The sequence below is a fragment of the Ixodes scapularis genome, unplaced genomic scaffold, assembly GCF_016920785.2.
Source record: "Ixodes scapularis isolate PalLabHiFi unplaced genomic scaffold, ASM1692078v2 PGA_scaffold4__175_contigs__length_147842914, whole genome shotgun sequence".
Classification (NCBI taxonomy): domain Eukaryota; kingdom Metazoa; phylum Arthropoda; class Arachnida; order Ixodida; family Ixodidae; genus Ixodes; species Ixodes scapularis.
The window spans coordinates 30,064,827-30,136,915 of NW_024609879.1; the positions used below are offsets into that span (position 1 = coordinate 30,064,827).

General features: G+C 45.3%; 2 pseudogenes; one reads left to right on the forward strand and one right to left on the reverse strand.

Moving 5' to 3' along the window:
- Nucleotides 1-3,537, forward strand: part of LOC115330591 — a 7,381-nt pseudogene extending 3,844 nt beyond the window's left edge.
- A 17,010-nt stretch (nucleotides 3,538-20,547) lies between these two features.
- Nucleotides 20,548-39,069, reverse strand: LOC120836236 (annotated as a pseudogene).
- Nucleotides 39,070-72,089: the final 33,020 nt, after the last annotated feature.

The following is a 72,089-nucleotide window of genomic DNA, read 5'->3' on the forward strand; positions in this document are numbered from 1 at the left end:
GGGCTCCCTGTCACCGATGGTGTCACTGGTGGGCGGGACCTCCATTGTGGCGACGAACTCCTTGGCACTGGTGGTGTCCCTGGTGGGCGCGACTGCCATCGTGGCTTGCGTGGGGCTCCGGGGAGGCACGGCTGTGGCGGGTTCGGAACTGGGCAACAAGGCGCTGCCTCAGAGCCCTCCCCCTGTCCGAGAGGCTGACCCGAGGGTGGGCAGGAACTAGCCTCTCGTCATCCGCCACTGACCCCTCCGAGCTCGGCCCAGACTCCAACCCTGGCTCGTGAGGGTCCGGTTCTTCCTCCCTCGATAAAAGGCACATATTGTGGAGCACTGCACAAGACGATATAATGACGGTGGCTGTTGTTGGATGATAATACAGAGTCCGGTGTCTTTGCAGACACTTGAATCTGCTTTTCAACAGCCCAATGCAGCGCTCCACAATGGACCTTACCGAAGAATGTACCTTAATAAACCGGCTGCAAGCGGTGGAGGTCGCGTGGAATCCAAGGGCAGGGGTGATGAGCCAAGGTTTCACGGCATAGCCGCTGTCACCTGCAGAGTCGGAGAAGGAAATGTATGATATTAATTCTGTTTTTTTTTTTTAAAGAATACTTCAACGACAGTTGAATTATAGCCGTCGTGTTCAGAAATAGGCTGAATATGATTCCACAATACCCGTAAATGACAATTGCACATTTGTATTTTAAGCTTGATGGCTGTATTTTTCGTTATAAACAGCCCACACTGGCAAGCGCTCGGAGAGCAGCCAACGGAGAGCATGTCACATCCGGGCAATCGTGACATCTGTCTCGGAATGAGCAAAGCTGCGGCGAGGCAGACGTCGTCAGGATGCCCTAGCTGTTCCAGCAACCAACGCGGTCGAGGACGCCAGCGATCGGGCCACCGCAACTAACCCCAAAGCTCCTTTTGCGTGAATTTTGAGTGACGGGTTAATCTTCTATCATCTTGGGACACACAAAAGAGAGTCCCGTCGAGTGTGGAATTCCTCCCTCCCCTTTTCTCTTCTGCTGGCCGTAGAGCTGTCGGGATGGCGTCAGGTTCAAAGCATGTATAGTTCTAGGTAAGACAGTTATCATCCTTACCTGTCAAGGCTCCTAGACGGGCATTACAGCTTTAGCGACATCTAGAAAATGCTCTTTGCTAATTGCCTAATTTATTTAAATGCCTTTTAGTGCCTTTTTTAACAAGAAATTGATGAGTTCGATGTGATATTGCTCTTTTGAACACGTATAGACCAAAAAATAAGCACCGAAATTTCGTTGTAGTATCCCTTTAAAATTGCTCACAACTACGCAGGTAAAACTGCTGTTTGCAACCTCTCCCCCCTGTAGTTGACAGCTGCGTCGGAGTGTTTCCAAGGAGACGTGTCACAGGTATGGCCAGAGCGTACGCCAGTTATCCATGTTCGGAACAATATGTGTGATATTGTAGCTTATAAGTGGTGCAGAGCCATCATGTACAGAACCAACAAATGGAGTATGCATACCGAGCAGGAGCCTGTTATCGTCTATCAGCCGGCCTTGCTCGAAGTTGCTCCGAAGCCACGAGTAGCCCCACGCGAAGGAGTTGTGCACCGACCCAGGATACCGTGGGTCGATGCTCATCACCCGGCAGTCGGCGTTACACACCTGCAATAGTGAGACATATGTAGACATTATTTCAACTGAATCTACAAACAGTTGATTGCGCTCATTGTCATGGGGCCCTGTCAAACGTTATTTACATGTTGAACAACACACTACCACAAATTGTGTGGTTTACAAACTTGAAATATTAAGACAGCGCAAAAAAACGACGGAATATTGGATGAAATAGGACACAGACGGAGCGCTGCCTGTGTTACAAAGAAAAAATTATATGATAAATAGCCACTACCTTTGATCCACGTAATAGTTTAGGCAAATTTGTTTTTTTTTTCTTCAAATGAGAGTTTACACTTTATCATGCAGGACAGGGACGAATGATTAAAAGCCTAACACGACAAGAAAACAAATAGAGATCGAAAGCTTTTCAGCTAACAAACCCTCCCTTCCTTCGTCGAACAAACGCTTGTGCGGAGGATGAACGAGTACTAACAATTTATAACTCTCTAAAATGGCATATCCACACCGTATTAGCGTTACGCTCTTTTTCAAACCCATTCAGAACGGGCATTGATCTATAACTAAAAGCGCGAGATAGCTGCTTTGGATAAAGCCCCGGCGGCTGCACGAGCGCTCCTGCAGCGAATGCTCCAGTCAAGCCGTTCGCGCTTACAGTCTTCTTATATAGTTCATGCTAAGGTGAGACGTAGTATATATGTGATCATACTTACCTCCATCGCGTTCAGAGCGTAGAATTGTTTGCGGCACCAATACGCCGCCTTCGTGACGGTGGGGGCGATCATCGTCCCGTCGACGCAACCGATGACGCCGGGTATCCTGCCGAGCCGTTGGAAGCCCCTCTCGACGTCTTCCCTCTTGCCGGTTGTCTGGGAAAAGTCGATCCATCCGCGCCGGATCCCCAGAGGCTGCACAATAGCGAGGGACACAGCCCGCACAACAATGCCGACTGTAACCTGATACATCGCTAGGTGCTCGTCGCTCGCCACCATGCTCTGAGAGCTTCCCGCACAGTTTGCTCCCCGTGGCTAAAAGCGAAGTGCGCACAACACTTGCTGTCCCACAGACATCACCGTCCACGAACCTCGCAGCCTCATCTCTGGGTCCTCGGGCAGTTCGTCGCACAATCACCGGACCACGTTCTTGGTGAGACGGTACTGCCTCCGAAAAGCTTCCTCCGGTAGTACAAAGGCATCGCGGTGTCGCGGTGCTGCCAGTGGAGCCTTTCCGGAGGGAAAAAAAAAGTTGAACAATAGAAAGACTGTCGCTCTGCCTCCGAGACGCCGTGTTTCCAATTTCGCTACCGCGAAGAGACCATCGACAGACTCGTTCCCTTTTCAGACGAAACACCGAGGAAACGATACGTCAAAGTGTTGTCAGTTCCGGTGGGGGCGGTTCGCCGTCTCCGCCCACATTTTCGTAGGGAACTTTCGTCATTCGAGCCTCAACCGATCAGACGCGATGTCGTCACTTCCGTTTCTTTTAGGAGAAACGAAACATTTGTCCAACATAGGTCCCCTGGGCGCCCTTCTGTCGGCGTTGGAGGTGCCCGAGTCTTTCACCGCGGCGCAAGGCGCTGTTGTGCCGGGTGATGAAGCACTGTGCATCATGCTGCGGTGTCTCGCGTACCCCAACCGGCTCTTCAACCACGAGAGGGTGTTTGGTCGGGACTCATCAACCATCTCCAGTATTGCCAACCCAAGTCATAAGCCACGTTCATGATAAGCTTGGCCACTTGCTGTCCGATATGAATAACCACAGCTGGCTGCCGCTGGCGAGTCTGGAGCTGTTCTCACAGGTAAGACCCTGCGCCTTTTGTGTCAATTTCGCATTGCCACGGTTCGTTGCACTGTTTGATGTCACGGAACCGTTTTGTAGGCCATTACAATTTGCATAGTTTTTCTTTGGCGTGGACTAGCGAGATGCGAACTACCTATAGGCATGTTGAAGAAGACGGAGGACCAGAAATGAAAAGTACGCTAACAGAGCGCTGAGGCGATCTTGTTTACATATGCCTGTACTCTCACTGCACGTAACGAAAGTGTTTATCCATGCTAGCTATGCAGATATTTCCACTAGGGTGCTGTAAATGCTTGGCCAATGAAAGTGCCTGTGACATCATTCTTCAAATTTCACCTAAGATTTGTAAATCTAGTCGTGTGGTGCTACCACACTTCTCTGCATTTATTTGTAACCTCTCTATGGACCTGTGCAGGGTTGTAAATGTTACTTCGAAAATGTACCTAAGATGCAGTTGCATTTACTCATACGAAAAGGCACCTAGATACTCACTTTAAAATGACATAGGTACAGGTGCAGTTCCTTCAAAGTGCTTTATTTATTTTCCCCAAATTTGTCAGAATATTTCCGCGCGCGCAGCTGACCAAGCAGGCAACTCGCTCATGGCGTAACGGTTATCGCGCTTGCCTTCCACCAACGAGGTAGAGGGGCTTAGAGTGATAAACCGGAAGTTCGGAAGTGGCACCCCCCAGGTTGCCGCCATGTTGTACGCAAATGTGACTACTCGTCACGTCACCTCCCAAGAGCCGTGACGTCACCGGTAAGATGGCAGCGCCCAGAGCTGGCGGATGCGAGTTTGTTTGGTGCGCTGTAGCCGTGATGTGCAGCGGCTTTCCGACGACTTCGGGCTTTTTCGTGCTCGCTGACGTATGTATAATGTGAAAATATGAAGGAATGAGACTTTATACCCTTTTTCCGCAAGATCACTCTGGATCATCTGGATATTAACACCTGTGAGACAACATCAGCCGTATCGTCGTATCGGTGCTCGGATTCGGGATCTGTTCGAAGATCGATAAACCTTTAAGTGCTTTTAGCATAAACTTTTCATATTCTCTTAGCTTTGTTTGGACGTTGGAATGTCTAAAAATTGTCGCGAAAGGTATGCGTCGGATGTACGGCCTAGGGGAATTCGTTTCAGCCCTAGGTAACTGCATAATCACAGCAACTTTTAGCGAGGAAGCTCCTGCAACCGATACGTTTTGCACTTATCAACACTTTTACGATATAAGTAACTTCAGGCATAAAATATTCGCCTTTTTTTAGCTTCGTTTGAACGTTGGAATATCTGAGAATCGAAGCGAAACGTATACGACGCGTTAAAGCCTAGGGGAAGTTGTTTCAGCCCTGCGTCACCGAATAACCATAGCAACTTTTAGCGAGGAAACTCCTGCGATCGTTAACCTTTTGTGCTAATCGACGATTCGACATTCGATCGCTTTTCTTCTTTTTTTCTGTGAGTGCGAAGTGCAGACTTTATTCCAGCTACGAGGGTGACGTTTTATTGAGTGTGGGGATGAATAAATCGTTGCAGGCCCCTGCTTCAAAGCTTTTGACTTGCTTTAAGTACAACTGTTTTAGTGTATGCATAGATTAACTGCACCTTTTTCTCTTTTGTAAAATTTATTGCAGCAATACTTTTTTTCATCAAGAGTGCATTGCATTAGTCGGTCACTTATTTACTTGTTCTAATTACCTAGATAATATTATTCACATTTGTGTTCATCCCTTGCCTGAAGAGCAGTCTTTTTGAAAAATGTTGACCATTCCTTTCGGTCTCTTCAATAGACTTTTTTGAAAAGTGTGGGCTGCCTATACTTCGTATCATTGTAACTTGGAAAAGGGCGAACGCCACAGCCCCCTCGAGCCAATCAGAGAGACGGAGCGAAGATTTCTGGCAAATCTGTGCTGACGAGCACTCTGAATGACATGTTGTCATGTGCCTCTCTCCACGTGCGAATTGGCTCACCGAGACTATAGCTTTTGCCGTTTGCCAACTTGTGATGAAACGAATTACGGTAGCTACTATTCTAATTACCCCACGCTTTCATACCGTGAGAATTTGTTCGACAAGAATGTTATGTCCGCCATCACTGTGAACTCGGCTCAGCGCCTATTGGACTGGAATGCTGCATTAGCATTCGATGTGAACTGGGGCCCATTCGTGTGCTTTACGCCGAAAAAAATGGTGACAGTTGTGTTGCTTGATGGGGATCTGCAAAGGGTCTAGTGTTTCATACGTATAGGATGTGTCCTGCTATACAACAATGCATCCATATATTAAACTAGATGCTCAGAGGTGTGTTTGTTTTTGCACCCAACAAGTTGCAGCAATAATTATTTCTTATTAGTGTAATACTTATTTTCGGTAGCTGGGCCTGGTTTGTGCTCATTAATGTCCGTGTGCTTATATGTTATCACGTGTGTAGCTTTAAGTATCCTCTCTGTAATGCCTCCAGAGGCCCTTGGAGGGAATAAATTAATAAACAACATTTTCACAGCACTGGAGTTAGTTTTCGGACGCGCCACATATTCAGGAGAAGTGTAACGAGTGCAGCCCAATGCAACCAGTCTGCCAGTCTGGTATTTCCCATTAACTAATATTGAGGGGTCAGAGATGCGAGTGTCCTCAAAAGGGCCAGCACGTGCCGTGAACATAATTCTTTGTGTAGAGACTCTGAAGGCGTAAAGGCGAGCGGAAATATGTTTATCTGGTTAGTGCATCAAATCTGTTTATTTCCACTTAATTACATAATTATGGAGTCTTAGAAAATGGTTACATAACGAGTTCTTTCTGCGACAGCCTCGTGTCAGGCGTCAAGTCGTAGTACCTGTGCTCTTTGTTGCCGGATGACACTCCTGGCACGTCAATGTTCAGTTTGGTCATGTGGCAACTTTGACCGACAGATGCTGTCATGTGGGGCCACTGATATTTGATACACTGAAGCTGCAGAACTGGCTTCTAATCCGCAAATTTTTCTGGTAGTTCTCTGCGTCAATGCAGGGAGCTCGGACATGCAGTGCTTATGTGGCTGTGCCTTTTGCTGTAATTTTGACTTGATGGCTGGCAACAGGCAACAGTGTTTGTTTGCTATCCAAGGCATTGCACTTCCATTTCGTAATGACGATTTTTTCAGCATCCCGCGACCACTGGAACTTGTGTAAGTCTCGTGTGGCAAAGTGAAGTCGGGTGATGCTTGGTGTCCACTTTTGAGAACAACCATTCATTCTATTTCTTCAAGTCACTCAGCGGCATTCTCCGTCAAAGTTGGGAATTGTGTGCTTCATTGCATGGACACAGATAATTGGTGTCAGTAAATTATTAGGTATTGTCCTTGGACGACAACCAACACCAAATCAACTGTCGTTGCATTGCCGCTCACCTGCTTGATCGTGCTTACCTCCCGTCGAGGTGATGGCGATCAGGAGCTTCGGGGTAATGTCAGCACTAGGGGAAAAGGCCGCCGAAGATAATCCTCAACGTCCTGTGGACGCTCCTCGAGACGTGGTTGAAGGTCGTTCGGCACAAACTCTTGCAGGCCAATTCATTGCTACGGGCACCTCCATTAGACTGGGTCGGCCTCATGCAGTGGTAGCAGTGGTTTACGGTCGACCATTCGCAGCACCTCCGTTTTCTTCGGTGTAATTTGTTCAGCGAGAACCTACACTGGTTCTTTCCGATGTCCGGAATGCTTCGGCGTTGGGGTGTCTCGTTGAATTGGCATTGAATACTAACGGGTAGCCGGCGGTGGACGTCGTTACTTTGTGGCATAAGTCGCCCTCGGTTTGTCAGATGCCGCTTTATTCGAAGACATCTTCCGTTGAAATGCCTGTCGAACTTGTTCCGAAACAATCTCGGCAATCAAAATAAAAGCTGGGCAACTGATGGCAGAAAGTAGCTTCCTGATCTCCTCCCGGACAACAATCTGGATGATTTTGCGGATGCCTGGGAGTCTGGCGTCGAAGTTGCAGCTGGATGACTCGAGTGTCGAGACGCTGGGGAGTTGTTGATAGTTACAGGCTCGGGCCTGCAGTGTACATTCAAAGTTGGAAGCCTCGGTGATATGAACCCTTCGATTGCCGTGGGGTTGCGGACAAGGATGCCGAAGGCGCTGTCCCTCACATGAGGAGCATGGGATTCTTAGCTTCTTGTCTTCCGTAGCACCAGGGTTGGCGCGGGTGCTCGATTAGGCGTAAAACATCCTCCACGATGGCAGCGACGCACTTGTTGGGGCCGTGGCCTGGACAGAGTCAGGAATTCGGCCCTCTCTCGTCAATGTTGGCTGATGAACGGGCACTTCAGCTTGATCTTGCAAACTTCCCATGAGGTTGAGGAGGATTCGTGGTTCTCAAACATGTGCCTGACAGTTTCTTCCACGAGAAGTATAGGTTCTGCAGGAGCTGGTTGTCTGCAGTCCACCCACTGTGGCGGGCAACACGGTCATATTGTTCAATCCTGCTGGTAGCGGCTGGTTTGATCCTGCTGGTAGCAGCGACCGACTCGGATTTCAGGTTCTTCGTGGTGTATTTTCGAGGTTCGTCCTTGTGGTACTTGCTCTACTTGCGGTCTTTCTGCTGGTCTCAGCATAAATATTGGTTCACAGCTCGCCAAGGGTTTAAGACGCGGGATAGTCCGCCACCCGTGTCCCGTTATCGTGCAACTCGGCTGAGGAGCCGCCAAGGTGCACACAGAGTGAAGGGCCAGGGGTAAAGTACCCAGCACCTCCACCAGAACATACGATGACAGCTGAGCATGGCCTGGAACTTTCCAGAATAGTAAATATTGATAGAAGACAGGACTGGAGCAAGTGCCCGTGACAATATAGCAAAACTGACAGAAGAGAGACTACCCTGACCACTGAAGAAGCTGCATTGCCTTAGTGGCATTCTGTCCGAATAAATCCTCTCCTTCGGGGTTTGGTGACTGCCGTGGACGAACTGAACTGAAATGGATGTGGGACCACTTTTCTGGTAATGAGCCACTGCAGACTGTTGCCACAAAGCGGCGTGAGCTGGGTACGTAACACGCTCGGTGAAATGTCCGGACAGCTTGCAATTCGCGTCACGAGTGTGGATGAAACTTTTGTGTCGGCGAAGCGTGCGACAGACCAGCGGAATCAATATCAACTGCAACACTTATGCTCCGTGAAAGTGCACGTCTACGCCGGAACAATTTGGGAAGCAGCACAGCATCATTTAGCATGGCACGGCAACTCCCAGCTTCAAGGCAGCTCTCCGGTGCGCCGCACAACCAAAGTGAGCCTTCGGTCATTTGAACGAAGCGGCACTACTATTGCCCACTGCCAAGCACGACTCAGGCAATTTCCGTCACTAAATTGTGTGTCCAAATATATTGCACACGCTTCACCGCAGACCTCGAAGATTCCGATGGTCAACCAGAGCACAGAAACGTCGCCTTAAATTTTATCCTAGCGGTATCCGAATCAATCTAAGTTCCAAGCAACGTAGGACAGATTCTTCCGTGACAATATCCCCGACGGTCACCAGCGAAATGCACACCGTTAATCCATTTTTTCACGTTATTCCTACGTCAGACACCACGCTGAACACTGAAGTCACTTTCGACCGGCCTCATATCACAGCTTCCGCGTCTGAAATCAACTCGCTTGGCTCTTCTCTCTTCCCTCTTCTCTGTTCCTTTCTATTTGTGCGCAATTTTAACCATGTTCAATCATTACTAACTCGCCCAACTAACCACTTTACGACAACCAACAAAGCATCCAACAAGCTCCGGCCCAGCTGGGGCCGGCCGCTGCATGGGCGCTGCCATCTTTCCTGTGACGTCACGTATTTGGTTTGGTCATGTGAAGAGTAGTCAAATTTGCGTGCAATGGCAGCCGCCTTATGGGGGTCACTTTCGAGTGCAGACCGGAACCCCGGTTTATCGATCTAAGCCCCTCTACCTCGTTGCCTTCCACGCAAAAAAACGAGGTTCGATGCGTACCCGCAGGTACACATTTTCGTTCACTGTAATGTGATGTTCTGGGAAATTCGATAACCGTGTTGCTGGTTCGAGGTTAGAATGTTCTACGCGCCGAACCCCCTACGTCGATTGTTCCAGAAGCCCACGCATGTGCAGAAGGGGCTCTGGGTGGCAAGCTGCAGTCGGTCTGACGCTAGCGCCACATTCTGCCTCTTCGCAAACATCGTCTCTGGCTAAAGACACGTGTTCGTTTACGCCTTCATTTTGGGCGCAAGTTCACCCGAATATGCGTTTCTCCGTCCTGTTAATTTTGCTTCTTTTGGTCACCACCCGTGACATTCTGTTGGAGGTGTGGGGTAGCACCTTATGTCTCTTCACCGTAACTCTCCGAGGACCCGTTCGCCAAGCCCAACTTCAAGGCGACCATTTGTAGAAGAGACAGGGCCCCGGGCAAGCCAGCGTCTCCGAGGACAACACCCTGAGCTTGTACCACTGCCCAACAAGACGCAGAAACTATGGAAGCCGATGTTGAACTCCACCGCCCAACAGACGGAAAACCCCCAAGCAGGTTTCAGGTGGCAAAGCTGTCTCGTCTACTTCAACGACGTCATGGTATTCGCAAGCGAATTTGACAAGCACCTGAGACGTCTGCGAGCCATGCTACAGGCTCTCCAGACTGCTGAACCGACTATAAAGTCGTCAAAATGTCGGTTCGTTTACGGCAAGCTAATATTTCTCGGCCATGTCGTGAGTGCTCAGGGTGTAAGCCCTGACTATGCGAAAACAGCCGCTATCGCCGAATTTGCGAAGCCATCAGTCAAAAAAGCCGTTTGAAGATTTCTTGGGCTGTGCGTTTACTACAGAGGTTTCGCTCGCGAGTTCGCCAAGATTTCTGCATCGCTCCCGCATCTGACGAAGTACAACGTGAACTTCCAGTGAGGGGAGGAGCAAGAACAAGCGTTCAACGAATTGAAGGAAAGACTCTAGTCGCCCCCTATCCTCGCACACTTCGATCCATCAGCGGAAACGGAAGTTCACACGGACGCCAGCAACACTGGACTCGGCGCGGTACTCGTCCAAAGACAAGACGGAGCAGAGAGGGTGATCGCTTATGCAAGCCAAGCGCTGCTCAAAGCAGAGCAAAATTATTCAACCGCCGACAAGGAATGTCTCGCTGTCGCTTGGGCGTTAACTGAGGGCCGCCCACACCTGTACGGGATTTCGTTCTGCGCTGTCATGGACCACGCAGAGCGTTGTTGTTGGCTCGCCAATCTCAAGGACCCGTCGGGACACCTCACTCGCTGGAGTCATCGATTGCAGGAAACCGACGTAACCATTGAGCATGAGTCTGGCCGCAAGCATAGTGACGCCGACTGCTTGCCTAGGGCCCCGGTGAAATCTCCTCCAGACAGCACCGTCGACGAAGATGACGCCTGTTTTCTCGGCGCAGTTATAGATACTGACACTTCAACGAGACGACCCGGAACTTCTCGCCGTGATCGACCGCCTTGAAGGTTAATGAAGTTCAGTTCCGCCAGTCTTGGCCCGAGACTTGTTAAGCTTCGTTCTGCGGCGAGGCCTGCTCTTCAAGAAGAACTTCAAAACCAGCAACCTTGCCTGACTGCTGGCTGTTCCTGCCAGCCTGCGAAACGGAATCTTTCAAGCATGCCACGACGACCCGACGGCTGGACATTATGGCTACAGCAGGACGCTTGTCCGGATTCATGACAACTACTACGGCCGAGACTCCTGAAAAGCGTCCATTTGTGCACAAGTTTGTGCCATGACTGCCAACGCCGTAAGAAGCCTCCGACGAAGCCAGCAGGACTCCTGCAGCCGATATCTGTCACGACTACTCCCTCCCAGCGGGTCGGAATGAATTTACTTGGACCGCTTACAACATCGACGCAAGGGAACCGGTGGATTATCGTCGCGAATGATTATCTTGCACGATACGCCGAGACAAAAGCCCTTCCATCGAGAACAGCAGTGGAAGTCGCAACATTTTTCGTCGAGTCTATTCTCCTTCGACACGGCGCACCTGATGTGCTGATCACAGATCGAGGGTCATCTATCCTGGCACAGCTGACTCAAGAGGTTCTTCGGCTCAGTCACAGCAGCCATCGACGAAACACCGCTTATCATCCGCAGACCAATGGGCTAACGGAGCGGATCAACAAAACGATCGCCGACATGATATCCATGTACGTTGACGTAGTGTTGCCGTACGTTATATTGGCATACAACACAGAGGTTCAAGAAACCACAGGAATGGCGCCGTTTCAGCTGGTACACTGCCGGACAGTTACCACAATGCTTGACGCCATGCTGCCTCACGTGCCAACCGACGATGGCAACGACGAAGCTCAAAAGATCTCTCAACGCACGAAGAAGCTCGTCAACTGTCAAGAATTGAGATTCAAGAGCGACAGCGACTCGACGCACGCCGGTATAACCTTTGTCGCCGGGACGTCCACTTTCAACCCGGAGGTCGAGTATGGGTGTGGACATCTATACAGCGCCGCAGTCTCAGCGAGAAGCTTCTGAAACGGAATTTCGGACCCTACAAGATCATCCAGTGCCTCAAGGATCTGAAATACGAAGTTCTTCCCAACGGAATGCGCCCATCTGCAAGACGCCAGCCCCGACCCAATTTGATGCACGTCGTCCAGCTCAAGCCGTATTACGAATGATAGAACTTTGGAACCCCGTCAAAAAGTGACTGTTGCATGCGATTCTCCTGTCCTCTTGTTGTGGATTTGTGTTTTCGTTTTGTGCTGCATCGGGACGGTGTGCGTTTTTAAAGGGGGGAGTAATGCCGCGCGCGTAGCTGAGCAAGTAGCTAGCGCGCTCGTGGCTTTACGGTTATCACGCTTGCCTGCCATGCCAAGAGCCAATGTTTGATGCCTGGCCACGGGTACACATTTTTGTTGACTCTAATGTGATTTTCTGGTAAATTCGAGAACCATGTAGCTGATTTGAGGTTAGAATATTCTACTTCCAAAAACCCATGCGTGTACAAAAGGGGCTCCACGTGGCAAGCTGCAGTAAGTCTTACGTTAGCGCCGGATTCTACCTCTTCGCCGACATCGTTGCTCAATTACGACACCTGTTCCTTTAACCTTTAGTTTTGGGCACAAGTTCGCCTATAAAAGTTTCTCCATCCTGTTTATTTTTAGGTTCTTATGGTCTCCACCCGTGATAATATATTTGAAGTAAAGCTTTTCACACTAACGATATACACAAAAACGAGTTCAATAAATGTGCTTTATTGGTGTCAATGCGAGAAAGAAAGAAAACTGAGAAAAGAAACTACCTAGGTTTGTACCTCAGGTACAACAGAACTAGCTAGGTACCGATTTCCAGTTATTTGTATCTAGGTACTTCACAACCCTGGACCTATGTCATTATGAAGAAAGTAGCAAGCATTAACAACACAGTTGAATGTTTTTAAACAGTGCATAAACATATTATTCCTTCATGGGTAATGTGTCACACGTCTTCACAGTTTTTGTAGGTGTCTAAATGCTACAATGCACTAACAGCAATATATGTTGTCTTTATTAGGCATTTCATAACAAAAGAAGCCCCCTTCGACAACTATTGGGGCGTTCTGGACGGCACGGCACGCCCCATATGCCGTCCATCAAAAGACCAAAGACAGCATTTTCCGGATACAAACGGCTGCACGTCCTTAAGTACCAGGCCTTGATGCGTGTCAATGGTATGATATGCCAACTGGACGGACCCTTTGAGGGCAACAGGCGTGACGCAGGTAAATTTGGCATTGTTAAATATTGTTTTTGTTTGTTTAGGTTACTATTGGAATGTTTCAACTTGCAACCACATCCACGCCTTTCCCACAGCACTCCAAGATAAAAATCAGAACAAAGTTGGCTCGTACATTGAGGAGTTTTAGGGTCAGTGAGTATAAATCGATACATGTACAGTATAGTTAGAATCTAGAGGTTTCGGTTTTTTTTAATTTTTCCGATTCGGCTTGTTTTTTCGACATTTACACGAAAACAAAAATTAGTGGCTCTTACTAGCTTAACGGGCATAAAGCAAGCTGAGAAGAGTGAATAGAAAACCATTTCACACCAATTTGTCAAATACGTACGCCACAAAGTTTGTAATTAGGTGTGCGATATACACATCTAAGTACAAACTAGATCCAGATTCTTCCTTTTTAGTACCGCCTTTTCTAGCCATATTAACATTACATACTCCACTTATCACATTCTCTTTGGAGTGTGACCCAGGCATGCAAATCCTGTAAGAAAGAAAAAAAAAGATGCAAATGTGCAAACGCTATACTAGAAATGCTGACTAAAACGTTCGTGACCTCAAAACTTTTTTCTAAAAAAAAATTAAATGATATGCAATCCCTTTAACTTCTGCAGAACTAAATGCTTTCAGGAAGCAGCTTATTTAGTTCTTGCTTTAAAAACGTTTTTTGGTACCTTTCTTTTGTCTGAAACAAACATTTTCCAGTTGATAAAAGTACCGGTGCGGGGAACAGATCGAAAGCAGATGCTGCTGCAGCATTTGACTGGGACTCGTATTCTCTTCGAATGAACGTGAATCCCAGCTGGAGACTGATGTAGCACTTATGTCTAACTTGTGCCCTGCGCCGACTTCAGATTGTGTTGTATGGCGGGAGTGTGTGCAGGGGGCCATGGAAAAACCTGGGAAAGAACGAAGAGGCACCAAGTAGAAGGATCATTGCTGGGGTGTGCGACCGAAAGAGATGTAAACTTCTTTATTCATTCTCGCTCCAGTGCTACCTTTGGCAGGGCTTTGTTTCAGAGATTATGCAAGACAACGTTCACGTCGTCGTGTCACAAAAAGCATGCCAAGTTCATTCTGTAACAAATTCTGTGCAACTACTGCCTTTCACAAAATTCATTTATTCATTCATTCATTTGTTTATTTTTTGTGCTCATGAACAGCTTATTGCCTTTGATAATGACGCACAACAAAATGTTCACAGGTTAGTTAAAAAAATATTTAAAAGCTACGGAACTTGGGTTAAAACAAATATCTGCTCCACTGAGGGTATTGTAGAAGTGTTGAATACGGGTCATGGGACTGGTTGGGATGATGCGATTAACATGTAAAGTTGGAGAAACCCGCAAAGCTCGTCTTGGAGCGTGAATATTAATAGCAGATGTGAGATCTGGGCAATCATTTGATCCACGAATATATTTATACAGGAAAACAAGATCGCGCTCACACCGTCTAGATCTCAAAGTAGGGCATTTGCATCGTTCCAGCAGTCTTGCATACGAGTAATAAACCCTACGACCAATGTAATGGTCCTAGACAATTCGAAAAAAAAAACGCTTTTGAACATTTCATAATCATCTCTTGGCTCGTAGAACTATTAGAATTCCAGACTACAGAGAAAAACTCCAACTTGGACCGGATTAACGAGAAATATACCCGCAGATTACAGGTTAACGTACAGAACTGAAGCGTAATTCTAGAAGTTACTCCCAGCTTTCGTAAAGAGTCATTTAGAAAGTTGTTAACATGTACAGTAAAGTATAACGAAGAGTATGCGTATAGACCAACATCAGGCGTGCACTCTACTCTTTGCAGCGGATCATTGCCAAGCTGGTAACAAAAGTTTATTTTTTTTTTACCATTCTAGAATCTAGACGAAGCTATAATAACGGTTTTTGGAGGAGTGAGCGTTAGCATGTTCTGACGACACCAATTGCACACACGCCTAACATCCTCCAATAGTGTGGCAGTGGTGGAACTGCTGCGTCATTTGCGCAAAACTGCGCCAAAACAAAACCCCTGCTACATGTTGCTCCAAACGTTGTATTCGTGCACAATTTGCGCCATGTCTTCGTCTAAAGGGAGTTGTTATCAGAAAGGAAACTGGAAGTGTCTGGCACGTGGCATCCTTGGCGATGTAACTGAAAATTAAGTTGTTTTTTCGGATGCCTGAGTACTATGTGCGAAGAGTGGGGCTGTGCGAATATTCGAATTGTCAAATACTAGTTTCAAATTTTTCACTTCAAAATTAATTGCGATATTCATACTTTTCGAAGTGTTGATCGCGGTGGATTAGCTCCCTGGAGTGTGTTTCTCTCCAGGCACCCATGCACCGCGGGGAAGCGATACCCGCGAGGCTGGCGCTGCAATCTCGCGACTTGCGTCGGCGCAGCGCAACCGCGCACTTAGGTGAAAAACACACCTACAAAGTGATATAACGCACGCGAGCGCCTGGTGTAATAGAAGAAAAAAGAAAATGTTGTGATTGTTGATATTTATATATCAGTAAACTCTTCAAAATTTAACTGTGGTTTTTTTCCAAGAGTTTTGTTAGGCAACGATGTTTTAACAACCTGTGTTCATTACTTGTGCTTGTTTTGTTTTAATTAAGAATTAAAGAAAACATTGTTATATAGCAAGACGATATATAAATCCCCTTAATTAGGTATGATGGGGCTCACTTATAGGTTTAATTTTATGTCAGATCTGTCATTTACTTGTCTTCATAATGTAGGCATTGGACTGTCTGAAACCACAGTCTATAAATATAGGTAGATTAAATTCAACAGAGCTACGAGTTCAGCTGAAGTTTTGTTTACGCATGGTGTAGCAGTAGCAAAAGGCATGGAGAAATATTTCCATATATTCGGCCGAAACCAGTATTCACTTTGAATTTGCTTCGAACAAAAAATTCATTATTTGCACATGGCAATGAAGAGTTAATGTTGGTTCTTATGCGAACGGTACTCACATCGATCGCATGAATAGGTAGCGCTACTCGTCGTGATCAGTTAGGATAGCTACATGCTCCGCTTAGCTGGTCTAAGAACAGTAGCAGGTGGAATAGAACGAGGGTAGCGTGAGACACATTCAAAACAAAAGTGATTGTTTGATGTCAAACTCGCGACAATTTTCTCACCGTGATACAAACCCTACAATCTTTTTTACGTCAAACACAAACCGAAGACACCATGGGTAACCCTAATGATTGAAACGTCTGGAAAATTACCGGCGTAGCATCGTTGAATAAATAAATATCTGGAATGGCCAGGTCCCCAGTAGGTAGGACATCTCTAATAGTCTCCCAACACTCCAACAACTGAAGTTTTCTTTTTTCCTCAGGCTATCTTTTGAACAGATTGTGTAATTTTTTTTACATGAACGCTAAAAATTGTTTTCTACAAAAGTGGGAATCTCTGCTCCAAAACCAGTTCTTCCCTGCTAAAAGAGCTGCTCCAAATCACCATTTGTCAGTTCCAGCACTGCTGCGGGGAAGCGTCAATTTGTTTTATTTAACGTTTCCCTATTAGGTACTCACATGACTATGTAATGTAAGATCACAAATGCAGCTGTGTGTATAGTCCAGGTAGACCACACAACATGTCAGGTACTTTTTGAATGTCTTGACAATGTCAATGGTCTCAAACTAACAATAAAGAGATATCTAATCGCCAGCGTGTCGCTGCACCATCTTGTCTGGCGAGACAGCTATATAAAGGATGCTACGATAAAAAATAAGGTAGTTTCCACCCAAGAGAGACGTGTGTGTCGAAAGTTCTTACTGTTATGCCCCTTCGACGACACGGTGGCAAGCGGCAGTTGACGTCTTGTCACCTCGCATACAAAGGTTTCACATGACACTCATACGGTATTGGTGCAAGGTCGTGTACGTTCTGGGCAAACTAATTGCCATGGCAGACGCCTTCTTCCATGCCCCGTTCATAGAGAAGAGCGCGAGCAATATCCTGTCAGTAGCGTAAGTCTTTTCCGAAAAGTGCAGTGTACAATCACTGCTCCTTTTGGAGAAAAAATTTAAATTTTTTGCGTCAGCACTTCAAGAACCGGCATATATGTTACATGCTCTTCGAATAAACTTCAGTTGTTAGCAGCACCTTGTTTGTCTACCTTCTATCGTATTTGTGTTTTGCATTTTAGATTCAAAGTATGTACAAACTAGCCAACATACCCATTCTATTGCAATCCTGGAGGTCTTGCCGAGGCCGCCGTGCAACGATTTCCGGACTCCGGTCAAACATTTGTGGAAGTTACCCTCTGACACTTGTGAAGTAAAGAACAGAAAACCAATTTCGCCTGTGTGTCGTAGTTGTGTAAAAACAAAGATAAATATTGGCATTTCTGGCACCCCTCAACTCACTCCCATTTTTCAGGGTCCCACCTGGTCCCCCTGCTACCGACGTAATTAGGGGTGCCGTGTAGCTTCCGGAGTACTCTCTCGGAAGACGTCTAATCTCCCTCTCTCTGCTGACATAAACAGGTGTTATGCTGCAGCTTCGAGCCAAGCGAGGTCACGCAATCTTTTCGCCGTAGTTGCTTTGGCTGCAGGTGGGGGGAAAAGCTAGAGTTTTGCTTCGCGATTATGCAGCGGAATCGCAATATCTTTTTAATAAAAAAGATGTTTTTTCTATCCTCAGGGACAGGATAAACAACGTAAAAATGATGAGATGCAAATTATTTTAATTTTAAAATCGTTGCACCCCCCTTTAAAGATGCACTCGCCAGGACCAACTAGACAACACGTGCGTGGATGTGTTGCACGAAAGTTTGATATTGTCTTTTTTTTTTGCATGTATGCTGCACGTCAGCGGACTTTACAAGAAGATGGAGGCGCTCTGTCAGGATCAGTCGTACGTCATTTATGGTGACCCTGCTTACACCTTCAGACGTCATCTCCTAAAACCCTATGGAGGGGCCACGCTCCAGTAGCAACAAGTCGATTTTAATAAGGCGATGAGCTCTATGCGTCAAGCTGTTGAGTGGGGCTTGGGGAGAGTGGTCACAGAGTTGGAATTCGTAGACTTAGAAACAAAAATTCACAAAATGCTTCTGCAACGGGTGCCGCAGATGTATAAAGTTGCAACCCTCCTCGCCAACTGCCATACATGCTTGTATGGCGGTCAGGTCACGTTATATTTTCATGTTGACCCACCCTCACTGGAGGAATACCTGCAGCCTAGAGAAAGAATATAATCCATCTTGGCAGTTAAGTTATGAACAAGTTTTTAAACTTTTATGTCATTATTGTCATCCAATGCTGCCCGTTTAATTGCTTCGCAGGTACCAGGTTAGAAGTTGTACTGCACTAGCATGGCACCATTCGACGAAGCAGTTTATGGTTGGTTAACTTCCTGCTGCATGTACCTTCATACAACAGTACAAACTTTCCAGATATTTGCACTTTTCCCGAACCTGCTTCCTGTACTTCACGCTGCTTGAACATTCATATAACAGACACAACTTTTTCACTTCTCACAATCCCGCTTCTTGTAGATAGGAAGCAGGATTGTGGAATGTGCAAATCTAGAAAGCAAAATTGTAAAAATTTTTGAAAAGTTTTATCTGTTGCATGAGGATTCAGGCAGGGGGAAGTTAACACACCATAAACTGCTTCTCAGAGCGGAGCCATGCTAGTTGAGTACATCTGTTAGCCTGGAATCTTCGATGTGTATAGCTAAACGGGTAGCTTCTGATATCAATAATGGCAATACATTTTGAAAACTTTTTATAACTTTAGTTTCAACTGGGAGCGTTTGTCTTAAAGGGGCCCTGCAAGGACTTCTTTACTGGTTTTTAATTTGCACCGAACCTGACCGCACTGAACCTAGTAACTTAATAAAACTGTTCTTTTCTCGAATTCCGCTTTATTTTAGAAGCCATAGGCAAATTAAAATTGCAAGAACAAGAAAAAATAACCTCCTTCATGACGTCCTTGGTTGCTTGAGTGGCCGTGAACTAAACGAGGGGTAGTGAGCTCAGCGATCGGTCACGGCTGCCGCACTCCGTGTCGACGGCTCCAGAGGGCGCCACTAAAGCATATTCTGGATAGGCTGTATGAAGCGCGCAGCTAGGGCGGCTCGCATTGTATTTGCTGCGCGATTAAACACTAATTCGGCATGACACTTCATTGGCCACAAACGGCAGCAAACACGGTGTAAAGATCCGTTCAGAACGGGAGCCGCTTCGCGCTGTCATACCGCAAAAAGGCCAACCGCAAGCCAAAGCTGCTCGCCGAAGGCCCTGGGAACGCTCGGAACCGGTCGGATCCTCCAGTCCGTACGACCGCAGCGCCGCCGCATACATCCGGGACCTTTCTACGCTCGCCGCTCGTTGGCGACAGATCGCACTACACCCTTCTAGTATACGCCGCCTTTTCCACCGCCTGGTGGCGGGTATGTCGACGGGTCATTTCTTGTTTCCGTACTTTATAAACTGCATTTGTTTCTTTTCTGATCTAAAATATTCAACAAAAACAAATTTTACAAATAATTGAAAGGGTTCGCGCCACTTATATTTTGTATTTCGACAAAAAGAAGCTTTTAGCGGCTTTGACCAGTAGTAAGCTCAGGACCCAAGACGTCACATATCACACGCTTTCAGCACCGCGGGTCGCCCTCGTAGGTGGAGGAGGTTTCCGCGTCGTCCGGTTAAAATATGACGCACTGATATTCCGTTACTCTCTCCGTGCCCGCTGGCTTGCCCAAACCCCGAGGGACGTGGAAACCGCAAAAAAAGGTAGACGCTTAAAAATGATGGCAGGGCCCCATTAATATGTAGAAAGAAAAAGTGGTGAACTCTGGTTGGAGTGGTCAGTCGTTTATGAAGTTCTGCCTGTGTTTGCAGTCTGCATGCTATGAGACGTAATTATCGTGAAAAGGATATTCGATTCTTCATATTTACTGAAAAGCATGTCATTCTTTATTTAACATCTTGGACATGCTGCATGTAGGCTGGGCGCGAGCCTGCAGCATCACTATCGGTACACCATTTCTGTGTTGGTGCAATATATAAATAACACTCGTTAAATAAAGATTGATAGAGTAACGATATCAACCATTAAGCACTATAAAAAACTATAGCCCTTGCTGTTCCCGTGTGTGCAATGTGTGATAGTGCAGGCTGGGGATAAGTTATAACCAGTTATATATTTAGAAAATGTGGTCTTACTTAGTCATACATACCGAGGATGCTATGTTGATATAGTAGCTATTTGTTTTGTCACAGCTGTGATAAAGAGGAGTGAATTAAATATATATTGCAGTAGTTCATTGTGATGATGAGTGCAATAATGAAGTGTTCTTGGATAATTTGTTTACCTATCAGTACAATGTCTTGTTAAGTCACATATTTAGGTTTAGCGTGCTGTGTTTCAATTCGGGCTTAATTTTTAGCAGCATGTATTACCTTAAATCTGCAACCCTGCTTTTGAATTTGTCTTGTCAGGAGCTCAATTCACAGCTACGGCTGAGCAACCAGCAATCGCCTTTCTTCCGCTGCTCTGCCCCTTTCCTCCATCTGAATATTTCACTCTTCTGCTTGGAACTGTCGCTCGTCGGCCTGTGCCCGCCTTCCTTTCACCAGAGCCGGCCGTCCTTCAGCGCAGTCCTTGGCATCTTGATACTTGAGTTGCTCCACCGACATTTCCATCTCTCTCAGCGCCATGTCCCTTTCGTCGAGGGCAAAACGTCTGTCTTCCTTTGCGAGTTCCTGCTCTGACCGGCGCTCAAGAAAGTCCCTCTCGGACGACTGTTGCCTTCTTTTTCCTGTGTTAAAAAAATACTGTGTCAAGAATATGATGATGCAGGAGTATATTTTACTGTCCAATTGTCACTGCTCTGAGATACCACCAGAAATGCCATTTCAACGCTGGAGTTAGAAAGCCTGGTTCTGTGCCTTCAGTTTTTAATGGTTATTGCTAGTTTAACAAGCATTAAGGAAGGTATGCTAGCCAATTAAATGTATAAGTGGTTTTTTTGGTCCCTTTCATGATAGTAAAGCTACTGGTGACATTCGGCACTGTAATTTGAACTATCTTTCTTCACTTACGCCTGGCACCTGAAGGTCTGGACGTCGGTGTGGGTGTAAGTGGCAGGTTCTCGTTGGTACCTGCACCACTTGGGGCCAATTAAAACTTGTTGTTGGCCTAGTTGGCTCATGATGTTTTATAGAGGTTTTATGCGCAACACAGGGGACAATTACAAGCGAGTAGACACGGACAAGCGCAAACTTTCAACTACTTTATTCGTACGCAATCGACCACGAACATCCAGAAAGAGCATGCGCAGCACGCTACACAGACAAAAAAAAAATAGATAGTAAAGTCATCCACCAAGACACATTCCACGATAGTCATTATCGAACCAGCAACCCGGATAAAAACTGCACTTCACTTTCAAACAAAGAAACCGAGGTATCGCTAACACAGTCATGGTTCTTCTTTATATAAAAAGCTTCCATCAATTCTCTGGCTGTGCTGTCTTTGCTTCTAAACAAGATCCTAATCTCCTGAAATCGCGCATCACACCCACAGTCGCCACAGTGAGTAGGCAAGTGTGCATTGCCTTTATTCCTGATCGACAATTCATGTTCCCGTGCGCGGTCATTAACGCAGCGACCAGTTTGACCAATATATACTATATACAATCCACAAACGGTCGGGCGTGCTTTTTGCACGTCCGACCGTTTGTGGATTGTGCCACAGCGGTGGTATACGAGATTCCGCTCTCGTGTGGGAAAGTATATATTGGTCAAGCTGGTCGCTGCGTTAATCACCGCGCACGGGAACATGAATTGTCGATCAGGAATAAAGGAAATGCACACTTGCCTACTCACTGTGCCGACTGTGGGTGTGATGCGCGATTTCAGGAGATTAGGATCTTGAGTAGAAGCAAAGACAGCACAGCCAGAGAAGTGATGGAAGCTTTTTATATAAAGAAGAACCATGACTGTGTTAGCGATACCTCGGTTTCTTTGTTTGAAAGTGAAGTGCAGTTTTTATCCGGGTTGCTGGTTCGATAATGACTATCGTGGAATGTGTCTTGGTGGATGACTTTACTATCTATTTTCGGGGGGGGGGGGGGGGGGGTTGTGTTTTTTTTCGTCTGTGTAGCGTGCTGCGCATGCTCTTTCTGGATGTTCGTGGTCGATTGCGCACGAATAAAGTAGTTGAAAGTTTGCGCTTGTCCGTGTCTACTCGCTTCTAATTGTCCCCTGTGTCGCGCATAAAACCTCTATAAAACACCACTTGGGGCGTTGTCAGTGTTCCTGAGAGGCTTGGGGGGGGGGGGGGGCTACCAAGTTATCTTCTTCCTCTCTCTCTCGGCATCTTCCATATGAGCCTGCATGAGGACGTTCAACGCTGGTGAACCCCCCTCACCACGGTCTGGGGATGGTAGAAAGAAAGAAGTAAAATGAAATTAATCTGTAGCATTTCTGCTTCATATTTTACATAGCTAGCTAAGAAGGGCTGCCTCTCGGCCTCTCAGGAGAGGTGTTGTAAGGCGAGGGCTTAATATATATTTGAGTACCTCGGCTATATAGGCTGGCAAATAACTGAAGAGGGAGCGAGCAAGAGTGAAGTGGGAGCTCAAGAGCTTAGACTAAACAGAGAGTGCAATGATGTTGCATAGGGTGTACATTAATGTGTCGCAGGCACGTGGCCAGGGGGGGGGGGCATGAGGCTCGCCCCTCCCCCTCCGCGAAATCTTCCATTTTGATGGGACCTCCTCTTCCCCTTCCATCATACAGCATTTTGTCATGGGCGGGTCCCCCCCCCCAGAAAAAAAATCCTGGCTACGTGCCTGTTGGGTCGTCCTCATCCACACCTCTCGAAAATGACTTCCCAGAAACCTCAGTGTGACCATTAATAGCTTGCTAAGAGGCTTTGCTTCTTAACCACCTTTTCAGGAAACAATGGCTATTATCCAGAAGCTTCTAGAAGAATACTTTCTACCTAACCAACCTAAACCCCTTTTCTGTTTGGTTGGCACATGCTTTGTTCTGCTAAAGTTCACTCTCTGAAATGCATAACTAAGTAAAGACAGGAATGAGTTGCAATGAACTTCCATTTCCTGCTAGAATAAGGTGTGTTATTAGCATACTGTTCTGGTTCCTCATCCGCATCGACCATGACGTTATGGCACTGGCAAGTGGGCGGTGCTGGCCACGGCTGCATCCATCGCTGCCTTCGCTGCTCGCTCCTGTGCAGCAGCTGATGATTGTGGTCTGCGCTTGCAGGCGGCTGCTCCTGAGCGCCCTTTCATTGGTGCAGTCTTTGGTCGGTGTCCAAACTCTCGTGCAAGGTCGGATATCTCCTGGAGAAGCAGGTATTTTTCTGCACACTGCTCCTCCGTCCCAGACCTAATGAAATGGATGATTTAAAATATTGATTTCTTCTGTGTTACTCAGCATTGTCACTCTCACTGTACCGAGTTGAATAACTAAAGAATAATCCATAGTCACAAAAAAATATGTGAAACTCTCAGCTAAGTAAAGCTGATTCCATCAGCTATTCACCCCGACAATGATGGAACTTAGGAGTATTTGGGTTTCATTTGGGTGTAATAAAAGTTTTAAAAATATCTATCAAGTGTGTATTCAGTAAGCCCACATTTGTTGAAGGAATGCAGTGCAAAAGAAATCTTAAGTTTATCCTTAAGATTTCTTATGCATTGAATTGAATGATGCTTTGTGCCTTCCATCGAGCAACATGCCCCATACTCAAAATTTCTTAAAAAGGCAAAATTGTACGATGTGTGTACCCTCCTACTCCCCTTTTCTTTTTAGATAGCTAACACTTCTTGATTGCAATTCATATTTTAGTTTCATCTAGTGCATTTGATCATTAAAATTAGGCCAAAGTTAAGATGCAAGCTAGGTCGCTCACAGCGTGTTAGGAAAGCTGACAGCCTTGTCATAGTACTGAACAAATATAAACGGTTTCCCGCGCTCCCCTGCATGCAGGGAAGTGAGTGATATGATGAAAACACTTGCTACGAGTTAGGCAGCTGTCGCATTCGATCTTTTTATGTGATTTTCTTTAATGGTGGGTTACCCTAAATCATGTTGCACTTTTCCAGCCGGGCGTGCCGATCTATGCTCTGAAATATTTGCGAGCGAGGCTTTTCTTACGCGCGAACGGCCCGCGTACATGTGTAATCCAGCGCCCATGCCGACACACCCAGGCCCGCACGCACTAACGCAAACACACAGGCACCTTCTTGCGTGCACTGAAAAGGAGAGACCAAAATGCAACACTTACCTTCGCAAATTGGTTGTGTCCTGTTGTCGGAAATAGCCCAACAGTAGGTACACAGGTCCCGGATTGCCCGAATTGTGAAGACCCGTGTTAGGGCCACTAGAAGATTGGTATACACAAGAGTCCAGCCTTCGGGTGACGCAAAAGGGTACACAGCTCGAACCAGGGACTCAAACCGAAAAATATAACGTTTCGGTTACGGTTACGGTTACGGCTTCCTCTTGATAACGGTTTCGTTTCGGTTTTTTACGGTTTTAATTTTTACGGTTTCGGTTACCAGTTACAAGTTCCTAAAAACCGGTTTATTTCGGTTTTCCCAATAATTTCTTTAATTGAAATGCTATACAGCTGTTATAATAAACGGTTTAAAATAGTCCCAGATATCCAACAACATGAAATTCAAGAAACTTAGAAACGTCTTAATACTTTTTTTTTAATTGGTCAAAAGTTGCACGCGTTTCTAGCTCCAATGCTTGATCATTGCATCTACTTACATTATATTGTTTGATACCCGCGCATACAGGTTACTTCCGCTACTCGGGGATCATCGTCATCGCATTCTATATAATAAAAATTAAAATAAACATTACCACTTTGTTGTTCGGCAGCGTTTGTAAACAACCCTAAGAAAGTTCCCACTGTGTGCCGGAAAAAAACATTCGCACCTTCTCGTCGCTATAGTTGATTTCAACCTAACACTTGCAGACGAGTCTTCGCCCACTCTAAAGGAAGGAGCAGAACTATAGTCATCCTCTAGTAAAATACTGCTAAGTGAAATATAGTAATAAAATTGAGAGCTGGGCTAGTGGGAGAGAGTAAACATAAGATTGAGAGCTGGGCTAGTTGGTGAAAGTCAAACATATTGTAAATCCAATAGCACAAAAAGGAAGACTAGGGAGGGGAACGAACAACATAGAAAGCTGTAAACATTTGTCATATTTTGTTCGTTCCTTTCCTTAGTCTTCGTTGTTGTGCCATGTTACACCTACGTCATGTTTGCTATTTCCAAGCAATTGCCTATGGTTATCGAAGCGCACGTCTCTCGCTGGCCGATCCTGTGATCGGCCAGCGAGAGCGTATGGGCAGATGCCCCTGGAGTCGGTTTAGGAGTACTTGTAGGGGACTGTGCGCAGGCAATCATAGCCCCTTTGCCAATGCCAATATACCACTGGGAAGGACTCGTCATGCTCTGGTGCGCTTGCATTAGCGAGAAAGGGACTCTTCTACACATGGACAACACAGCTTTGGGTCTAGCGCTGCACCGCGGTCATGGACGAGCTTTGCCTTGGGATACTGCCAGTGCCGTTTCTCTTCTTTCTCTTAATGAAGATATGTCAATAAAATGGGTACCGTCGGTCATGAGCCCCGCCGACCTGCCGTTGCGCGCTTGACACTCGATGGCGAGCCGGCGGGCCATAATAATAATAATAATACTTTTATTGAATGAAAAAATAGCATGTACAGATTCAGGCCTACCGAAGCCTCATCGGGCTTGAAAGGTAGTGCCTGGCAGACAGTGACAAAATAAAGCAATGACAGTAAAACACAAAAACCCCACATAGATAAATCAAGCTATGACACACACAGAAAAGAAATCTTTATACAATTCTATTTCTGAGCGCTTTTTTCAGTTTGTATTTTGTACTAGCACAAAAAATACTCATAGGAATCTTGTTAAAATACGAGGGAACATAGTAACGGCGCATGCGTTCGCCATATCTTGTGCTGCACCGATCGAGGTATACAGTAACGTTTTTTTGGCCTTCGGCAACGGGCTGGGGCATAAGGTACTTTAAAAGAACTATTCCAGAAATGACGGAAAACAACAGTTTCTATCAACAGAGAGTCGAAATCCGGAAAGCATAATGCTCTAAATACGTCAGTATCTTTATCAAGACTTAAATCATAAGAAATAACTTTTAACAAAGAACGCAAAATTGAATTGATTCTTATTTTCCATCGAAGGGCACAGTGGCCGTACACGGTTATTTCATAACGAAGCACACTATAGCCCAGGGCATGAATGATAACCTTACGAACGGATAATGGCATAACGTATCTAACACTGTACATCAAACAAGACACCGCGCGAAGCTTCTTACAGATTTGAGCGAGCTGTGAATTCCAGGCAAGATCGCTATCAAAAATCAAACCAAGGTATTTAACTGTAGATGTGTAATTCACAGGGGTACACGCGCAATTAAGACAATTAGACGTGTGCAAGAAAAGCGGAGAAGTGAGACTGACTCGTTTTAATGGGCTATGAAAACAAATTAGTTGAGTTTTTGTCGTATTAATAGAAATTAAATTTGCATCAAACCAGTCCATTGCCCTATTTGCCGCATTTTGAAGCAAAGCGATTGCGTGCAAATACTTAGAAGCGCAGGCTACAATTACAGTATCGTCCGCATATTGAAATATTGAAGTGGGCACGATACTAGAAAGATCGTTCACATAAATATTAAATAATAAAGGACTAAGTACTGAACCCTGCGGAACACCAGCTTTAATTATCGAGAAGTTACTTCGAAATTGTTCAATCGAAACACATTGGCGCCTATCCTGAAGAAAATTTTGTAACAGCAATAAAAGGAACCGCGAAATCCCACCATTGACAGCTTATTTAGCAACAGACGATGACATACACTATCGAATGCCTTACTGACGTCTAGAAATAACGCGCACGCGACTTGATTCCGCTCAAACGACGAGTTCAGCAAATCAGAAAAATCTTCAAGTAACACTTGAGTGCCTCGACCTTGCACGAAACCGTACTTAGAGGGCGACATAATACGATGCTTATCCAAAAAGCGTGTCATGACCAAGCACAAGTGTTTTTCTAACAGCTGAGCAATACAAGGTAAAATTGAAATCGGACGATAATTTTCAATATTGTTTCGCGCTCCAGCTTTGAAAAGCGGGATAACGATTGCCGTTTTCAATTTTAAGGAAATGACTCCACTATAAATGATACCGTTTAAAATTGATAGTAAAACAGTTTTGAGGACTTCGAACGACCTACGTAATTCATTGATTGAAATTCCGTCAATACGCGGCGACTTATTAGATTTTAGACTATTAGACTTATTAGACCATCCAGTCCTCACGCTCTCGGCGCGAGACATACTTTCCTTCTCGTGCTGAGGGCGGCGGAAAGATCGAGGGCACGTCCGAAAGGTTCCCCGAGGTTTCAATAAATGTCAATAAATAAATAAATGAAGAAAAATGGCACTGGCAATAGCCCCAAGGCAAACCTCGTCCATGGCCGCGGCGCGGCGCGAGAGCCAAAGTTCTGTTCTCCGTGTGTAGAATAGTCCTTTTTTCGGCAATACACGGGCGCCATAACACGGCGAGTCCTTCCCGGAGGTATATTGGCCTCCGCAGAGGGCCGATGATTGCCTGCGCACAGTCCCGAACATCTACGCCTTAACCGACTCCGGAGGAATCTGCCCATGCGTTGTTGGGTAGCGGGAGGAAGGGGGAGAGGTTGGCAGTGCGGCAAAGTCGGCAAACACGTAGAAGAAAGGGAAGCGAGTTGAGTGATGATTTGGTTTCAAGCTTTGTCAAACAGGGGACGAAGACGAAAAAAAAAAACACAGAGCCATAGAGATGGTCTTGCGCAGTCTTCAAGAGTCTCTTTTCCTTTTTATTTATTGCTATTTTTTTAGAACTATACTAAGCAAAATAAATTATATTAGTAACAATAAGAATTTCACTAAATAAATAATGTAAAACATTACAAAAAGTGAGTAAATCTTAGGTTTTATTTAAACTTTAGGTTTTTTCTTTTTTGTGTAAACCGAAACCGAAACTAACTCAAGCAATGCTTCCTTCGTCGTAATTGTTTGCGTGTGCGTGTGTGCAGGCGCGTGCGTGTGTTTGTGCGCACGCGTGTGGATGCGTTCACGTGCATGCGCGTGTGCGTTTCCGTTTGTGCGTGCGTGTGCGTCTGCGCGCGGGCGTGGGTTTGCGCGTGTGCATGCGTGTGTACGTGCGTGCACGCGTGTATGTGTGCGACTGCGAGCGCGCGTGTATGTGTGCGACTGCGAGCGCGCAAGCGTCCGTTTGTTCGTTCTATTGCACTGCGCCCGCAAGAACAATTGGATGTCCCTGGACACTGTTAAAACACTAACTTATTGATTATTATTATTATTATTATTGTTGTTGTTGTTATTGAAACATAGCCCTGAGACTTTAGACACAGGGCCCTAAACTTTTCTATAGCTGGCTGTAGCTGTATCTATAAATTTTTAAGGCCGACCATGCGAAGCTACAGGGGGTGATAGCCTCCCATTGAATTTCCCATAGACGACCATAGGCCATTTTTTATGGGATGTCGCGGCCTGGTTTATTATGGGATTTGCCTCTTTATGTGTGTGAGTTTTTGTGCATGTCACCATATTCTCAAATGAATATTTTACTCGGGTTGACATGGTCATGAGACAGGTTCTAGCAGCATGTCATGAATATTTGTCAAACATTTTCACAATATTTTGATTTCATGTTGCCAGATATAAACTCGAGAGTAACTAATTTTCTTACTGTAGACTTCCATCAATCATTATTTGTAAAAAATGCTAGTATATAGCATTTCACCCTACTTTCCGGTTTCTGAGCATGGAGTGATTTGTAAGAAAATTAAATATGAACTCATATATAAAATTTTGTTTTCAAACATAAAAATTGTATGCAAAAGAGGCACTTAATTATCAGCTATTTGCATGAATTACAACTGACATTATAAGAAACTAGACTGCTAACAACTGTTGCTTTTCAAGCAGAAATCTTACCTGTACGTTATGTACAGAGCCATATATAAGCTTTCCAAAACCATTTCACATTATTTATTTAGCACCCTCTTCTACACCCTTCTCACATTCTTCACTAAATGTAGGGTGTAACACGAAACAGCACCTTTTTCGGTAAAATTATGAGGTTGTATTCCTAGTTTTAGGTTGTTAAAAAGGTGTAGCCGAGGGTGTAAGTTGCTACAACACCCATTTTACACCCTTAAAGGTGTAAAAACTTTTACTGTGTGGTACGGCCGAGCATCACTGGCGTCAATCACCACGATAGCGTCAATAGCGTCACGGCGTTGCCCACCACCCGCCAACGATCACGTTGTTAACAACAAAACCAGCGTTCTGCACATCTAGGTCGAGATGTTCATTTTCTTTTTCTTTTACGTGTGGCTCGATTTATAACATTTCCGTTGCGGTTTTAACCGAAGCTTTTAGCTTTCCTTGGCTCAGGAAATCAGTATCCTAGCACCTATATGAAACATTACTGAGACTAGCTTAAGTTTAATCAATATATGAGAGACGTCTTGTTTAGGCTCTTCCAAAACACAAAGTCTGAAATATCCAATCTTATCCGATTCAAGCACAAGCTGATCGGGGTGCGTGGCTAGCGTGGCGGTTTACTAAGCTGAGTGCATTGATACACCTATAGGTTTTTAAGGTAGAGAAGGGGGCTTATGGTCGGTATACAGGTACACTGGCTGGGTAACGGAAGGTGCGTCTTCCAGGAAAGGGGAGCATCTGCGCCCGATGCACCCGACTACAACTTTTTTTTCTTCGAGTGCAGTTGGGAAGTGAATATGTGGAGCGGTAACCGAAAAATCGCGGATGTGGCATTCGCACTAAGGGTGCCGCGCGGCGACAGAGCGGTATAGTTAACGCGAAGATGACGTCGGCGCTGCTTTCGTATTTTATTTTCATAGAACAACGACGGGCACAATATTTTCCCACTTCTAGTATAATGTTCCAAATGAACATATCACACGACAGTGCTAGTTAAGACAATAGCCTTTCAAGTCTAACGAAAAAAAAAACTAAATAAAACGGTGATCGTTTGCTTGCGCTAACGGTGTTCGCGCGATGCACGCACTAATATTCTGCCAACCACTCGCTCGTGATGCTTCACTCGCTGCCCGTCGTTATAACAAAGTTTCGTCAACGCGATGAACGTTTAGATTATGGGTGTCCCTGCGGCGAAACTGAGAATCAGCACTTTTGGCAGAACACTTGTCGGCCATGTTTATGTCCACGGCGGCCAAGCTGAGAATCAGCACTTCTGGCCAAACACTCGCCGGCCGTGTTTATGTTTCCGGCGGCCAAGGTGGAAATCAGCACAGGTGGCCAAACACTTGCCGGCCGTGTTTATGTCTCCGGCGGCCAAGCTGAAAATCAGCACTGCTGGCCAAACACTCGCCGGCCGTGTTTATGTTTCCGGCGGCCAAGCTGAAAACCAGCACTACTGGCCAAACACTTGCCGGCCGTGTTTATGTCTCCGGCGGCCAAGCTGAAAATCAGCACTTGTGGCCAAACACTTGCCGGGCGTGTCTATGTCCCCGGCGGCCAAGCTCAAAATCACCACTGCTGGCCAAACACTTGCCGACCGTGTTTATGTCCCCGGCGGCCAAGCTGAAAATCACCACTGCTGTCCGAACACTTGCCGGCCGTGTTTATGTCTCCGGCGTCCAAGCTGAAAATGAGCACTTCTGGCCAGGCGCTTGCCGGCAGTGTTTATGCCTCCGGCGGACAAGCTAAAAACAGCTAGTTTGTGGCCGGACCCTTGCCGGCCTTGTTTATGTCTCCGGTGGCCAAGCACTTAAAGTGGCCAAGCTGTCCAGACACTGGCCAACCGTCGGCCGATCGAAATTCACTTTTTGGTGCTGCTTGGGAGGATTCCGAAGACCGTGGTTTCGGACAACGGGCCAAAGTTTTCATCGGGTTTGTTTCAAGACTTTGCGAGGACGTACGGGTTCAAGCACGTGACAACCAGCCCTCGCTACCCGCAAGCAAACGGTGAGGTTGAACGTATGGTAAGGACTCTAAAACAGCTCCTCAAGAAAGCAGAAAACCCTTACCTTGCGCTGCTGAACTACAGGAACGCCCCTGGGCTTACAGGTTTTAGTCCAGCACAACGTCTTATGAGCCGACGACTTCGCTCAAGAGTGCCTTGCGCTTCATCTTTACTCAAACCTCGCACGGTAAACTCTTTTTGGAAGAAGAGAGATGAGGAGTATAGGCGGAAACAAAAAAAAAATATTTTGACAAGCGTCACGCGGCCAGACCTTTGCGCAGTCTTTCTGCAGGCAACCAAGCGTGACTGAGAGACAGAAGTGCTACGGGTACCATCCCTCGCCCTGGGGACACACCAAGGTCCTACTGGGTCAGGACAAAGGACGGCACCTTCCGTAGGAACCGCCGTCACCTGTTTCTGCTGCCGGACAACGATCCTGCTGCACAGCCTGAGTGTCAACAACCTGCCGAGCCCGCAGGCAAGACCACCATTGATGCAAGCAAGTCTGGGGAGACCACACCGCCAAGCGAGCCTTGCACGTCCGATCATCCGTCGACCAGCACTCAACAGACTGCCCCAACGGGTGAAACCGCGTCACACGGTGTAACGACGCGATCCGGGCGTGGTGTTAAGATTCCTAAAAGACTTGGAATTAATGACTACTTTGTTTACGACAAAGACCGATTTGTTATGTTTTCCTACCTAAAGAAAAGGAGAAGATGTGGTGTCATCCTGATAACGCGCCGACGGGCCGATTCCTCGCGAACTGTTATCACTGGTCACATGACCCGAATCATCTGTATATATTCACTGGTGTCTGAATAAACGGGAGGGTTCTTTGCTCACCCACGAAGGCTTGTCTGACATGTGTAACCTATTACACCCTATATTTAGGGTGTTAGAAAATTACACCGTATTTTAGAGAGTTAGAACATTACACCTTACTTTAGGTTGTTTGAACACCTACATGTTTAATGGTGTTTGAAACTGCACCTTTTTCTATTGTGTATCCTAATACGAAGAATTTGTTTAGCTGTTCAGCAGGAAAAAACGCTAACAAGTGTCAAAACGCTGTTCGCCCCCCCCCCCCCCCACCTCTCTCTCTCGCGTTTCAAAGTGTTCCAAAGCGTTCCAAAGAACATCAAATCGTTTGGAGATTGCTCCGCCCTCCGTAGAGTACAAATGACGGATATCACGCCGGAACCTAGGACCATGAGAGACAGGCTGTATTTCGTCATTGGTCATCTAAGACACGATGTTGTGAAAAGCTAGCTGAGCGAGGATTTGCGGATATTGGCAGCTTTTTAGTGCCGCTGCTTCCGCAGAAACGACACGCGGGAAGTTTCCGAGAATCGGAGCTTGGCTTCCGCCAGCGGGCGAATCGCTGTCCCTGCGAGGGTCTTGTCAGCACTCGCGGCGTCAAGGGGTTCGGTACTCAACATCGGCGGCCACTCCTGGTGTTCAAAGTTGTGGTCCCCGACTGTTTGTATAAGTTTATAAAATGAACCTTAGTTCAATTCTTCAGCTTGTCTAAGTGTTAAATGTAGTTTATATACGAGGTGTTTCAGTGGACGATTTCGAAAATCCATAAACATAAGGCTGCTCAGGAAAAAAAGAAATTATTTCCGTGAATAAATTGTTAGCATCAACGGACGTCCAGTTCTGCAAAAACACACTAATTAGCTAAATAATAAAGTAAACATTTATAATGCACGTTGTAACTAGAGACAATAAAATATATGGTCTAAGTTAGAAGCTTGTTGAACATTAGAAAGATTCACTAAATAACGCACTTAAATGGACATAAGGCACCTGGCAGCATTTTCCGGTGTTCCGAACAAAAACGATATATATATGAACGCATTTCTGCGTTTCGCATTGTTCTCGGAGTGCATCTTTGCGACCGCGGCCCTTCTTCCCGGTGGCCGAGACGCGGAACACACGTGCGCCATACTTCGCCCTTACTATAGCTGAGGCGAGGCGAGGCGACACCACGCAACAAGACCGCGGACGGAAAGACACACTCCACTAGGACACCGAAACCTAAAAATGCGTTCAAATTGAGCGACTATTTGTTTTAACACTTCAAAATTTGTCATTGCTTTATATCATTCGAAAATTATTTGTTTTTGTGGTTCCCGAAAATGGTTAGCAAGTTTCTCATAGAAATCATTTGTCTATTTTGACAAATTAAAGGGTTCATTACTCAATGTTAAGCACTTCTTTAGCTAATTAGTACGTTTTTAAGCAATTATTGACGTCAGCCGTGGCTGGCAGCTTGTTCCTGGAAGGAGGTATGTTTTTTATAAGCCGCTTTCTTTTTAGGCATTTTTAAGAGTCTTCTACGAAACGCCCAAACATATCATTTCTGACGTCAACAAGTTTTTTTTCTCCACTAATGAAAGCTATTACAGAACTTCAAAAGCATTCTAAAGTTATATTAAAAAAACTAAAACAAAATTCGGGAATTTTGAGCATTACTGTTTTTATTAAATTGAGAACAAAGTGTTGTAATATCTAACTGTTTTTGACTGATTTAAGTCAATACTTTCCCAAAACAACATAAAAAGTCACGTTTTAAGCGCACACACAAGAAATAAGAAAATTTTAAACCTTCAGTTATAACTGCGATTGGAAAAATTAGCGAATATTTTTACGCCCTAAAAATACAAAAAAAAGCCTTTACAAGGGAAATATCGCCCAAGAAATTGTCTGATGGTGCGTAGTGTCTAATATTAGCAAATAAATGTTTGCAAATTTTAAATTTAAGCTACTGCCTAACGATCACAAATACGTATGTTCTGCCTATGCAAATCTTTATAAATTCGAAAGACGAACAGCCGGCCTTCATATGGAAAGAACGGCTGTGGCGAATGAAGTCACTGGAAAACTCTTGATGAAATGACCGAACACTAAGGGGGCAACTTCTTTGTGGGAGTGAATAAAACCGCTAGGGGCCGCGGCCTATTGCATTCTTAAATGCGTGCTCTGCATATGTGATAAATTCGATAGAGTTAAAATGCAAGCCTTTCACCCTTATTGATATTAGACTAGTGGCAGCTGATAGAAACCATCTGCTCAACTGACGTGTAACCCCTGGTTAGCTGAGTTGTTAGAGTGCTCCACTGGAAATTGAGAGGTCCCGGATTCGATAAACGGACCAGGAGGATTTTTTCGGTCGCGCACCAGTCACCTAGCTGTGTTTGGAGATTTGATTGACTTTTGTCCCCCTTAGTCCCTTTCTCCAGGAACTACTCTCGCCAGTCTTGTCAAACTCGCTTGCACCTTTGCATTCAATTGCATTCCCCGCTGGGGGCACATGTAAAAGCAGGTGTTTGGAGAGTCGCGTCTCCACGGACCCCAAGCCCCGCGAGGGGCGCCTCCAACTTAAGTGCTAGGTGCTTGGTGAGTAGCGTCACTACGGACCCCAGTCACGTAGACCACCATATCCGCACGCAGGGGGCACCTACTTTCGTAGGGGCTTGGTGAGTGGAGTTACTACGAACCTCGTGCCATAAGGGTTCGCACACCCACGTCTGGCTATGCGTGGCTCAAACCGTGTCCAGGGAAAAGGGAATGCTGGTGGTTGAGCTGAGCCCGGGGTATGTTTGGACCCTTCGGGGCCCCTCGGGCGAGACAATACACCGCTTCGACCCCTGCTTCACGTTGACGGGTGTCCTGGCTTGGCCCGTCCTGGATGATTCAGTCAGTCGCCTTTCTCCACCTCTTCTTCCTATACCATCCTTCTTACTTCTCCTCCTCTTTCTTATTTCTCCTTTGGCGGCAAGAGCTAACGTTGGGTGGTGACAAATGCCCTCGTCCAGATGCACACTTGGTTATAGTTTTCCGGCAGCACTCTGGCGTAACGTGTCCAGGCAAGCCCTTCTCGTTATGGTGCGTTATCAACCTCTAGTTGGGTTCGGTGGTCGGTGGTGCACCGCGGATTCTGAACACTTCCCGCCTCTTATGGCTTCCTCTCTTTCTAAACCCGATTCCAGGCAGCCATCCAAACTGCACTGCCCTGACCAAGTCATTGCCAAAGCACCAGAAATAGAACACTATGTTAAGTTTTTGTGGTTAACTCTGAAGACGATCAACGCCTGGTCGCCAAGCTGTCTATGCTCATTGTTGCCAAAGCTCTTGAGCACTTGAGTGTACACTCCTACCAAGCAAAAAAGCTGAGTTCTGGGGACCTTCGTGTAGAAGTTATCACACAAGCGCAAAGTGTGGCCATTCAGAAAATGAAAGGCATCGTTGAGACCTCCGTCACGGTAACGCCGCACAGGACGTTGAACACTGTGCGTAGTGTCATCTCAGTAAAAGACCTCCTAGGTGTAAGCGAGGATGAGATTCTTGAAGGCCTACAAAACTCGGGTGTCACGGCAGTAAAGCGGATTATGCTTCGCCGCAAGGGTCAGGAGATCCCCTCAAAACATCTTATTCTTTCTTTTGAACGGCCTAGTCTTCCAGCAATAGTGAAGGCAGGCTATCTGAACTGCCGTGTCCGTCCTTATATGCCGAACCCCCCAAAGTGTTTGTGCCAACGGTTCGGGCGTGGGTCTAAGAGCTGCCGTGGAAGAGAGATTTGTGCCAAGTGTGGCAGCAACGAACATGTCACAGACATCTGTGAAAACCCTATGTGTTGCTCCAAGTGCAAGGGCACCTATTCAGCGTACTCTCGTATTCGTCCTCTATGGATGCAGGAGAAGGAAATCTTTGGTTCGAAGGCTAAAAAAACATTACATACCTTGAGGCCAAGAAACGCTGGTCATTCGTTGCACAACGCTCGTATGCCGACGTGGCGCGCCGGGGTCCTGCGCCACGTATAAAGTCGAGGGCAACCCAGGTTCTGTTCGAAGATCTGACTGTCACCCTCAGGAACCCAAAGCCTACCCAGGGGAAGCGGGTTCGCTTTCTTCGCGAAGAGGGTTCGCCAGCTGCTTTCACGTCCCAAGACAGGCCAGCGCCTGCTGCGCTTGTACAGGCCGCACGGTCTCCTACCAGGGAAAAAAAACGAGGCTCTCAGCCTCATTTCCTGGAGAGAGCACCAGCAACCAGGGAGGTCCTCATGCAGGTTTTGTAACAGAAAAAAGGCGTACCAGATGGACGGGGTCGAATCCCTCCCAAGCACACGTCAGGACATCCGAGGGATAATGATAGACTGTCTTATTTTCACAAACACTTTGTCTTTTTAATACTAGTGAGCCTAAACTTTTTTGGCTGTCAAAACCTTTTATCACGCATTGATCTTTCCATTGGGACTGCCACAATTTTCCTAACTTTTCATGGCATGTGGATCGTTACCCATATGGTAGCTACCATTTCCACATTATTTTAAGGTGCATGGCTTCTTTATCCTCTCTCATGACACGTTTGCCACGCTGGAAAGCAGACCAGGCAGACTGGGCAATGTTTGAACGTTCATCTGAGCTTAAACCTTAGTTGTCTTGGTTGTGAATGATGCCTACGAATTCTTTACTGCCTCTATAGTTGAGACAGCTCATAAAGCTATTCCGCAGTGTTCTACACGCCTTCCCGTTATGCCAAAACCTTGGTGAACTAAGGAGTGCAGAGAGACTCGGAAGAAAAAACTAAATTGTTCATTGGGATGTGCTACGCCGGTACCCGACGTTTCCAAATGTCTTAGCATTCAAACAGGCTCGAGCGAAGGCTCGATATGTTCGTCGTCAATCCACAAAGACGACAGTTAACAAATACACCTCCTCCGTTACTGGTCACACTAGTGTAAAAGTTGTCTGGGTAAGGTGCATAAGATTAATGGAGAGTATTCGGCCTTCTCTTTGCCGCTTTTTGCTCTACCAGGTGGTGTGCTGCCTAGTCTTGAGCAGCAGGCAAGTATTCTAGGAGAGTAATTTGCATCTGTATCGCGTTGCATTTTTAAAGCTGCATTTTTAAAGCATAAAAGTGTTCTAGAGAAGAAGAGAATAAATAGCTCTGGAGGACTACAAGAGCCTTATAATACACCATTTACTTTTCGAGAGTTACAGGCAGCTTTAAATAAAAGTAAAAATACCTCCACAGGACCAGATCGGATTCACTACTGTATGCTCAAGCATTTGCTTTCCAAACCCTGCAAGCGATTTTGAACTTTAAACCAAATCTGGTGATAAGGTGTCTTCCCAGATTCATGGAAAAGACCGGAGGTTATCCCGCTCCTCCAGCAAGGAAAACATCTATCATTACCCTCAAGTTACCGGCCCATAGCCCTCACCAGTTCCTTGGGGAAAACCTTTGAACTGATGGAAAACTCAAGATTAGTCTATTATCTAGAGGAAAATATTCTCCTCAATAAGTTTCAGTGCGGTTTCCGTGCTTACAGCTCAACGGTAGATCACCTAATCAGACTGAAAAAGAACTATTCGTGAGGTTTTTGTTAATAGACAGCATTCTGTTTTTTGTCTATTTTGGTATGGAGAAGGTTTACGACACAACATGGAGGTATGGAATCTTGAACGATCTTGTCTCGTATAGAATTCTTGACCGAATGCTCTCACTTATCAAAAGCTTCTTGGAAGACATATACTTTCATGTCAAGCTTGGCACAACCTTCTCTCGTAGTTTTGTCCAAGAGAAGGGAGTTCCACAAGGTGGTGTCCTTAGCGTAACACTATTTTCAATAAAAAGGAGCTTTATAGCAAAGTCTCTCCCACAATCACTTTCCTACTCTCTTTACGTGGATGACTTGCAGATTTCTTGCTGTTCGTGTAACATTTCAGTCTGCGAGAGAAAACTTCAACTGGGAAATAATAGTGTGATGAGGTGGGCTGATGCCAATGGGTTTAGTTTTTCACCAATGAAGTCAGTCTGTGTAACTTTTCATTACGTAGGGGCATGATCCTAGAGCCTAGTTTGACTTTAAGGCCGCAGGCAATTCCTGTTCATAATAAATACACGTTTCTGGGAGTGATATTTGACCAAAAGCTTAATTTCCGTAGTCATGTACTTTGCCTGAAACAGAAGTGCTCAAGGTCAATGAACCTCCCAAAGGTGCTTTCACACAAATCTTGGGGTAGCGATCGGGAGTGCCTCCTTTGTTTCCATCGCAGCTTGGTTCGTTCAAAATTAGATTGTGGATGCGTAGTGTATGGATCCGCACGTCAATCTACCGTTCAGGTGTTGGACCCGATCAACCATCAAGGTCTGAGGCTTTCCACTGGTGCTTTTCAGACGTCCCCTATTCCAAGCCTATACGCCGAGAGTAATGAATATTCACTTAAAAAGATAAAATTTTATTTAAGTTCCCGTATGTTTTACGAATTCGCTCTATCCCTTCTCATCCAATCCAGGAAGCAATTCAGGATTTTCAATATAAAACCCCATTCCAGAACAAGCCATCTATCGTACCCCGTTTTACGCAGAGAATTAAAGCATGTTCACAGGCGTACAACCTTGGCAGTTTCAGTCTAGTTGCCCAACTTCCACTGGCAGTAGCTCCTTGGGAGTGCATAGCACCCATAATCAATTTTACTCTGATTAAATATGATAAGCGGCAAACTCCTGTTGTTGCCCTGGTGCAGGAGTTTTCCCAGGTTGCTTATAGGTACAGCGAGTGTAGGAGCTTCTTCACAGATGGTACTAAGAGTGATTCTGTTGTTGGTTGTGCTCTTATAAGCGAGACATATGGGATGTTGTTAGGCATCTTGATGCCAGAGACTCAATCTTTACCGCAGAATTATATGTTGAGGGTTAGCTGTTCAATGTATTACAGAAAACTTTACCCAGTATTTTGTTACCTACTCTGACTCTTTCAGCGAATTAGAGGCGCTTGCTTCTTTGGAAGCAGCGAAAAATACCTTCGTTTCTAGGCTCCGGATCATTGTGCACACTGCAGCAAAATCACATCTAGACATCGATTCCTGTTGGGGGCCTATAGTCCTAGCAAATCAAGGAGGTAGGGCGAGGGAAAGTAAGGCCGGGGAGGAGGAAGCAGACGGAACGCTAGAGAGGAGAGGGGGAAACCTCCTCCTCTCTCCAGCGTTCCGTCTGCTTCCTCCTGCGCGGCCTTCCTTTCTCTCGTCCTACCTTCTTGAGTTGCAACAGACTATAGTCATGTCCGTATTCAGGGAAATGGCGATGCTGATGAAGCTGCCAGTAAGTGCATTGAGAGGCAAGTGGATGTCAAGTATATCCCATACACTCACTACAAACACACTCTCAAAAGAGCAATCCAGAAGAACTGGCAGTTAGAATGGGACACGGAAATACACAACACGCTTCATTGCGTGAAACTTACCTTGCGGGAATGGGCGAGTTGCCGACAAAGGGAGCGCTTCTTTGAGGTTGTGCTCTCTCGTCTGAGATTGGGATACACCCATCTCACGCATGGGTACCTCCTACAAGCAAACGCAGCTTCCAAATTTGAACACTGTAACGAGTCGTGGAGTGTCATGCATATTCTTATCACATGCCCTAAGTACTATAACGAACGCACCACTTTTTTCTCCCCCCGAACTTCCGAACTTCATCATGCCCTAGGATCGCTTACATAGGGCTATAGTTAGGCAACGTACTTTCAAACAGATGTACGCCATGGACCAAAACCTAACTGGGCCAAACTTGGGCCCTTACGTTTGCCAGACGTTTTCCCAAGTTGGGCATTTCTCGGGCGTGCTACCTGGGCAGGCACTATATAGCCTGTGCAACGGTAGTGAATAATATAAAGCTATGTTAAAATATTCGTTTCTTGGGGGGCGGGGCTTTATATAGCAGCATCACTCTCAAGTTTTGAACAAAATAAAAACCTTGTAAAGCTATTTTGACTAAGTTTAAACGTAGAGCAGTGTAAGCGAGTTTGTTTATCTCGCTGAGTTTGTTACACAGTAAGATTGGAAGTTTTGCCCAGGCAACAGTGATGTATTGAGGTGATTTTTATTTCATACCATAATAACTAAGTTTTTTTTTTAATATTATATTTTAAGTGCTCAAGGTTAAGGGATGTATTCAAAGTGAAAACTTAAATACATTCCTAAACTGTTGATGTATTCTTCCCTTATTAAGGTGTTATAACAGAAGATTGGGAATCATCATCTTAATAATTTGGGGCGTAAGCTCTAAGCAGTAGCGATTGTCAAATGTATCCTCTTCTTTGCGAAAAGAACTGCGTAATTATGTATGAATTCAAAACTACACATGCGAAAGCAAAATCGCCCATTCAAATTATTAAGAAGTTCAGGGTGGAGAATAAGCGCTACGCTACTTTCAGCTTCGCAGTTTTCTTGTAAGTTTTCGAGTGCGATGGCCGTAGTATAGCCGTGGGCTGCGTTCCTACATTTTATATCGAGCTACATCAAAGTGACATTGTACAGCATTTTCTACACCTGTAAAATAAAACAAAGAAATCTAACAAGCATGTAAGATGCAAATTAATAAATAATATTTTTTAATAAGAATAAAAAAAAGAACAATCATTGATAACCCCCCTTGATTTTTCTCAGACAAAGTCGCCTGAAGACTGACATTAAGAAGCGGCCTGATTTTTAAAATAATTTGAATTCAGTGTTTGTTAGTTTGAAGCCACTAAACTTAGTAGATCGATCACCTCCATTTGCAGAACTCCATCATGAAGATATCCCCTCCCATTGTTCTCCCCGTGGCCACCATCCATCGTCTCAAATACCGGGAAAAGGCTGCTATTTAAATCTAGTTTATGGAGGGGCAAAGGCTGTATAGAATAAAATATCGTGATTAAGACTTTCCTCTCGAAAACAATCGCGATGCGAACGACGGTAGGCGAACCTTTGGGGGAGAGCGAGGTTACTGTGCTTGAAAACAGGGTTTGTAGGGAATTACACAACTGAAATTATCTTCATACGTTGGAAGCCAGGGACGTCAAAAATATCTAGATGAGGCAATGCAAAGGTCTGCAAACAATCTGTCACACAGCAACGACTGCCTAAGCGATTAGTGAGGCAAGAATGTCTCTGAGCTGACAAGCAGCTCTAGAATCTTGAGAAATGTCACAAATCACAGTGACAAATGACGCCTCATCCACATGATCAAGTGTTGATTGATCCCCATCAAAAAATTTTTAAGAACATATATATACTGGTGTCAGTAGCACTCAACATTACCATTCCAAGGCGAGTGTACATAAATTAAGAGGAGTCGCGGTTGATGGTGAGCACTCAAAAGACATGTCGGGACTCCTCGCTCTTCTGTTAATCTCTGCCACGTTGGCGGAAGGCCTTCGCTCAGGTGAGTTACATGTGGGTCAACTATTCACACAAGCTCCGGCTGTGCCGTCTGATAGTAGACCCAACAACGTAAGATAAGTAATCAGTAAACTCGCAGTTCTTTTGTATTGTACATAACTTAAGCCACCATTATTCAAAACAAAATTGCAGTCACCTATATTTTTAAACATCTTTTATGCATACAATAAATTATTCCAAAATCGACTTTTAAAATTTGTAAAGAATACTTGATAAAGTATTTCGGCAGTGAAAGACACCAAATGGTCAATAAATTACCGTCAACTTACTCTACATCACCATACACAGTGGAGAGCATCAGCATGTGGTAACAATGGTAGGAGAAGGACATACACATCAGCCGGGACATGTAGGAAGTTGTTCAACTTAAAAAGAGGTAGAGCATCCTCCTTCAATCCGCTAAGTTTTGGTTCCAAGTGAGATTAGAACATATATTGGTTACACTTTGACCAAGTGCTTGTGTAGCTTGATTTCCTGCCATGTATTTATCAGTCTCAGAGTACATAAAATGGTGGGATAATCATTACGCTAATTGGAATAATTACCTTAAATTTGTTAATAGCTAGACGTTTTAATTTTTGGGTTTAGGTTTCATTCTACACTTCCAGTGTTGACAGAAATTATCATTGGATGCCAAAACTATTTAAAAGTTTTGCGAAAAGGTATTGTTTTTACTAAATAATAATTAAACTTTTTTTTGCCTTTTTCGTCCGATCTAGAGATAGTGCTGAAAAAGAGCGCTGCGAGCCATGTCCACAATGACGCTCGGAAGAGTGGCGTGGTCCCTCCATTCACGTCGTCGCTTGTTTGGACGGCGCACCCGCCAAGAATACGCTGCCGAGATAACGATAATTTCGTTTAAAAGTCTATGTCAATCTTCCAAGTCTTATTGTGGGAAGGGCCTGTGGTGCTCTTTTAAAGTACAATTTACAAAAATCCATCGAAAAAACGCGAAAATTGTAAAATTAATATAACAAACAAATATTGTCCTTTTTTTTAAATTATTTTAGTTATTTTGCGCTTTAAAACCAATTGCGGCCAATACTCCCACTTCAAGATGTCCCTTTAAACCACATAATTAAAAAGTTTTTAATACATTTTAGTTAATTAGTCAACTTTCCTTAACGATTATTTACTCATATATTATCTGCTGAGGTTGATAAATACATGGAGAAGATGGAACTCGTCTAATCATCATCAGGTTTTTTTTTTCAATTCGTTCGCACAAAAAATGAAGCATCTGAATAATGCGCAGATTTTGGTTTTACCAACAGTCAAAATTGTGCTCGATTTTTGTTTTTAACTTGGAGCACATTGTTATTAAACCTGACAAAACGAACTTTATATGTAGGATAATACATAAAAAACAAGCGAGCTGGTGATGAGTCATGGTAATAAAAACGCGAGACTCAGGAACACAGCAGGGGACGAACACAACTGAACGTCTCAAATAGTGTCTGAGACGTTGTGTTGTGTTCGTCCCCTTCTGTGTACCAGAGTCTTGGGTTTTTATTACCATTTATATCTAGACACTTCGGATCTTTATATATCAGCCAATAGAAAGAGACGACATGACTGCAGCATTAATCAGACGCAACACACATAAACCTGCGCATTCTCTAAATGTTCGCCACCATAGTTTTATTTATGACAGAAAATTGCTGAAGCTGTTTGATACATGTGCATCCAAGCTATTTACTTTCCCGTTTGGCAAAATGTTTTTGAAAATAAAGCCCCTCAGAGGCAAGGAGCCTGGAATATTACAAAAGCTCTAATAAAAAAGAACAGGACTGGCCAAACTTATTGACTATAGCCTTCGCGCGCTATCCCCATCGAAGCATGACTCACCCTTAACAAGACGTTCAGACGTCTCAAATAGAAAGTTTATTTGCATGATACAAAGAAAGTCTTAAAAAATTTGCTATTCAAAAAATGAACTGCTACATTTGCATGCTGTAAATCTCTATACCCAAATATTCGAATGTGTCAATATAACTATACTTTTAGCAGAAAGCATAAACCAAAAGAATACGGGAAACCCACAGGAAACGTAACTTAGGAAAAGTGCGCACGTCTGTGTCACGCCCACTCTCAGTTATATCATTTCTGCCAAAAGTATACTTACATACCGATAAAGAAAGAGTGATAGTGCGTAAATAAATAAATAATTGGGCAATTTGCAAAATAAAATAAAAGCTCGAAGCAAAAGAATAAACATTGGCCGTTCCTTTTTTTTCTGAAAGACAGTTATTATTAGAATTTTATTACCCGCTTTTTTATTTCGAGACTGAACGTTTTGCTGTATTGACTCGCGTGCATTCCTTCGAGAAAAAAAGAAGAGCTAGATGAACCTGGCTCGATTGAGCCAAGAGCAACTATACAAGGCAGACAATGAATGGCTTTTCTTCTATTGCAACCTATACTTTACCGCCGAATTCACTCATAGAAGCTTCTTCTCTCCCCTTCCTAATAGCACCCTTTGTTTTATCTGGTATTCTAACGAGTAATCCTCGAGCCAAATCTGCGACAGAAGGCACCAAATTATTTGGTAAAATGGTGGAGATTTAAATATAAAGATTGGAAAGCCGGCACAGGAATCACCCCAGAGAAACGAGGAAACTTCGGGAAGATATTCTAAGAAAAGCTTCAGGCTCAAACGGCGAACCTCGGGCACTTTAGTTGGGACTACAATAAAACACAACACCAGGAAACCGTTTAGCCAGCGCATCTGGATTCAATCGACGCTCTTCCACATGATCTCTAAGGAATCTTGGATTCACTCCTTGCGTACTGGCACTAGGTGTCCCTTCATTACTGTGCCTAAGTCACTTCATCTTCCACCTAATATCGCCCGGCAAAAGATGCATCGCGCCCATTAAAAGGCATGTTTTAATTTTTTGCTTAGGCTATCCAAACTTTTGCAACAGAAAAATTGATTCGTTTGGATGTAATTTACTTGGCATTCACATGAAAGTTTGAAGCTAATTTCAGATTTCTAAAGATAGAGTTAAACAATACGTAGTGTGCATTAATGCTTAAACCAATATGATTTTCACGTAGTCTGGGCAGAAAAAGTAGGTTGTAAAGGGCAACTCCATTTAATTCCGAAAATTTCGGGATAATCAGTGATTTTGAATTAAAAAGCCCTAGTAAAAGACACTACGTCCTTTGTTTCGCGAAAAATAGGATATATATTTTTAACCTAATTATAACACGGGCGGAAATTGAAACCCAAACTTCGGCTCGATCCGGCAACATTGGCCTCGGGCCGCCAAGTACATGGCCCTCACGTGGTACGACATTTCACGCGATCCTCGGCCCAACGACGGGCGCGATTGGGGCGGGCGTGTGGCAGGCGCGAGTGTCGTCTGCACCGCACTCTTTGCCACGTTTTGATGTCTACGGCATTCGACGACATCTGCACAACTGCGGCATAAGTCTGTGTACGTGGTGTCCGTAGTGTGGACAAAACTCCGAAATACAATTAATCACAAACGGTGAGACGACGACGGTGGCTGTGACGCGGAAGACGGCGGTAACGGCGGGACCATGGCGGGCTGCCGGACGGCTCCCAAGAAGCGCGCTGCGCAGGCGCGTTACGCCAATGTCGTGAACACCGCTGAGTGCCGAGAGGCAACGTTGCTGACGTGATGCGCTACGCTCGCCCCGAGAAGTAAAAACAAGCGAAAGGGGACCATGATGATGACGTTTAGCTCAATGTTGGCTCCGTCCATGCCGTAGCATTGAGTGCGCTGTTGGTTGCGCTTGAATCCGCCCGCTCGAGTCAGCCGATTTCGGCAACTTAGCAAGTTGCAAAGTTTGCCGGTCCGTTTAAAAAACATTTAGACAGAACTCCGTCGTAGTATTTGACGTGTGGTCTTCCTAGGCGATACTGAAAAGGACTGCATTGTTCTTTTTGTTTTTTTAACCAAAAATGAAGACGAGTTGGCCTTTAATACTTTTTTACAGGACACCTGGAGCACAAAAAGGGTGAAAGCTTAAAACCATAATTCACTTGAACTTCTCTTCTGTTCACAAATTTAACCTTGTGCAAAAACTCTCGTTCGCAAGATGGTTATGTTGGTCTGCATCTTAGCTCCGCCTAATGATTGTATTACTTTGTCTGTTTTTTTTTTGTTTTTTTTAGGGCGCTTTTATACTTTTTGAGGTTCCCCTTTCCTCCGGTTTTTGTTTCGCCGGCCAAGTAGCGTTAATCTTCATTAAACAGTTGGACAGCCAATGCTCTTCGTTTCTTTCCTTTACGCGTTTCAGGCTGAGTAGCGTCACCTTTACTAGAGATGAAACTACGCGCTTTACCTTAACATACCACTCGAAGAAGTCGTATGCGTTCTGTGTTGGCGATATCACACCCAGGTTCGCAGATCAGCTTGTTTCTACTTTCACCCGCATCGGAACTACGAAAAGATGGTGCATTTAAGAGAAGGCACTATCATTTTAAGACAGTTTACTTTGACAGCGGGGACGGATCAGCTGAGAAATGCGAAAGAGACAACGTATAATCCCATGTTCCTTAGTATACAGCAGTTTTCGCTGCTCAATTTACTCAGGAAGAATAAAAATAACATACAAAAAAGGATGAGACGCAAAAGAACCATTCAAAACATTTCTGACATTAAGTCAAGCAAAAAAGGGACCTGCAAACAATCCATTTTCAGAAAACCAGTTCATCATGATATTTGCAAGCTCCTGAGGCACCTAAAAAATGCTCATAATAATTTTTGAAAGTAGTACAATAATATTAAAATGCGGAGTGTCATTTTCTCTCTGGTGGTCAGTGACTCCTGTATACCAGAAAAAAAATATATCGTTAGGAGGGAAGGGGAAAAGATTCATATACATCCGAAATAATAAACACTTAAGACGTACCCGGAACACTTTTTTTTTCGTAATAATATTAATATTTTACTGCAAATGAACAAAATGTATGTTAAGGCAGACCTGCCTAAGTCACATTGGGCTCGACTGTCAGCGTCTTACAATCAGTGAAACCTGCCGTATGCAAAAAGACATGTAAAATCAAATCCACACAAAGAAATTAGAATAACAGAGGCAAACTAGTGAGCACTTTAAGAACTAAAATTTCTCAGGGCTTTCTTGAGCTGTATTTTGTTCTGAAATTTAGAATACTAGAGGGTAGTTTGTTCAGAAATGCTGGTATATAGTAACTACGAGCTCTGTTTCCAAATGTTGTCGAACGTCGAGGTATCTGCTAACGCTCTTTGGGTCTAAGAATGCGAGAAGGTACACATCGCGGCACTGTTAGCGCGAACACGACATTGGCGCATTTTCGCATTTCACTTCTAAATAATATTACCAAGCACGAACTTTTATAGCTTATATTTTAGATTTAAATAAGCTCTTTCCGTAGCAATAATAACTTGGATGACATCCCTTGGTTTCAAAGAGAAAAACTGAAAAAACCGGCGATCGCTTGTTCGCGCTAACAGTGTCGCGCTCTGTACATATAGAACTTTAAATTGACTATCCCAAAAATGCCAATGAACAACAGTTTCCATCAATAGCGAGTTAAAATCAGGCAACTGCAGTGCTTTAAACATGTCAATATCCTTACCAAGGCACAAATCATAGAAATTGTTCTTTAACAAAGAACGTAAATTCGAATTAATTCTAATTTGCCAACGGAGTGCAGAATGACCATACACGGTAATATAGTGGCATAAATATCTCGTGTTTTATAACAAACAAGACAGTACACGAATTTCTTACACACATGAGCAAGATGAGTGTTCCAGGTTCGGTCAATGTCAAAGAATAAGCCAAGATATTTTATAGAAGACGTGTGCTGTATAGGCTCACATGGACATAATAGACATCCAGATGTATGTAACCGTAAACAGGAGGTTTTATTAACTTTTTAGCCGGTTGTTGAAACATTAACTGCGATTTGGATGCATTAACTTTAATTAAATTAGCTTCGAATCACTCTATAGTTCTCACTGCCGCAGTTGTTAAGACGAAAAGGCATCTGGTAGATTGGACGCTCTAGATAGAATAACGGATTCGTCAGCATATTGAAATTGTGAAATTGGTATCGCCATGGAGAGGTCATTAACATAAAGATTAAATAACAGTGGATTTAAGACCGAGCCCTGGGGGTACCAGCTTTGATTGAAATAAATCCGCTATGGTACCCTCAAAATGAAACACATTGATGCCTATCCAGTAGACAGTTTTCCAGTAAATGTAGAAAAGAGCCTCAAAAGCCTAAGTTTGAAAGCTTTAACAAAATGTGATGGCTAACACTATCAAATGTTTTCCGGACATCAAAGAAGAGTACGCGGGCGACTTGATTCCGTCCAAAAAATAAATTGAGTATGTCAGAAACGTCCTCAAGGAGAATTCGTGTAAACCGGCTCTGATAAGGAGATAGTATACAGTGTTTATCTAAAAAGCTATTCATAGTTATCCACGAATGTTTTTCCAGTATTTTAGCAAAACAAGAAAGAATGGAAATAGGTCGATAATGTTCCACGTTAATTTGCGCGCATCCTTTGAGTAGTAGATTCACCAAAGCTGTTTTCATTGCTAATTTCAAACAACACTGTTTTGAATATCTGTTGTTCGCTACAAATATTTACAACGAATACTATTTTCTCGATGGCGGGGAAGTCGGTGGTTTACAAACATACTCGGAGTTTAATTTATTTGCAAGCGTTTTTTCAAAGCTTTTTATTTGTATTTACTGTGACGAGTCGGCCATGCATCAAAAACAAAAGTTTAGTATTCGCTAAATAGACTCATGGCATACGATTCAGGAGTGCGTAGCAGATTTTCTCTGGTATCACGTTTGTAAGCTGAAACCAGAATTACCCGCTCTTTTTGAAAAACTAAAAAAAATTTTTTTTAATAACGCAGCTAAAATAATATACAGCGAAATTTTGCAATTGTGCACATGTACTTGCGCAAAGAGAAACATTTATTATCACCTCCAACACAGGCCTATCCGCAGAGTATGTTGTTTATCCAAGACTCCTGGAAGCAAGAGGAACCAACGGAGAAAAAATTCTTCAAATCACTGAACAACTTTCTCTTAGTTTAGAAAAAAGCTCTGCTATCGCCGACAAGTTAGTTTTCTCGAGTACTAATGGCGCTGAGCAAGTAGATACCATTGTAAGTATTTTTCATCATTTCCAAAAAAATTCTATCATATTTTCGCGTCATGAAATTGTGTTTTCCCTTGTGAAATCGTCACCTGTATATACTGCACTGTTTGAACATTTCATATTCTAATGCAAGGGAGCTTTATGCTTTTATAATGTGAAACAACAAAAAATATACTGCTGCTATGCTTGCAGATATATTAACACAAAATGACTGCATAGACAAATCTTCTTCCAATCACACATTTGAAATAGTATAACTCATAAAATAAGGCGACTTTTCAAATATTTTGTGTATAGTGATATTTTGCCTTAATTTTACTTGCGCATTAAGATATCTGCGTTTTTCATGAGTAACTTTTTTCCAGCTTGTAATATGATTTGATGTTTAACGTTCGCCTTTGATATTTTATAATAACCTTAAAGTCCCGCCGAGGAAACTTTCACGTTCGAGATGTGCATGGCAGTATTTACCGTTTCTTTCGTATTTAATAAACATATATCTTACTAAAATGCTGCAAAATTTCGCAGATTGAGCTCCTTGCTGCGGCCATAAATTTGCTGGCCATACGCTGCCCTTTCGTATACACAAAATGCTCATAAGATCAAATATATATGGACATCGAAATGTAAAGAAAAGCGTTTTAGATATATATGCTTGTGTGTTGAATCAGCCCAATGAGCTTACTACTAAAATCTCTAGGACAGGAATATTTGTTTAACCATTTTGCAACAATTCAGTCTACATTCCACACAACATGAGTTTTAATTAAATAAAAAGATAAAGAATTTTTCAGTCAACTCGACTAAATTTTTTCATTATTTATTTCATCCGTCTTTCCGGGTTTTTATTTTCTTGTGGCTTCCAAGTTTTAGGTTAATTCTACAAACCCTGAATCTGGCAGTAAATTTCGTCATTCCGCGTAAATAGCGTTTATCAGAAAGTGTAATCTCAAAGAATTATTTCTTCGTTGTTTACGTTTAATAAAAATAATATTAAGGTTTGTATTTCAAGAAGCAAAACATACAAGCGAGCTTTCTAGGAAACATCACAATTTAAATTCTAGACACGGATAAAAAAATACAAGACGGTTCAAAATCTAAGAGGCTTTGACTTGCCGTGTACATTGTTTTATTTCTCAATATCTCACGGTTCAGATTATGACGATTGGTATTTTGCGTTGGAATCCTCTGTTTTCTTTAACGCCGAGTGACCAAGCTTGATCGAAATGAATGTGTCATAACCCTCCAATCAGGAAGACTGCACTTGCGAGTGTGTCCTGATCAGTGCTCTACTCTGGTTAGCGCAGATGACCTTCTAGATTGCATTCATTACACGTATGTTTAGCTTGATATGCTATCTCGGAGAAGTTGCCTTTTTATCTAGAGGTCTCAACTTCATAATGGTTTTCTTTGTCTAGGTAAATAGATGTTGAGATTTATGTAATTATATCTAGAGCAAGCTCACGACTCGAGCTTTCCTCTGTCATATGGAACTCAATATCTAAGACACAGGCTATAACAATCGAAAATGTTCAGAAAAAGGTGATTCGAATTGTTTATGATAGATACTTCGAGAGGAGCTGTTATTATAGTTATGAACACATTCTCGAAATCTTCTCACTTTTACTTCTGCCTACCAGGAGACCTGTTTGAGATTTTCTTTCTCTGCACAAGGTTGCTAATGGTACATTTGATTCTCCGTAACTCGCTCAAAGGGTGAACTTTCATGTCCCTTTATGCCTAACGCGATATTTCTTTTGCTACTACGTTCGCTCACTATGCTTCAGTTTCAATGTACTGTCGCCGTTTGGATAACCTTACATTTGTCTCTTAACTTTATGAGTGTCTAGGATTTTTTTTGCTGGTTTTATTGTTTGTGTTGGCGCACCAAGTGGAAGACTGATGTGGTGCTTTTGAGCACCCCAAACAAAGATTATTTTATAAATATCTATATTATTATTGTTATTGTTATTACTATTATTATTAATATTATTATATCGACTTCTATTAACCATTGTGGTTGGGAATATCTGCCGCGAACAATGACTAATATATTAAACCAAATATTTTCATTGGATCAAAGACAGAAAAAAGGCTGCACAGGCGTTTGATTTTTTTTTGGGACGTCTCAGTCAAAACTATCGTTTCTCAAGCTGTGCTTTTCTGCTCATTTTTCTCCAGGCAAAGACGTCAATTTATTAGACAGCAAGATTTGAAGGTGCGTTAAAGTAGCGGGGCTTTATACATTTAGTAATGTTTGTGGTTGGTTTGCCTTGCTGCATACCTAACCCGGGACATAACACGGAGCCAGCAGTTTCAACAACAGTAAACTGCATTTAATTAGACAAGGACGAGACGATCAATACACTACATCATTACCAGTGGTGCATGAGTCCAGGCAGTGACTGCCTGTACAAAGCCTCTAATCCACCATATCAGGGCGGCGCGCGCGATGTGCAAGAGACCGGCTTCACTCCACCGCAACGCGGGGAAGTCCGCCACCAGTGAGCCGTAGTCGGGCAACTGGGCTGGGGAGCCGCCAGGGCGCCCAGAGTTTGCAATTGGATTAGTGAACCTGTATGACTAACACGAACCCTCGAGCATTCACAGCAAAGCGTTGCTCACACAAAGGCCCTTGAGCTTAACGTATATCGAATTGACACTGCCTGTGGCGCAATAACTCGCATTATTTTGCGACCGTCTTGAATGGGGCAAAATAAAAAGGGGCCAATTTATGCACTACCTGCGCAAAATGTGTGCCTTCAATTACTCAAACCAATGAACACCAAAAAATTATAGAGTTACTGTAAAAGCGTAAACCAGCAGCAACACCTAAATGTGTGTTTATTTTGAGGGAAGGAGGAAGGAGGCTTGGGAGGAGTCTGAACTCAAAAGAGGAAGTTCAGATGCGAAGAAGGCCAGTCCATACATTTGAAGTACTTCCTCACGATTTTTGATTGTCGCAACTAAAGAACAAACAAGCAACTACTGAAAAAACAAATTTAATTTAAATATTGCGGTTGATCTATATCTATATATATTATTGAGATTTTTTTTACGTTTTGTAAAAAAAAAATACTTTCGAGCAGCCTTGGAAAGCTAATTAGACAAAACTCGTGTTCTATCCTTGCTAAACTGGTGCATAATAAGCCACAATTTCCAGGGAAAAGATTCTACAAAACAAATACAATATTTTTTAATAAAATTAAATTTTCGCGTTTCTAATTTCGCACGCACCTAAATTGCTTGGAAATTAGCGTGTTCAAATAAAATCCCAAATGGTCCCTACAGATTATTTTACAAAATATTAGTGCTAGTATCTTATTTTTTTCAGGTGGATGGAAAGGAGGTGGTAAAGAATATTTATTACGATAAAAGTAAGATGGCAGCTGTGTCGGTGTCAGAGCAAAACGGAACTGTGGAAGTGGTAAGAACACAACATTTACCATTCTTAGCAGACCCATGTTCAAACATCATCTACCGTGATCACTTAGGAATGCTGAGGGGAGTCCGGATGTCCTGACTCCGCCACCCCCCTCCAACCTTCCCTTAAAATACACATGTGTAAAATGTTGATACAAAGAAAGTTGGAGGGGGTTACAAGCAGCTTAAACGCTGGGCCTTCATCTGGAAACGCCTGTATACCTCTTTATTTATGATGCAAGTTAGATGAAGAGGGCAAGTATTCAAGTTAACGTTTTAAGAGGAAATTACTTCTAAATTTATTAAAATAACCCTTGGAGATGCTATCATTTATGCCAACACTTCCTTCCCTTGTCAATGTTATTGGGAGGAAGGGCTGGGTTTTATCAATATTTTGTAAGTACATTTAAATATTTATCGTGTATAAACCCCGTGGACATGGTCACTGAAAATACCGACAATTTTCTGGAATGACCAAAGCATAGATTTCCTAAATAGGGGAGTAATACGATGGTATTAATATTATGTAGGTGTACATTTCACCCTTCGAAATGAGCCATTCTTAAAATATTTATTTTATGTTTGATTGACAAAACGAAAACACATATCCAGTATACATATTGAGCACAGATAGCTCGTACAGATTGAACCGTAGATTTCGCTATACAAACTTCTCTGACCATGAAGTAGGTTTTCTTGGCCTACTCAATGTGCAGACAAGTTAAAAGAAGAACAAAAAAAATGAAACACGTTTACAAGTCCCTGTAATGCCGAATTAAAGCGCAGCTCTTGAGGAGGGGGGGGGGAGGCTACGGAGGGGAGGGTATGCCCCTTTTCCCCATCCTCCCCTCGCCTCCTCCTCTCCTGCTATCCTTTCATTTCGCGTAAAATTTTACGCTACATTTCCCGCTAAATGCAGTAAAAAAAAATCCCCGCTAAGTTTAGCAGAAAATTCCCCCCTAAATTCAGCAGGAAAAATATTTTCGCTATATCTACCTGGAAAATTTAGCCGGGAAATGTTCCCGCCAAATTCAGCACAGAATTGTTTCCGATAAATTGATCAGGAAATATTTTCCGCTATATTTAGCCAATACCTTTTTCGCTAAATTTAGCCGACACTTTTTTTCGCTAAATGTATCGGTAAATTTTTCCAGTGGGATAAGTTTTACGCTAAATTTTCGAAATTTTTTTCGAGCGGAGTCTTTTTTCGGTAAATTTAGCGGAAATTTTTAACGCTAAATTTATCAAAAATTTTCCTCTAAGTTTAGCGGGGAATTTTTTTGATAAACTTAGCGGGAAAATTTCCCGCTAGGTTTAGGGAAAAAATGTTTCCGCTAAATTTAGCGGACAAATTTTTTGCTGAATATAGCGGGAAAATGTTGCCAGTAAATCTAGCAAGAAATTCATTCCACTAAATTTAGTGACTAACAATTTCCGCTAACTATAGCGGGGAATTTTTACCGCTAAATGCAGCGGGAAAATTCTTCCGCTAAACTTATCAGGAAGATTTTTCCGCTACATTTAGCGGGAAATTCGTTTCGCCCAATTTGGCGGGGAAATTGTTCCGCTATATCTAGCGGGGAATTCTTTCCACTAAACGTAGGAGATAATTTTTTCCTCTAAATTTAGCGGGGCAATTTTTATGCTAAGTCTAGCAGAGAATTTTTTCCACTCAATTTATCGGAATAGTTTTCTACTCCTCCCTCGTGACCTCTCGTGACGTCACATGTGACGTCATTATGGGAACCGTCCCATAATGCGACGCGCGGTTGCGCCGATGGCGACGCCACTCTGGCCGGAAACGGGCGCCTAAAAGCTGTGCTCTAAAAAAAGAAAAAAAAATGCATTGCGACAGAGCCCTTAGAACGCAGTATATCTCATGCACAACAGGGGTGGTGCATCACATTCCCCGGTCATGCGGGAATCGCTACATCGGCCAAACGTGCCGGTGTCTTAACGACAGAGCCCGCGAGCATGGAGCGTCTCTGAAGGGAACACCGGCCGGAGAACTGGTATCTCATCACAGCACATGCCACTGCAGTGCAGCTTTTACACCAGAATCATCCCTGACAGTAACAATCCTAATGCACGCGAGATGGTCGAGGCGTTCGCGATTGAGGAACATGCGGACGATTGCGTCAGCGCCCCATCTATCATCGTTCACAAAAAAAAGGAAAGCACAGTTCTTGGGGAAGAAGAGGGGAGGGTATGGAAATGAGGGTATGTACCTCAACCTTCATCGCACCCTCTTCTTCTTTCCTCCTCCCGCTCCACCTCCCTCTCCCTTCCTCCATCTTTCTCCTCTCATTCTCGACTTCTCCTCCTCCCTTTCTCCTCCCCTTCCTGCTGCCCTAATTTACCCCCTCCCTCCCCCTCGCGACTGTAGTGACCCTCGCGACGTCACTCCTGAAGGTCTCGTGGACGTGACTTTTACGGTGAAGGCCGCGACCTTCGTTGTCACCTTCACAAGTGACTTTCGTAACGTCACTTGTGACCCTCGTTACATCACACGTGACGACATGTGTGATATCATGATGGGAAACTTCCCATAACGCAAAGCTTAGTTACGGGGAGGGCGACGCTGCTCAAGCCACAAACGGGAGCCTAAGAACTGCGCTCTAAAATAAAGACAACAGCTACGAAATGACACGCCCCGAACAACAACAGCAGGAGCTCGTGGTGGATTAGTTCAAGAACAATAATTTTTAAGCATTTCTGTGTAATATTTTTGTATAATTTTGTATATGCGTAATTATCAGTAGTATCCTTCCGAGTGCAATAGGTTTATTTTTGCAATACGTTTATCGTGTTCTACTTTGGTTTCTGAATAAAGAGGCAAACACGCAAGGAACAAGTTTACACTAAAACATCGTTGGTAGTAAGCTGCTTGTCCTCTCCTGTCCTTTCTCTCTTCGTGTCCAAGTATTATTCCAAAGCTCAGGTTGATATATTTGCATATATTTTAGACCAGAGATAAGAGTGAGATGTTTTCCTTTAACGGCGATAATTTTATTCTAATTAAGGGCCACATGGCCGAAGAAAAGAACGTAACTATGTAATCTATCTAGTACAGCAAACACGTGAGCAGAGGTTCGCAAAAATATCGCGAAAATACTATCAAGGACCACAGAAACGTGCTACTAAACAATATAATAACTTCGCATCGCATGAAATTACATCCGTCTGTTCATCCAAAATAGAAAGGGTACAAAAGGAAGTGTATACAAACACTAAACTGCTTATGCAATCAAAAACGCTTCTCTGATGTAGTTCTTTTTTAGCTCCAGAAATAGTAAAAGACCGCGATCAATTTACAAACAAGCATTTTGATGTCTGTAGTCTGTACCATTTTTATAATGCGTCATTAATACGCATTAGCTTGCTTATATTTTTTTCAGCTCGAGTAAAAAAAAAAGCTTCGCAATATCTAGGTTTTTTAACGCCATGAATGATTAACTTACATTAACATCCATCGAACAATTTTGTGTAGTTTTACATGTTTTGTGTATGACTGATCCATCAATTGAGTCATCGCGGACTTTTCAAAATTGAGAATTCAACCTGTAGTCGGAGACAGGTCAAGAACGAAGAGAAAAGCTCCTCCCACCTCTTTCAACATTAGCGGAGCAATGATGCAGAGGAAGCGACCTCCTCTCCAGCGTTCTCTCTTCTGACTTGGAAAGAGTTAGGCGGAGCTTCCACTTCGTTCTTGACCTGTCACCGATTATAGTTAATACTTATATAACGCCGGATTACGGAATTTAATTTCGGCGGGCGACCAAAAACAAACCGGAGTTACAAATGTATTGTTACGATGTCGTAATTTCAAAGAACAAAAAGATAACAAAAAAGCTGCTCCAAAAGACGCCAATTGCGCTTCAAGGCCAGGTGGCTTTTGTTTTTCAGCTGAATGTACCTGCACTCTTTACCGCTCCTGTTTATCGTCTTATTGTTTCGGTGATCGCTGGTATTTTATTTTGAAGTTATGTTCCTTTCAGGCTTCAATAGGCCCTTTCTGGAATTCAGTGCCATCTGGTGTCCCAAATGGCAGTTTATCTTTTACTATACTAATGGTGGCAATGAACCTGTGGTCTGCAGTATTTAATGGGGCACCGTCACTTAAAGGTCAACGGTAAACGAAAATGTGCACTTCACTACAATTGTTTTTCAATCTCTTTTAGTATCGATGGCAAAACAAATGCAGCCAGTCGGAACGAAGCGCCAACCCATATAGCCGCCTTGATAGAATCCTATACATCAAGGTGCTTTGATGCCGAGTGAGTGCTACTAACAGATTGACTGGGAATGAGTTAGGAATGAACGCTTACGCAGCTCCTGCGTCCAATTCCTGCTTCACGTCGCGCTAACGTCGAGAATGTAAAGGCATCGAATCATCTGCTTAGGAGCATCTTCAACTTCTTCCTTCATCTGTAAACAGAAGGCCGCCATTAGTATAGCACATATGCCGTTTTCAGATGATGATGATAGTAATCAAAGTGGCCAGACTGAATTCCGGAAAGGATATAGAACAGATTCTGAGCAATGTCACTTTTTATTGCGTCCTGAAACATGTTATTCGGTCCGCACGTTTCTGGGTGCTAACGAGGCCTACAACATTATTCAATAAAAAAAAAATATCATGAATTGTTATTCCAAGAAGCAAGTTTCCTAAGCCGCATTCATTATTCACAGAGCGGGGCCTTGGGCCCCACATTGAGGATTGCTCCTCTGCCCCTGATGGGACACCATGAAGGTCGATACGGAGCACACAAAGTCTTTGAAATCGAGGAGCCGGAGGGGCACAGAATCGATTACAAAGGTGAGACACAACGTAAAACATTTTATACGAAAAGGCATGGTTCCTTCCACTCTTATCACCTGCCTAAGCTAGAAAAATCTGACTCGAGTTGAAATAAGGCAGAATGTTTCAATGAGAATTCGACCTGTTTTATCTAGTTAGTTAAAGCGCCCATACTTCTAATATACTTACATATTGATTTATAAATGGTTTTAAAGCCTGATAAAAGTGGCTTATAGCGTGATTTTCTAAAAATATATAAATATGGCGGCAAATGTTTTGTTATAGCCGTAAGCCATAATTATTAAAGTACCGAGCTGATAAAGCACGCTAATCAATGTATGTTTATACAAGACTTTATAAAGCATAATTGCGACATTTGTCAACAAAATAGGCTCACCAACCTTTTCTTCGCATTTACACCACTTTTCGTTTATGCATATTACGTTACGTATAATCATATTTGACAATGCTATCACCTCTAATTCAGTAGTTGCCTTAAAATAAATGTTTTGTTGGTGAAGTTCTACCTGAACCTAAAAAGGTACGGTAAACTAAGCAAAAGTAATGATGTTGCGATCGACTTCCATCAGCAATCTTAGGCCTCTTTTTATAGAAACGTCTCGATCAACCTTCAAGTTTTTAGAGTTGCCAAGGAGTAATTAAAGTCTCGAACATTGCTTCAAACCGAATAATTATTCTTTGAGTAAAAACAAACGCCAAAAAAAAAACTCGGCAGTTTTTTGTTATTTATTTATTCATTACCCAAGCTCTTAGCGTTATCTAAAAATTAGTACACATCTAATTCTTTTGTTTTTCAGCTCCAGCAGAGCGGGATTGCCCTAAAAGACGACGTAAGTAAAGTCGCCTTTTAGCGACAAACAATTCGAAAGTCTTATATTGTCACGAATGAGAAGGTAAAACAAAAATAACTGGGGAAACTGAAACGTTTAATGGGGCGAACTTGTGCCCAAAAATGAAAAGGAAACAGAGGATAACAGCAGGGCGTCGCGGGCGTCGAAGTCGGCGTCGGAGCACAGTCGAACGCTGGGGCGAGACTGACCGCAGATCGCCACGCAGAGCCTTATGTACGCGGGTTGGCTTCTGGAACAATCGGCCTAGAACGTTCGACGACTAGAACATTCGGAACTCGGTCAGACGAGAATTATCTTCAACTCACGAGAACGCAATGTTGAAAGAACAAATAAAAGAACATTTCACTCACTGCAATCGAACCTAGACATTCCGAGCGACAGTCACGCGCGATAACCACTCGGCCACGCGCGGTCGCTCGCCGACGCGCGTGGCATTACTCCCCCTTTTAAAAAGTCATCGTCTCAATGCAACGTGAAACGCAACAAAACAAAGCAAGGCAAACAAAATAATGGAAGAATACAAAGGCTGGCAAAACACAATTCTATCAAGCGTTGCACAACATCCCAGTTCGCAGTCTTAGCGCGCGTAGTACGGCTTGAGGCGCACCACGTTGACGACTTCCGGTAATGCAGGGCGGCGTGATGAAGCCCGTGTTCCGTCGAACATCACCTCGTAGTTCAGATCCCCGAGTCGACGAAGTACTTTGTAGGGTCCAAAGTAGCGCTTTAGGAGTTTTTCGCTTAGACCACGGCGGCGGATCGGTGTCCACACCTACACCCTGTCTCCGGGCTGGAAGTGGACCTCCCGACGACGAAGTTTTTAGCGGCCAATGTTAACACGTTGTTGGGCTTGCATACGGTGTCTGGCGAGCTGGCGGACTTCTTCTGCCCGTTGGGCAACCACCTGAGCGTCGTCGCTTCCGTCGACAAACGGTTCGTGGGGTAACCCCGCGTCTGCATTGTCATTACTTCGCGACCATGAACCAGTTGAAAGGATGTCACCCCGGTGGTCTCTTGTACGGCCGTGTTGTAGGCAAATATCACGTACTGCAACACCTCGTTCCATGCCTTGTGCTCCACGTTGTGGGTGTCCTATCGCCACTGCCCGATCTGACCGCGCTGCGCTCACTCACCGAGAAACCAGACGACACCCCCTGCCATAAGGAGGAGTTTTATAAATACAGTTCGCTGCTCCGCCGCTGGCTTGGCCTCCCCGGTTGTGGCAACCGTCGCTGCTTGCCGGTCTGCCTCGATGGTGGAAGGCCCGGGTACGCCGTGAAGGTCTGGGTCTGCGACTTCACGATGAAAAAGGCTTCTGCCCTCGAGCTCTGCCGGATTCGACAGTCCCGCCAGTGCCGTCCGCGTTTTACTTCTTCTTTTCCTCCTTTGCTTCTCGTCCCTCCCGCCTCGCCCTATGCCTCTCTTCTTCCTCGTCCCCTAAATCCTCCAATCCTCGAGCGTCTGGTCCTGGATACCGGAGGCCGGGGGTATCGTCTCCTCAAGCGTCTGGTCCTGGGTTCTGGATGCTGGGGGTATTGCGTCACTCTCAAGGAACTCATTGATGTCTTCCATTAGGGTGTCTTTCGCAGGAGGCGAAAGCAGTTCGGTTGTAGCCGGTGTGCGCGGAGCGGGATCTGGTAAAAACGGAGGCTGCTCGGCGGTAGAAGGGTCTGGGGTTGACTCCCCGATTGTCATTTCCTCGACTAGGGCTTCGTTTGGGTGTGTTTCGGTTTTGGGCGGGACCCAGGGCAGCTGGATTCAGGAGGTCGGGCCGGTTTCTGCGAAGCAACTGTACCGCTGCCGCTATGCAGAAGACGAGACCCATTGTCTTTAACATGTCTGTGTGCCGACGGCCGGCCTCGTGTGTTTTTGGTGCACAACCGGGACCTGGCATAAACAACACGGATTCATCTGGTCCTCAAAAAAGGAAAAAGCCGGCAATGTGTGTCCCCTGAAGGGCCGTGGGGCCTGATGGAGGGGTTGGGACGGGGTCGGTCTCGGTTGGACTCTCCAACGTTGTCTTGAAACGAAATGGCGGTCTTCTCGCCCGTCGCACGTCGTCCAGGTTGCCACGGTGTGGCAAAGGCACGGTGGGGCCTGCATCACCTTGGCATTCCTCTCGGGGTTACGTTCACACCGTTCCGCGCTGACGCTGGTCGTTCCCTCGACGCAGATGGGCTCAGCGCGTTCGGAGTAGAGGACTGAGCCGGGGAACCAGCTCCTCGGGGATGGCGTGGCCGTCTCCAAGGGCGGCCTCCGCGCAATTTGCACCGGTCTGGTCCATATCGGCTAGCTGAGCCATTTGGGGAAGTGGGGCTCCTCGCGTCCCACTGCGATGAGCCACCGTCTGCTGGGCCCCAGGGTCGATTACTCTGTGGGCTGGGCAGGTCAGCCTCTTGCCACCCAGCTTGGCTGTCCCCCAAACCGGACGGACTTGTGCCCAATCCCGGTTCACCTTCGGGACGGTAGCCTCCGTGTCGACCTCTCCGGGGTGGCATTCTGGGCAGAAGAGACACAATTAGTAACCCTGAAAATATAAATTTCTAGGCCGTAAATCGTACTGCCGGGCAGATCCACAATCCAGTTCTTTCCCGACAGGTTCTTGCACCGTTTGACTGCAGCGCTTAGAGCGCGTTGTGGGTTGCGCATCAGAATCGCCCTGGACAAGGAGTTCCTCGTCCCCCTTTGCGAGTTCTCGCTCATCGTCACCCCGATCACGAAGATGGTACTTTTTCAGGTCTGTGATGTGAACCGGGTCAGACTCCTCGTTCGTATTTTGCCGAGCGAGCCTGTAGGTAAGACGTGACTGTCTTGCTTTTACCACGTAGGGCCCTTTCCACTTCGGAGCAATTGAGGCTGCGATTTCGCTCGCTGCATTGGTCAAAGGATGTGTTCTCTAAGGATCAGGTCCCCCACCTTGTATTCCAGGTGACGAAAACTCTTATCGTACTGGGCAGCCTGCTCGATCTTTGCAGCATCGAGATTCTCTCTAACGTCGTGCATTGCGCTCGCCAAGCGGTTCTTTAATTTTACCGCGTATTTAGAGAGTGAGCGCTCTAGTGGTGCTTGGTTATACTGCAATCCTTTCTCTAGCGGAGACGGTAGTTCTTTACCCAAGTTAAGAAGCGCTATTGTGAACCCAGTCCATCTGTTCACAGTCATCCGGATGGCGAAACCCATCTCGCTGACGTACTGATCCCTGTCCCTTTGTCTCCCGGTTTAGCGCGATCAACATACTCTTCAAGTTCCGATTCACTCTTTCAGTGATATTAGCCTGAAGATGGCATGGTGTTGTCCTCCTGTGTTTTGTGTTTAGCGCCAAGCAGGAGTCAGTGAACAATTTGCTAGTAATATTACAAGTATTATTGCTGATGAGACACGTGGGTGTGCCAAAACGCATAAAAGTTTCCAACAACTTTTCCCAGATGCGCTTCAAAACCAACCTCCTCAGCGGGTGTAACTCCACCCATTTTGAGAAATGATCGGTTATAACCAATAAGTACTGGTTCCCACAGGGACTTTTTGGTAGTGAGCCGGCGATGTCGCAAGCAACCATCTCCCACGAGTAGTGACTCACTACAAGCTGCATCAGGCCTGGGGGCTTTCCCCCTCGCGGCTTCGCTATTTGGCAGGCTGGGCAGGTACGGGCGTACCGGAGTGTGTCCTGCCTCATCCATGGCCAGGTCGCTACGCGAAATAACTTTTGAAAAGTCTTGCTGCCGCTGCCATGACAAGCTATAGCCGAATCGTGGAAGTAACCGATAAACCGCCTCCGTAGACTCCTAGGAATCACCACCCTAAACGTATAGTCGTTCCCTTCCTTGTCATCGATTGTTGGGACGTAGCGGAGCAACAAGCCGTCTTGGCCCAGCAGGTATCAATGAATGTGTTCGTTAACTTGACCGCCAGCGTTCCCGGTGTTGCTTTCCATTTCCACTATTTTCCCCAACACCCGCTGACAAAAACCGTCTGCCTTTAGGGCCTTGACAAGTTCTTCCTTGCTCAACACTTCACCCCAAGCCACGATCTTTTGTTCCCTCGTGCGGCCTCCTTAGACTTCTACGAGATCTGGTTGCATCGATTTCCCTCCGCTTTCTCGCTTATGAGCGGTCGCGCGGGAAACTCGTCTCTCGCAATCCCCTGGTTGCGTCCTCTCCTTCCAAGCACTATCACCAGTGCCCGAGAAAGTGTGTCGGCAACCATGTTGGTCAAGCCCTTGCGGTCTACTCGCGAAGCTAATGTTTGCTGCTATTGAGATCCGGCGAGTGAGCGTTCTATGCCCTGACCGAAGCGCGGTGGGACGGCAGAAAGGATAAGGGGGGTCAACGGATTATAGCGGTACCCGTTATTCCTCAAGTCTATGATAATCCCCTCCCGGCAGACGAAGTCCTGTCCTAAGATCACAGGAATTTGCATGCGTGGTAGATAGAGAAAACGCTGCCTCCTTCGTCTGCCATCTAGGCTAAGGTCAATGCGTAGAGCGCTTTGTGCCCTAGCCGATCCTGCTGCTAAACCAAGCGCGGTGGGAACTTCTCGCACGTGAAGTGCTCTTCGGCGACAGTCTTCGTAGACTCTGTCGCCGATTAGGGAAAGGGTCGAACCGGCGTCAATTAGTGCGTAGTAAATGTTACCACCGATCTCGGCGCGCACGTATGGCCCTTTCTCAGATGTCAAACCCTGAGTCCGACATGACGACGGGATAAACATCAATCAGTCGCTGACCGCAACTCCAGCCCCGTTCGCAGTCTGATGAGGGGCCTCGGCAGCGGCCGGCAACCATGAGTAGTGAAAGTACAATTAGTGGCGGCGGCCTCTCCCGTTTTCCTGAGACCCATGTTGGGCCTGTCCCCATTTGTCGTGAAAACGTCTCAACATCGCCGTTAGGGAACGTAGAGGTTCGCTGACGCCTCCCACGCCTGTCACCGCAGCCGTGGGCCAAGTCCTTGCCCCCGGCGTCACTGAGCCGTCCGCCTGTGCGTTCGCGCCTTCTTGTGCACTTGCAGCGACTTCTGACACCGCCTGGACATCGCTGTTAACCAAACCTTTATTCCGAGCTGACCTTGACATCGTTAGTGTCTAACTAACGCTCAACGGGCTTGGGCGGAAACTCCCGTCCTAAAAGAGAACGAGGCGCAATGTGCCTGGCCTCCCGGGTACGAACAGGCTCAGCGGCAATCTGATCGGGCCCCACGTTGGGCTACAGTTAATGTGGGTGTCCTATTGCCCCTGCCCGATCGGACCACGCTGCGCTCGCTCACCAAGAAACCAGACGACACCCGCTGCCACGAAAAGGAGTTTTATAAATACAGATCTCTACTCTGCCGCCGGCTTGGCCTCCACGATTGTGGCGACCGTCGCTGCTTTGTCGGTCTGCCTCGAGGGTGAAGGCCCAGGTACGCCGTGAAGCTCTGGGTCCATGACTCCGCGATGAAAAAGGCTTCTGCCTCGAGCTCTGCCGGATTCGACTGCCCCACCAGTGCCGTTCCGTTCCACCTCTTCTTTTTCTCCTTTTCTTCTCGTCCCTCGTCGATTCGCCCTATGTCTCTCTTCTTCTTCGGAACCTGCAACATGAACGTACATGGAGATCATGTCGGCGATGCTCTTCTTGAGTCTCTCCGTCAGCCTGTTTGACTGCAGGTGGTACGCAGTGGTGCGCCGATGGCTGGTGTGGCTACGACGAAGGATTTCATGCGTCAGCTGGGCCATTAACGATGACCTATGGTCTGAGATCAGAACTTCGGAAGCGCCCTGCCGGAGGACGATAGACTCGATAAAAAACTTGGCGACTTCCACAGCAGTTCCTGCAGGAAGGGCTTTCGTTTCGGCGTAACCATGGTGTCCGGACGTCGGGTCGTCGTGGCAGACTTGGAAGATCTCCGCTTTAAGGTCGGTAGGAATTACCAGCACCCATGGCGTACTGTTGTATCCGAAGCCCTCTTTGTAAAATGCATCTTGTCAGAGGACGAAGGTCGGCAGGGCTCTCGACAAGACACGGGGGACAGTGATGCCTCGCCCTTCGAGGTGCTCGATTAGCACGCGCAACTCAGGATCGTCTCTTTGACGTCGAGCCATGTCGTCGGTGTTGTGTGCGCTTAGGAAGCACTCGTCCTCATCGTCATCGTTGCTGCCGGAAGGTGTTTCGACGGGGGCTCTGGACAGGCAGTCGGCGTCGCTGTGCTTGCGGCCTGACTTGTAGACCACAGTCGTGTTGAACTCTTGTAGTCGGAGACTCCATCGAGCGAGGCGTCCTGACGGGTCCTTCAGGTTCGCAAGCCAGCAGAGCAAGTGGTGGCCCGTGACTACACGGAACGGGCTCCCGTACAAGTACGGACGAAACTTCGTGATTGCCCCAACGACCGCAAGGCATTTTTCTCAGTCGTGGAGTAAATTTTCTCCGCCTTGGACAGTGCTCGACTTGCGTAGCCGATAACTCATTCAGTGTCCTCTTGAACTTGAACCAGTACCGCGCCGTCCAGCGTTACTTGCATCCATGTGATTTTCTGTTTTCGCATCTTGATCGAAATGTCCAAGAACAGGAGGACTCTGCAGTCGTCGCTTCAGCTCGTCGAATGCCTGCTGCTCCTCCTCGGCCCATTCGAACTTCTCGGCGCCCTATGTAATGTTTCTGAGCGGTGCGGAAATCACTGTGAAATCCCAAACGAAGCGCCGATAGTAGGCACATAGTCCAAGAAACCTTCGCACGGCCTTCTTGTCTGTCGGCGCTGGAAATGCTGCTACGGCGCGAGTCTTCTCTGGCTCGGGGCGAACGCCTTCGTTACTAACCACGTGACCTAGAAACTTCAGTTCGTCATAGGCGAACCGACACTTTGACGGCTTCAGGGTGAGTCCGGCGGCCCGTATGACTTAGAGAACAGCTCGGGGCCGTCGCAAGTGCACGTCGAAGTCGCTGGGAAACACAACGTCGTCGAGGTAGACGACAGCTCTGCTACTTCAGTCCCGCCAGTACGGTGTCGATGACACGCTGGAAAGTTGCTGGCGCCGTGCACAGTCCGAGGGGCATCACCTTGAACGCGTATAGTCCATCCGGTGTGACGAAAGCTGTCTTCTCTCGGTCCCATTCGTCGCTGCCGGCCTAAAGCATCGTTGATGCGTGGGGGTGGATAGACGTCTTTTTTCGTCACCGCGTTCAGCTGCCGGTACTCCACGCAAAACCTAAGCGTTCCGTCCTTCTTCTCAACCAGTACGGCTGGAGAGTCCCATGGTTTGCTTGAAGGTTCGATTATGTCGTTGTTCAGCATATCTTAAACTTGCTCCTGGATCACCTCCTTTTCTTTAACGGAAACTCTGTGCAGCGATCGGCGCATAGGGCGCGCGTTTCCCTCGGTAACGATGCGGTGCTTCGCAACGGCGGTTTGCGCACCTTTGCCGACGTCGCAGAGCAGTCACGTTATTCGGCAAGGAGGTCAATTAGCTGCCGTCGTTTCGGGCCCGGAAGCTTAGGGTCCATGTCGAGTTGCGTTGGCGACGTACTGCCTTGCTGAGGTGGCGAGGATGCGACAGTAATGGCGACGATCTCGGCAGAGTTTCAGAGCACCTCGACGTGGCCAATGGCTGCACTTTTAGTAAGGTTTTGCGTTTCGTTTCGGAACTTCACCACGAGGACCACAGTACGGCCATCCTGGAGTTCAGCTACTCCTCTTGAGACTCCTGTTCCTCTTCCTAGAAGGAACTGGAGGCTTTCCTCGAACAGAACTTGGCCGCCGAGAGCTTCGGTGACCCCGACGGGCACGAAAACACTCGACCGCGGCGGTAAGTTCACGTGGCTTGCGAGGATTGGACGGCGGATGATGTCGCTTCGGGTTCCTCTGGTGGTGAAACAGGTTTTCGTAACATCAACCGGTTTGCTCCGAGGTCGAGGACGACGCCATTCTCGCAGAGAAAGTCTATATCGAGGATAATGTCCCTCGCACAGCCTTGCAGAATGACGAACGTCGTGAATCTCGACGCGGGAAGTGCTTCTCCCGACTGGTATAATGAGGTGCCCACCGGCAGTTCGTATCTGAGGGCCTTCCCACGGCGTCGTCACTTTTCGTAGGCGGCGAAAAAGCCTCCCACTCAAGACTGATTAGTCTGCTCCGGTGTCCACGAGCGCCGATGCGTCGTGGCCGTTGATAATAACTTTTAGGTTGTTGGACACCGATGCAGTGGCATCGTTGTTGTGCGCAGCGTCGGAAGAGTGGAAGCGCTCTTTCGTTCATGGAGGCTCTTTACTTCGGTAGTCTACGGAAACGCCACCTCGAAGCGTTGCCGCACTTAGTGTTCACGGAGACGCAAAGGAGATAGGCTCTCTCGGTGGGGTGGTGGCGTTGGAGACGCTGAACGTGTGGGCGACGGTGAGCGGGACTCACGACGGAGAAGCGGCGTTGAAGATGGCGAACGTCGGAGGTACTCCTCAATGTCACAAAGGCGTTCGTCGCACCTTGGGCGCGGGTCATTCGGGTGCAACCCGCGCAGACCCAATTGTCATTAGTGGCTTCGACGGTAAATGTGGCCGGTTTCACCGCAATGAAATCACAACGGGGGTCGATCGGCCGTCCTCCACACGTCGGTCTTTTGTGGCGCAGCTTGTTTTGGGCGGACGAACGCCCGATCTTCCTGGCGTCGGGAATACTGCGGAGCTAGACTTTCACGTCGGGGTGGCGCCGTATAAGGGTGAGCAGGGGCGGTGGTCGTCGGGTAGCTGCGGCGTAGCCCAGCTTCGGTGGTTCACTAGTGACGCTGACAAGAACTTCTGGATGCAGCGCCTGTTGAACTTCTTCCCGGACAATCTCGGCGACTGAGGGCAGCTTCTTATTTCCTCCCGCACGACGTCCCGAATAATCTCGCGGAGGTCCGGGCTGTTGCAGCTAGAAGTCGAGAAGGCAGCGACGCCGGCAAGTCTCTGGTAATGGGAGGCCCGTGCTTGTAGGGCACGTTCGATGTTTGTTGCCTTTGTTACGAATCCTTTGACTGTGATAGGCGGGGCTCGCACAAGGCCGCCGAAGATGTTTTCCTTGACGCCTCACATCAAGATTCTCAGCTTCTTTGCTTCGCAGGCTTGAGGATCGGCGCGGTTGCTGAATCGCAGGACATCTTCCACGAAGCTAACAACGCCCTCGTTAGTGCCTTAGATCCTCGCTTGAAGAAGCCCTTCCGCGCGTCCTCTTCGTTGTTGGTTCGTGAATGTTCTTCGCAACTTAGCCTTGATTTGCTTCCAGGAGGTGATCGATGCTTCGTGCTTCTCGAACCAGTGCCGGGCGGTTGCTTCCGAGGCAAAGTAGGCATACTGAATACACTGTTCAGGTGTCCACCCGTTATGACGGGCCATTCGTTCGTACTGTTGGACCCAGTTGTCAATGTCTCCGTGGCTTTCGCCGTGGAAGGGAGTTGGTGTCCGAGTAGCGACGGGTAGGTAGGCGACGGCAGAAGCGGGGGGGGGGGGGGGGGGGGGTCTGCGGCTAGTTGGCCATCGTCGTCGTCTTCGGCTCGGGCTTGTCCAGCAGCAAACCGTTCTCAGGATCCTTTTCCTTGGTGCAGCGGCTGGTTCGAGTTTCGGGATCCGCGTTCAGCGGTCTTCGCACTGAGCCTGAAATCAGACTTTCACTGCGGGCCTTGGAGGGGATCGCTGCACGGACATGCGGTACCCCGCACCTCCACCAAAATGTCACGAATGACAAGGTGAAACAAAAAACACCTGGGGAAACTGAAACGTTTAATGGAGCGAACTTGTGCCCAAAAATAAAAAAGGAAACAGAAGACAATAGCAAGCGTCGCCGGCGTCGAAGTCGGGGTAAGAGCAGAGTCCAACGCTGGGGCGAGACTGACCGCAGGTCGCCACGCGGAGCCCCTTATGTACGCACGTTGGCTTCTGGGAAAATCGACCTAGAACGTTCGACGACTAGAACATTCGGAACTCGATCAGACGAGAATGATCTCGAACTCACGAGAATGCAATGTTGAAATAATAAATAAAAGAACATCCCACTGACTGGAATCGAACCTAAACTTTCCGAGCGACAGTCACGCGTGGTAACCACGTGGTCACACGTGGCAATATATAGGAAAGTTTAATACACCAACTGGGACGAGGATCACATGAGATGATTCTATGATGTGGAGGGATTTTGAATTAGCGTATCTGACAAAAATATTAAATGATGTGACTGCTTCATCACCAGCATGGTATCAGTGCTTCTGGTTGTAGTTATACAGTTTATTGTCGAGTAGAGAACGTCGTCCTGTAAGTAAATGCCCTATATCAGCTGATTTTGCTGGACAGAGCTCAAAATTACTTTTCATTGCGCAACAAAAAAATCTAAACACGTTTCCTTCTCGCCTTCTTTCCACTGGTGACGCACATTTTATCATTCGCCAAAAATCCTAATACAGCGAAAACTGCTATTTGACATGACTCTCTGCATATGTAAAATAAAGGTCATCAAACTATATAAATAAAAAAGGAAGACATAAAAAGATTGCTATTACTAGAAAGTATTTACAACGCGAGGTGCAAAAAATTACTTCCTAAGCGAGCAAGACAAAGATGCAGTTCTGTTGGAAAGAAGACTGTTTTTTTTTTAAATATATCGAGAGAGTGTCCTTTACACACTGAGAGGTTGGTGTCATGCAGTTGTTTTATTTATATGAATAGTTCACTTGAGAAACAAACGGCTTTGAAGATGTGTGAAAAGAAGCCAGGCAGTTTGCTTGTTAGAGAAGGTGAAACCTCCCTAATTGCGAGAGTCACTCTCAAAGACACGTGTTCGTTGCGAGTTAATTAGGGCTCGCATCGTATCACGTGTGTGTCATTTATTTGTGGCATAATCTTACTTATCAATGCCACTATTACATGCAAATTCATGAAAGGTACAGAACGTTTTATATACTTCGATTTCAACATTTGAAAGCATATTTTTGATGAAATCGATTTTTCAGCAACCCGACCAGCCGCACAAATACCGAGCGTTTTTCTTGTCGAGGTGGCAATGGTGTTCGATCAGCACCACAGAAAGCAGTTCAAGACAACAAGAAGCCTCGTGCGATACGCTGGAGTCGCTGTTCAACTGGTATGACGCCTTAACTTGGTGAATTGTATCCCGCAAGTTTGATTTAGTTTTTTGTGTGTCACAGTCTTGTCTATTCATGACGTGCGTAAACAAGCCGCTTAAGCTGTTCCTGAATGTTATTTTTTTCCCATAATCCAGAAATATTATTAGAGAGTTATTAGCAACTGTAGAGTTGTCATACGTATTCTCACTTGCTGTGTGCTGGTCATGACGAAGAAATATACTATTCAAATGTGAACCCGAAACATCTTTTAACCGCTCCGCAGTCAATAAAATGGTGGCATCAGACAATAAGAACTGCGAAAAAGGAACCATTAATCAAGGTGCATGATCATAATAGACGGAAATCTGCGTCTCATAAGCCGCCAGTGACTATTGTTTAGAAGATGATTCAGAACCGATTGCCTTAACAGGATGTATTATTATTAAAGGCACTTTAAATACCTAAAGAAGACAGTAATATACCCATTCAAAACATGATGAAAACGGTAGGGGGTTCTTAAATTGTCGCACTTCTAGCAAAAGCCTTTTACTTTTCATAAGGCTTCTATATCTTGTGAGCGCTTCCAGGGTGCACGCCCATTCAAAAGCTTGGCGGAGGGCAACGGTCAAGAGGTGGAGTCCGGAGACTGGAAAGAGGCTTCCTACAGTCCTCATCTTGTCAGTTTAGAGAAAAAGCGTGGATGAATATTTTTATACAAATAGCATTTTGAGCGCTTCCTCTTCGTTTGGCAATGCGTAACAATATATTGTAATAATGTGGACACACACATTTTAAACTGAACACCAGAAATTAAAAAAAAATAGAAATATGCAAAACCGTGTTGATGCCATATACATTTTTTTTTTTTTTTGCCGTCATTTTGGCGTTTTAAGTGTGCTTGACTAAAACCTCGTTTCCTGTCTGTTTACTTCGTCTTCTATAAACTCAACAACATATACGTTTTGTGGTGCTCCAATAAATTTGAGGTGGACAGTTTGATTCGCAACTCAAAAAATCTGCGCTTAATCACTCTATTCTTTTTTCGCTATGCTACCGCCAGCCCCGGCAGCTTTTGCTGCTCACATTCCTAGGTAGTTGCTCCTCGCTTCTCTCGTTCGCGTCTCTTCCGCTGGGTGGGGTCGCTTATTTGCGTTTTGGAAATACGCTGATAGAAAACACGCTTTAATATTTACCACACTTCTTTTCAAGGTCAACATGCGATATGACGTCACTTCGCATCCAAGAGTTCAATTTGTTCTGGTTGCTGTTCTTGAGTTGACAGAGGTAAGTTGTTCATATGGGCTTCTCTGTAGCAAACACTGTTTGCTATGCGTTAATAAGACGCGTGTTATTTAACACCCTTTTTTGTCTAGATGAACACCATTATGAGAGAAGTAGTAGCTCGAGATAAGTTGAAGCCGCCCGGTTACACTAAAAGATACATCCGGGCGAACCAAACGCTTGAGAATTTGAAGGAGGCAATCAACTCTGGGAGGATCGAGGTTACCGCAGACCTCGTCACCTTGGTTACATCGTAAGCACAATGAAGTTCTACCCTCCATTTTGTTTATTTATTAATTTTTCATTTATTTTTCATTTCAATAATATTGTCGGCCTACTTTTCTGGGCCAAGGCATGTGAGTACGTATGTGACATTTACAACAGCATAGCTCTAGTTATACATAGCTTCAAGAAACATAGTTGAGAAAAAATAAAAGGCATATAGTACAAACGCTTCCTAATAAACAGAGGTGACAATTGGCAAATGATTAGTCAAATGCATTCAAAACTCCATCTAAGGCACTGATAACCGCGTCGAAGGTGGCACTGCATCAGTTTCGGACAGTTCTCGGAAAAAAAGAGTAGTTAAAAATGTATTTCCTAAATTGAAACTCTCGAAGATTTTCATGCTTCTGCCGCGTGACTCGACTGATATTGTACACCAGATAGTCTTTGATCTTAATTCCAACCTTGTCCTTTATTAATTTATACAAAAACTTCAGACGCTTCACTTTTCTGCGGGTCGATAACTAGTTTAATCCGGATAACGTATAAAGGGATGACACAGACGTCTGTATTCTTATGAAATATTCGTAAATTACAGTGCCTTTTCTTGCACTCCCTCAAATTTGTCCATCATTAACTGTGAATACGGGTACCATAGAATGTCCGCGTATTCTAATAATGGACGAATCAAAGTAGTTTACACAGCAAGCTTAGTTTCCGGGGTGCAATGTCGCACAGTCCTTCAAAGACTTCACAGTTTACGACACGCTTTTGCGGTAATAAACCAGTAATGTAAAGTGATTAGCCAAGAACCATAAATCATTAAAAGCAATCTGTACGGTTAGGAAGGAATTTTAGCGGTAGTTTTTTAGGCTATATTAAAAGCTCCCTTTTTGCTTTGCGCAGTGAGTTATACTTCACAAGAATGCCTTCATGTTGCCTGAGACCAAATAGTCGAGCTAGAGTTCGCGACCCATACATTGGGCCAAAATTCCAAACACACATTCTGCGCATATCATATCCGCTTTTACGAGGCGGATATATGTGAAGATCACGTATATGAGTATGCGCGGACGCATCTGCGAATTCAGACATCGATGGAGACCACAGTTTAGCATGCTTGTGTTCTAGCCTACCACCTCCGTCAGGCGGGAAATAGTCAATGACAATCCATATGCGACGTTCAGCAAAGAATTTCTTGTCGCTCTTATTTCAAATTAGACGTACAAATAAATTCGACACATTAATACAATTTTTTCGCTGTCTCATACCAGCCTGTATTGTCTTAGATTTCTTTTCATCCCAGATCAGAGCGCGGTTAATACACGCAAGTACGAACACGTATACTGAAACTTCAAGGTCGTGGTGCGTTCACCGCAGTTGATTAGCTGAGCCGATTATAGCTCAAGCACAACACTTGGAGGACACTTAAAGTTCGCCCTTAAGAGTGACACGCCACAGCGTCATCGGGCCGCGTTCGCACCGCCTTGTATTTCGCTTGTCCAGCTGGGAAACGCGAATGCGCTCAGATATCCGAAGAACATATCGCATATCCGAATGGCTGCTGTAGCCTCGCGACGGCTAAGCTGTCAGGCATATAGAATTTCCCGCTCGTTCACAAGCCTAGCAAGCGTACCTTGCGTGACCTAATCAGTAGCGTGTCTTACTTGCAATCGGATGTTCATTTACAATGAACATCCCTTTAGACACGCGGCAACCTTCAATTCCCATCCCATGCCATGTCGGTTTCATTGGAAGCGTGACATCATGTTCCACTTGAGCTTCTGGAGTTCTTTGATATTCTTGCTCGAGGTCATGTGGCGCTTACGT